General features: G+C 39.5%; 3 protein-coding genes across 3 annotated transcripts; 2 read left to right on the top strand and 1 right to left on the bottom strand.

Moving 5' to 3' along the window:
• Positions 1–41,033: 41,033 nt before the first annotated feature.
• Positions 41,034–43,634, bottom strand: LOC138885730 (uncharacterized). Its single transcript, XM_070166708.1, has 4 exons — positions 43,568–43,634; positions 42,325–42,707; positions 41,172–42,026; positions 41,034–41,051 (listed from the first exon to the last, which is right to left on the bottom strand). Exons 1-4 carry the CDS (start codon positions 43,632–43,634, stop codon positions 41,034–41,036), a joined length of 1,323 nt encoding a protein of 440 aa, XP_070022809.1.
• Positions 43,635–45,978: 2,344 nt separating this feature from the next.
• Positions 45,979–46,771, top strand: LOC104240694 (heavy metal-associated isoprenylated plant protein 16-like). Its single transcript, XM_009795570.2, has 3 exons — positions 45,979–46,042; positions 46,153–46,237; positions 46,344–46,771. The coding sequence occupies exons 1-3, from the start codon at positions 46,037–46,039 to the stop codon at positions 46,649–46,651; spliced, it is 399 nt and encodes a 132-aa protein (XP_009793872.1). The 5' UTR covers positions 45,979–46,036; the 3' UTR covers positions 46,652–46,771.
• A 10,489-nt stretch (positions 46,772–57,260) lies between these two features.
• On the top strand, positions 57,261–58,157 carry LOC138885731 (uncharacterized). The gene is made up of 2 exons (XM_070166709.1): positions 57,261–57,703; positions 57,746–58,157. Exons 1-2 carry the CDS (start codon positions 57,261–57,263, stop codon positions 58,155–58,157), a joined length of 855 nt encoding a protein of 284 aa, XP_070022810.1.
• Positions 58,158–72,089: the final 13,932 nt, after the last annotated feature.

Raw genomic sequence — 72,089 nt, forward strand, 5'->3', positions numbered from 1 at the left:
CATGTTTCGCAATATTAAGTTACAACGATGTTGCACCGTGAAGTATTGTACGTTAAAATTTCGTTTTTAGTTAACCGATGTAACACTCGAGGATGAGATCATCTTGACGTTATCATACTTACGCTATTTATAGCAAGCAATAAATAAGTGTTATGAAGAATAAGAGGGTACACAGATTAAAGAAAATGAGTTTCGTTGAAAGTAGTCAATTTGGAATAAAATACGGGTCGATAATACCCGATATTTATGGACTAGTGCGATACAAGGTACTACATGGCAATGATAGTAAGGTGTATAAAGTATGTAAAAAGTGAGTAATATTTCAAGTAAGTCGGAATAATTCTTAATTTTTCGGGTAATTAATTAATTATCGTGTAACGGGACATTACCTAATTAATTAGGAATATATTTGGATAATATCAACCTCCCCACGTGGCAGCCCCTCCATTTAAAATGGGTGACTAAGGATCTTACTTGATTAGGTGTCTTGTCGACTAAGGATCTAAATGTCTTTCAATATCAAAGACTTGGCAAATGTATAATGAAGGTGAAAAACGTTAGTACCATTTAAAACTTTCAGCAAACCTTTCATTTCAAATTCATTTCAAACCTTTCAAGTAAACCTTTCATTTCAAAACCTTTCAAGCAAATCCATTTTAAACCTTTCAGTAGGTTCAATTCAAACGCTACAATCAGAAATAAACGTAGCACTATTCATCTTGCGAGAAGTTTCTACAGAAGAAAATCCAACAAGAATTTTTAGGATCGTAGCAACATAAAATTTTTGCAGTTTTAAAGGAGTACTAAGAAATCTCTTCCAAGAATATCATACGAATTTCTTTTCCTACCCCAGGTATGTTAATGCTAAGCTCTTCTTTCATTTGGCATGATCTCGTCATTACATTCATATCCCGAAATTTACGTATATTTTGCTAGTTTCGCAAATGCGTATATCTTTCTAGCATTGTAAGTTATAATATTCTCCTTATCGGGAATTCATATTCAGTTGAATATTTCCTTCTTCCAGTCAAGAGAGCAGAGAGTTTATATATACAGTATTAAAAGTATTTTCATTACCATCGATCTATAATCGATGGGTATGCCCCTATTAGGCAACCTCTGATCAGATGGTAAGTTATATGATGATCCTACTATGGCCAAGCACATATGAGCGAGCCCAGTTGGTCGAGATACAGATCCTAGTATGGCCGAACACTTATGAGCGAGCCTACTACGGCAGAGCAGATATATATGTATACCGAGCCTTATAGGGCCAGACAACAATTTTACTTACTATATTGAGAGAATTGAGTCAGTATCAGCGGGTAAGCATATCTTCAGATTATCTTTGACTTCCAGCTACTTGCAGTTATTATATTATCAGTTCAGTTTCAGCTTTTAGTATATTGCCTTACATACTCAGTACATTATTTCGTACTGATGTCCCTTTTCCCGGGGCGCTGCATTTCATGCGTGCAGGTCGGACAGGCAGACGAGTAGGCCTCTTCAATAAGTGTTGCTCGAGTTTATCTTGATCGGTAAGCTCCATGCCTTTCGGAGTTTCCGGGTCTAGAACCTTATGTATATCTTATATATATATGTATATATGTCATGAATAGGTCGGAGAGCCGTTCCAATCATAGTATATCCATTAGTAGAGGCTTGTATACATATCTTGTCAGTTAGTGCAGTATGTTGGGCTTTCAGGCCTTGTATATATATTTGGTTGGTTTGTCAGTTGTAATAAATATGACGACCTTGTCGACCAAGCTTTATATTGATATTTAGTCATCATTCGCTGTCGTCTTGCAATGTGGCCCATGGCCAAAAATGTGACATCATATGTTCAGAGTCCCTTATTTGCAAGTTGGTATACAAGGATAGGTGAGGCACTGGGTGCCGGTCTCGCCCCCAAGTTCGGGGTGTGACAAAAAAGAAACACAAAATACGAAGCATAGGCGGTAAAGGAACCTCACCATGATTCTTGGCCACCCAACGCTTCTTAGCCAGGCCGGTCCAAGACCAAACGCGATATGGGAACTTCTCGTTCAACCGCCCGATCCATCCCGACAAATTTGGGACCACCTCTGGGTGCCAAGCGGCGGCTGCAGGGAGCACAAAGAGATTATTATTTCAAAAGGAAGAATAGTTGAAAAGTGGATAAGGGGAAAATTGCTTATGTCGGGTATTCCACCTCTCCGAAAAGGTCATCTTTTGGGCCAGGATAATATCCGAGGTCCTTACTCGGATAAACCTGCTCATCCATCCTCGACCCTTTCCCTCGTCGACGATCGTGATTTTTTTTTTGGACCGATGGCGGAGCTTGATTAAACCTCGATACAATCGAGGGCTGTACATCCTGATTAGATGATTGAGGGTAAAAATCTCACCCTCAACCCCTTCGGTGAAATAACAAAGCATCAATACTATCCTCTAAAAAGAAGGGTAGATCAGACCAAGCGTCCTTGATATCGGTTGCAGAAATCAAGGATAACCGGGTCTATCTCCAGGGGAGGGGCCTCGACAGATTTATCATGTCCCATGTTGAATGGGTAGGTGTACACGTGAAGGAAGCTAACCTTAAAGTCAGTTATATGATCACCGGGACCGGGAATCTCCACCTCCACTGCCTCGCTCCATCGGCAGTCCTTCCTTACCTTGCTAATATCGATCACGACGCTAGCATATCGGGACACATACTCGCATTGGCCCGGTGTAGATGAAGTGGCATCGACATTAAAATCCTCTGAAACGTCGAGATCAGGTAGGGTACATTAATCCAAGGAGGGAATCGCTCTGGTTTCTTCCTTAGGCGATCAGGATGATGATGCAGCGTCGTTCCATTGGGGAACCGTCCTAGAGGTCCTATCCATGTCAATGGTAAAAATCCTTCTATGAAAAGATAAAGGGGTGTCAAATAAAAGAATTCTAACTCGTGAGCTTGGATGTGGGGTAAAAGTGGAAAGTGTCAAGCAACTGATGCATTTATAGGAACCGTTTGGGAAGCGGAAGGGACGAGCCAATGGTAGTTTGTGGGTTTCTCGATTACCGCATGTGATAGCAGCCTTGCACAGTTCTCTGGAAGATGGCATTTAATGCTTTTAAATGGTTGACATCACGGCAATGATGACCTCGAGATGACGATTCAAAATCGTTTCCTATTACTTCATTCTTGGAAATGCGGAGACTATCTGTATACGGTGAAATCAGAGGAGTCTATTTCTCGCCACTAAGGTGCATTCGGGGGGGCATATCAGTATCTCGAGGCTGCAGGACTACGATTGATCTCCCTCCCCCGAGTTTCGCTAGCGACCCAATAAAGGTTTCGAGGGTGGGGGATTTTCGAGGCAAGTAGCCAGCGTCAGCAGGGTCTAGCATCGTGCCTAGCCGTCCCATCCTCGTATATTTACATTTAATGCACTCTGTACTATATTGTATTCCCTCTCCTATATAAAGGGAATCCATGCCACTTTGTAAAGGGTTGATGTTGCTCCATCTATTTCTCCACAAGATCAATAATATCTCTCTCTCTCTCTCTGTCTTCTCTCTAACTTACTCGTTCTTACTCGCTCGAAGCCACTTTAGACTTTCTTACTTGTTCTTCATTTATTGCTCGGTATTGGCCATAAGGAACCTTGTTTAATCATATCTTAACCGTTATCCCATTCCCGACTGCCCCCGATAGCTTGAGATTGAGCTGGATATCGGCCCTGAGGCTTCTTCATCGACCAACCCGAGGCTCAGGCGGCAAATCCCTGGGTTTTATCACTGCCCCATTTTAGCTTGTATCTCTTCATTAAACTTCATACTCTTAGCATCAACTGCTCTAACAACTAGCATAAAAATAGATCACATATTTTTAGAATTCCATTTACAAATTTAATTTTTGTTACCATTTTCACGGTAAACAACCATAAAGAACAATCTAAAATTTGCGGCAGAAAGAATAAAAAACCCTAACAAATTAATAACCACTTTTATCATTTATTGTTGCGGCGGCAACCCGATACAAATCATAAAAACACTGTTGCAGCATGCAACCCAATTCATATCATCTATCACTGTTGTGGCGTGCAAGCCGATCCAATTATAATGTTGTTGCGGCGTGCAACCCAATCCAAATATAATATTGTTGCGGCGTGCAACCCGATCCTAATATAATATTGTTGCGGAGTGCAACCCGATCCAAATATAATGTTGTTGCGGCGTGCAACCCGATCCCAATATACAATTCAACACCAATCACAAGAAAAGAGTCCCTGCAAGGGAACAATAAGGAAACAACACTATCCCGGCAAGGGAATCGACAATATAAGTAAATACGTCCCGGTAAAGACTCAACTATAACCAAACTTGTTCCAACATTTAACTTCACAAAAGAAACCTCAACTAGCACTAATACTCAACCATAAGCAACTTCCACAAGAATACTCATAATTCTTGCCCAACACAGAAAGTCAACAACTTAGGCATTCGTAGTACTTATTAAGAACACAACGATTTCAATTTAAGACTCACGGGCATGCTTGACACCAACGTATAGATACTTGTCACCATGCCTATACGTCGTACTCAACAAATAACACATAGCAAATAGGACACAACTCCTAATCCTTCAAGCTAAGGTTAGACCAAACACTTACCTCGATGCCTCGAACACAATTCAAGTCTCAACTATCGCTTTACCTCTTGATTCCACCACCAATCCGCTCGTATCTAGTCACAAGTTACTTAATTACATCAATAAATGCTAAATGAATCAATTCTAATGCATGAAAATAAGTTTTCTAAAGTTTTTCCCAAAAAGTCAAAAACCGCCCCCGGGCCCACATGGTCAAAACCCGAGGTTCAAACCAAAACCCGATTACCCATTCCTCCACGAACCCAAATATATAATTTGTTTGAAATCAGACCTCAAATCAAGGTCCAAATCTCTAAAATTTGAAAAACCTAGGTTCTACCCAAAACACCCAATTTCCCCCATGAAAACCTTTGATTTTGAGTTGAAATCATGTGAAAAGATGTTAAACATTGAAGAAAACGAGTTAGAAATGACTTACAATCGATTAGGAAGAGAAGTTATCTTTGAAAAATCGCCCAAGAGTGTTTTAATTTTGAAAGAGTGTGAAAAATGGTTGAAATGCGTCTAAGTTATGAATTTACAGGTTGCAGGTATCGCAATTGCGAACCCAGAAGTCTGCTGCTCTCGCATTTGCGACCATCTTTCGCTTTTGCGAAGTCACTTTTGCGATAAAACTGTCGCATTTGCGATACTGGGGAAATCCATGCCACTTCACAAATGTAATGGCCCTTTTGCATTTGCGACATCGCTTTTGCGATGACTGCTTCGCATTTGCGACCCCAAGGCAGACCAAGTCCTTTTTGCATTTGCGGTGATTTTCTCGCGAGCATACCAGCTGAAAAACCTGCAATTTCCTAAGTTAAAATTCCACACCGTGGCCTATCCAAAACTCACCCGAGCCCTCGGAGCTACAAACCAAACATGCACACAAACCTAAAAACATCATACGGACTTGCTCGTGCATTCAAATCATCAAAATAACATCAACAACTATGAATTTAGCATCAAAACCATGAAATCACTTAAGAACATCAAATATTTTTCCAAATTTTCTCAAATAAGGTCCGATTCACATCATCCCAAGTCCGTTTCTTACCAAACTTCACATACTCAACTTAAATCATATATAAGACCGGTACCGGGCTCCAGAACCAGAATACGGGCCTGATACCATCGAATTTCAAACACTTTTCATTTTCAAAAACTCATAAATATTATAAAAAATAATTTTCTTCAAAAATTTATTTCTCGGGCTTGGGACCTCGGAATTTGATTCCGGGCATACGCCCAAGTTCCATATTTTTCTACGGACCCTCCGGGACCATCAAATCACGGGTCCGGGTCCGTTTACTCAAAATGTTGACCGAAGTCAACTTAAATTCATTTTAAAGACAAAATTCATTATTTTTCACAGATTTTCACATAATGGCTTTCCAGCTATGCTTCTGGACTGCGCACGCAAATTGAGGTAAGACCGAAAGAGGTTTTAAGGCCTCAGAACACATAATTTTATTTCTAAAACAAGTGATGACCTTTTGGGTCATCACATGTGGTGACTAGCCTCTTCCCGGGCTGGTCATAGACACTGTGATGATCGATGATGCTGGAGAAGCTAGTGATGAAAGAGTTTCTCTACATAGAAGATGACGATTCTTACATGATGCTCAACCTGCCGAGTTAGTTACACCAATCGAGGATGATGTCTCGGCGCTTTGGGGGGAGTTTGAGATGGTAGAAAATGCCAACTCCCGTTTCTGGATCCCAGTTGTTGTGCTCGGTACCATAAGGTTGTGTACCGGGCCCTTGCCGTCTTCGGTTGATGAGCAACGAACAACCATCACTGCATTCCCCGTAGTTGCTTCTCATTCTTCACCGCCATCAGCTTCATCTCCCTCTTCACCAGCTCCTCTATCAGCAACTGCTACATCATCTCCACCGGACACACCTGACCAAGAAGAAGGTATTCCTCTTTTGCAGTCCCCAATTCATCATAATTTGGGGCAAAATTATGTTGCCCCCTCTGAAGATCTGCAAAGGAGAACACTACTCTCTCGATCTCCACCGGATGCAGCTTGCTATCCCAGCTGGTGGAACTTGCTAATTATCCGAAGCCTTTGGCTTCAGAGAAAGATTGGGAAAAGATACATGCTCTCTCAGGTGAGTGTTTGTTGAACAACGCCATGCACAATATCGATTATTTTAGAAAATTTGTTAATTTATTCTTTAACCACAATATGTGTGTGTCTGTGTGATTATGTGAAAAGAAAAAGTTAATTCTAGAGCTTATAATACCACTTCAAATTCAAGCAGGTGGAAGAAAATTAAAGTAGATGGAAAAGTGCAATGTAATTTATAAAAATCCCAATATAAAATAACCATTGTCAAATGGATCGGAAACAAAAAGACACTACGAGTGTGTTTGGTATAACAAAAAATATTTTCCGTAGAAAATATTTTCCAAGAAAATATTTTTTTGGAAAATAAGTAGTAATCTTATTCATTTTCCGTTGTTTGGTACATAAATTAAGGAAAATAATTTCTTAAGAGTATTCATAAATAATTTAGATATAATAAATATGAAGTCATAAACTTTCAAACCAACAACCTTCCAAACCCACAAATTTCATAAACTTTCGAAACCGCAGAATTTCGAACCCCTAAACTTTATAATTTCTAAACCCGTAAACTTCCAAACACATAAACCTCTGAACTCATAACTTTGGAATTCGTAAATTTTTGAACCTTTAAACCGATAAATAAAAAAATTAAAACTGAAAAATATAATTTTTTTTGAGGGGGGGGGGGGGTGGGAGGTAGAAAAATGAAAAAAACAGAAATTTAAAATTACAAAAAAAAAGTAAAAAATAAAATAAAATTTGTGCTGGGAGGAGGGGAGGGGTGCAGGTGAGGGGATGGTGCAACAAAACGAAAAAACAGAAATTTGAAATTGCAAAAAAAAATATATATATATATAATTTTTTTGCGAGAGGGGGTGGGAGTGAAGGTGGGATGGAGTGGTAGTAGGGTGGGTGGTAACGAAAAAACTGAAATTTAAAAAAAAAGACTTTTTTAGAGAGGGGTGGATGAGTTGGTGAGGGTGGGGAAGGTTGAGAAGAATTTTTTGGAAAATATTTTTCCTTCTCTTGATAAAGAGGAGGAAAATGAGTTCATAAGGAAAATATTTTTTAAAATATTTAAGCTAACCAAACATGAAAAAATTGGAAAACATTTTCCGAAAAATATTTTTCTTCATACCAAACACACCCTACGTCTTTGTTCAATATATTTCCATTTAGCAATTTAATTTGCTACGCAGCAATCTAGAATTTCATTTGTTATCCAGGTTGTTAAAACTCTTTCAAAATTGGTATATGATATGTTCCATGTAAGAACAGTCTTAAAAGCTTTACTGATAGAATGTTTCAACTTGAAGTTTTGACTTGGTTGTCAGTTCTGTGTATGTTAAGAAAAATCAAGTAACTAGTCTGTAGTTTTATCACATAAATACCAAAAGAAAATTGATAAGGAAGCTACATAATGGAAGACAATAACAGTTCAATATAAAATTTATTAAACAAAGACTCAGAAAGATTGACAGACTCGGAAGTGTGTGATTTGTCAACAAGAGGGCAGCCTCATTGAGGCCAGAACTAAAGCAAGGTCTCGTAAGTCTTTAAGTCAACTATATCTCAAAGAATGATCCTATTATTCAACCTAAATTTTACAAATGACTATATAAGTGTGACTTTCTTTCGTCAAAATTATATAACTTTATTTTCTCACATAAAAATTAAAAAACTTTCACTAACTCACAAACAAATTATAGTGACTTTTATTATTTCAGGTTTTTTTGGTTTTTATTTTGCGGTCTACTAAATAATAAGTCAATTAAAAATGGAACGACCCAACCCGATCCGATCCACCCGACCCAATAGCTATACATAAAAATTAAAATAATACTAAAAGTGAATCCTTCAAAATACGATACTTCTATATTTTATTTATTTATTCAAAATTTTCATCCAAATTGATAGCGTTTTTGTTTCAAGTGCTCTCTAATTATAACTTCTTCATTTTTCTGCCAGAATCTCATACATTCCAAACTAAGTTTTTTTGGTAAAAAAAAATTCACTTTTAGTATTATTTAATCTATGTATATGGGTATTAGGTCAGGTTGGGTTGGATCATTCCTATTTTAAGGGAAAATAAAATTGACCGGTCTGCTGGAACTAACTGCATTCGCTAGCCAGAAAATATATAGAATATGTATATTATGTATATAATATATACATATATAAAAATATATATTTTACCTGCTATTTTGTTAGAGCGGATAAAAATATATGTTTCTTCTATTTTAATTGGCTTATTGTTTATTAGACTGAAAATAAAAATCAAAAAATTGGAATAAGAAAATACTATAAAAAAATTATGTTTTCCGATTACTATAATTTTTGTGTAAGTTAGTGACTTTTTATGTGGAAAAAAATGACTTTAGTGAGAAAAAGATCATAATTATATGAACATTGTAAAATTTAACCTATTCAACTGATTTTGATGCCCAATTCTTTGGTTCGTAAAGAGTGTGATTCTGAATATTGCCTACTCGTTGTTTGAGGGGCAATTGGTTTTGTGACCCGTTATAAATTTGTATTTAGTTTTACGATCTTATCTCTTTTTTAAGTGTTTATTTTGACCTCTCTTATCTTTTTTTTCCTTTTAATTTTCTCGACTTGAAGTTTAATTTCCATATGTTTGAATAAAGTAACATTGTTGAAGCCACCCATCCCAAAATTTTAGTAACTTACTCTCCTAAAATATGCAAAAAATAAAACTATTTAAGCGTACCAGTAAAATGATGTCAAATTAATTAGTGTCACAGCGCATAGTTAAAATTTGGCGAAATAACTATTTTGGGGTAACATTATTGTGCGTCCTTTACAATCCTCATATGGACTTGTACGCTTATTTGGGCACTGCACTAGATTGGAAAATTAAAACTAAATTGACTCTGTCAAACAACGGGGCTTCAGGCACTTCATGACTTTCTACTACAATGTTGAATTTAAGAAAATGTCTTTTTTAAGATATTTTACATGTAAAAGATAAATTTCCCAAAAGGAAAACTCCTATGTATAAAAAAAAAAAAAAGACGAAGTTATAAAACTAATTACAAGCTTGTAATGAGCCACAAAATCAATCAACCCCAACTTTACAGCTAGAAAAGGTTATATAAAAAGTTTTAGTGCCATTTTTTTCGGGAGAGTGCACGGTTAGCCACTAATAACACATGTATTTACTTTTAAGCCACTATTTAAAATGTATTTTGTCTTTAGCCACTGCTTTAATAAATTTTATCTGCCCGGACGAAAATACCATTCTACTCATAAAAGTTCAGGACCAAGTGTCCTTAACTTTTGAACTTGCAACTCTAAGTTCAGGACTTCAGGACTACAAACTCTAAGTTCAGGACTACATGTCCTTAACTTTTGAACTTGGTACTCGAAGTTCATGACCACCTGTCCTTAATTTTTGTGCTTGTAACTCTAAGTTAAGGACTACTTGTCCTTAACTTTTGAACTTGTAAGTCTAAATTCAAGACCTATTGTCCTTAACTTTTGAGCTTGTTAGTCTAAGTTCAGGACCAAGTGTCCTTAACTTTTGAGCTTGTTAGTCTAAGTTCAGGACCTATTGTCCTTAACTTTTGGGCTTCTTAGCCTAAGTTCAGGACCTATTGTCCTTAACTTTTGAGCTTGTTAGTCTAAGTTCAGGACTTCAGGCCCTATTGTCCTTAACTTTTGAACTTATAACTGTAAGTTCAGGACCTATTGTCCTTAACTTTCATTTTGAAATTTTAGAAAACTTCTGGTTCTTAATTAAGATCTCTTGTTTACCTTATTTCTTTTTTTAATTACTACTAATTAAGACTCTACCTTAGAGTCTGTTCTAGACCAAATAAAACATAAACTACAAACAAAGTAGCAAACCAGGATAGAAAAGTTTGAAATTTCTTAAGAGTGCAGTATCTGTCATTTGGTCGATGTTGAATTGTATAGTCTGTCACCTAATCCCCAAGAAAGAGAGAGAGAGAGAGAGAGAGAGGGAACTGGGTTGGCTAGTAAGCTGAACTCACCTAGTCGATCTCGAGGAGGAGAAAAGGAACAAAGAGCAAGGACTTTTGACACTGAAGCGAAAAAGATGTGCTGGGCCAAGGCAGAGTCAAGAGATAGAAGAAAGAGTAGCACCGTCTTTTCATATTAATTTTAATAGACCAGTGACTAATTTTACGCAGTATTAAAAATGTTGGATAAAAAGTAAATATCACTTTAAAAGTGACTATCCCACACAACTTTTACTTTTTTTCCATTTAAGTATTAAACACAATTTTGCAAATTAGTTATAGGAACAAATCTGCCAATAGTGACGTGCTTTTTGACAGCGATCATTCACTTCTTTGATTGAATTATTATCGGGGCGACTCATCCTTCAAAGGATTGGCAATAATTTTAAGATACTGCACATAATATTTTAAATTGACTAGGTAGTTGGCTTTCTTGGTCTATAACATAGAAAAATCAACATTTTTTCAATCGTGTGAACAAGTCTTTAAAATATTACTCCTAGTAAAAGAAACGAGTTAACGAAACATCTTTGTATGGGACTGGAAGTAATATTATAAATGTGAGCCATCCCGCGTATGAAATAACAAGGCATTTGCACAATTGTCCTTTTTTGAGTCACTATTTAGATTTTGTGCCCCACTTATCTAGTAAATTAAATGTCTATAAAAAGAAAAGTTCATTCCATTACTTTAAAAAGTGAAATTCAACTCATTAAACTAAAAGAACGTAATATAGTGAATGCCTTAAAACAAATCATGCGGTGCAAGTACCAAACCTCATCATTGCGTTATGCCTTATTTGATTGTGTATACGGTGGAAATCGGGGCTACCCGATTTCATCCTTTGATCACGATAGAAAGGTCACATCGAAGAGCTACGATGTCGAGGTTGACCTCGATTGCGGACTAGAGAGAGGCAAACTTCAAGTGACATCGGCGTAGCTCGATAACGGAAAAGACTAGATATCCGCAGTTGATCGAGAATCTTAGCGAGAATCACGGAACATATTGGTCTTCGGCGGTTAATCAGTTGTCAAATATGATTTCCTACTATAATTAGAAGTGTAACTTATTTAGGACTCCCATATTATATAAAGAGAGATCCCATTCATTTGTAAGCATGATTATTCATTGAGAAGAATATATACACTCATTACTTTCTTGTTATTTCGCTTTACTGTTCATCAAAGTTGCTTTATCTTCTGCTATTCTTATTGTCACACCTCGAGACTACCACAAGTCGAGGTCGAAATTTGGCTTGCATATTGGTTTGATTTATTTTATTCTATAATTTATCTATTTAATTCCTTGTTTATCAATTGGCATTGGATTGAATCATATATCCTTAAAACCACAATATAAGTTTAATTGTTACTCGAACTTTAGGGTAAACAGTTTGGCGCCCACCGTGGGGCTAAGGATAATAGCGATCGTTTCAGTGGTAATTCTGATAACGCACGTTATTTCACACTTGTTCTTGTCAAGTATTTTTGCTCTTAGGTTAAAACATGTCAAACTCACAAAACGCACACGTACATGGTAATGACGGTCTCGGATTTCACGGGAAAAACGACAATGTAATTGTTCCAGGAGTCGGGGTACCACCGGCTAATCTCGGGGGAGCACCGGTTGCCGATCCAGTAGATATCAGTTCGCATGTTGCTCTAAATGCGGACCTAGGCGCGGACCCCCGAAGGGAGTGTACGTAGGGAAGGCCGATCTGGTGGCCAAGGTACACATGGTAGAGGAGACAGAGGAGTTCGTCTTAAGTTGATATTCGAGATGCTACATGCTCAGCAGGATGCTATTGCTCAGTTGCAAAATAATCATAGGACTCCGAGTGGGGTCGAGCCAGAAATCACTTGTCGTACCGAGCTAGTGCCAAAAAGGTCGAATGGTAATGAATCAGGGACTGATCCTGCAATAATGAAAATGCTCGAGGAGCTCTCCAAAAGAATTGAGTCAGGAGAGAAGAAAATCAAAGATAATGATAAAAAGGTGGAAACATACAACTCCCGAGTTGATCAGATACCGGGGGCACCCCCAATCCTAAAGGGTTTGGATTCGAAAAAATTTGTGCAGAAGCCTTTTCCTCAAAGTGCGGCTTCGAAGCTGAAATTTAGTATATAAGTACAATGGGACCACCAATCCTATTAAACACATCACTTCGTACATGTGCGGAATAAAAGGAAATGACTTAGAAGATGAAGAAATCGAATTTGTGCTGTTGAAAAAGTTCGGAGAAACCCTTTTGAAGGGAGAAATGATTTGGTATCACAACCTACCACCAAATTTCATCGACGCATTTGTCATGTTAGTAGATTCATTCGTAAAGGCACACGCCGAGGCCATAAAGGTTGCAACAAGAAAATCGGACTTGTTCAAGATAAGGCAAAGGGATAATGAAATATCGAGGGAGTTCATATCCCGATTTCAAATAGAACTCATGAAGTTGCCATTGGTAACATATGATTGGGCCGTTCAAGCTTTAACTCTAGGGCTGAACGAACGGAGTTCGATAGCGTCATGTCAGTTAAAACAAAATTTGATCGAATATCCAACTGTGACTTGGGCAGATATGCACAATCGATATCAATCGAAGATTAGGGTCGAGGATGGCCAATTAGGAGCCATTTCCGGTTTAGTACATCCAGACAAGTCAGCAGTTAAAATCCTGAGGGACGTCGACAGGGAGCCAAGGTTGAACAAAGAATGATATCAACCATATACCGCAGATCAAAGGAACAATGGTTCAAGACGCAATTTCGCTCAGAATGATTGAAGAAGTGATAGAGGACAGAATTCTTGGGGACTTATGAGCAAAAGTGGTTTTGATAAGCATGTCGATCCCACAGAGGCACCTTGGCTATCGAAATATAACTTTGGCATCGACGCATTAGGCGTTGTATTGGCAATCAGAAGGATAAAAGATACTAGGTGGCCCAGACCCATACAGACCGATCCTTCTCAAAGAAACCCAAATTGGATGTGCAAGTATCATGGCACGTATGGTCACAAGACCGAGGATAGCAGGTAATTGAGGGAGGAGGTATCCCGTCTATTCAATGAGGGCCACCTTTGAGAGTTCCTAGGCTATCGAGCAAAGAATAATTTCAGAGAAAGGGACGCCAACAGAAAAAATGAACGGGAGGAACCCCAGCATGTAATTCATATGATCGTCGGCGGGTCGACATTCCATAGGGACCCATATTCAAACGCACTAAGGTATCAATCACTAGGGAAAAATGAACCCAAGATTATGTGCCCGAAGGCTCCTTATCATTCAACAAAGCAAAAGGCATTTCTCAGCCACACAACGACGTTCTGGTAATTTCTATCTTATTAAATAAAGTTCAAGTTAAGTGTGTTTTAGTGGATCCAGGTAGCTCAGCGAATATCATCCAATCAAGGGTCGTGGAGCAGCCCCGCCTACAAGATCAAATCGTGCCCATAGCTCGGGTCTTAAACGGCTTCAATATGTCTAGTGAAACAACTAAATGGGAAATTATTTTACTGGTGAACGTGGATGTAACCATTCAATATACAAAGTTCCACGTGATCGAGGGCAACATGAGGTACAATGTGCTACTCGGGAGGCCTTCAATCCACAATATGAAGGCATTCCCTTTGACTCTCTACCAAATGATGAAATTCCCGACGTCGAACGGTGTAAGAACAGTATACGGGGAACAACATGCTGCAAAGGAAATGTTTGTGGTCGATGAGGTAACGCCAATATCAATGCTATCAACCTCGGGAAGGTCAAGCATCAAAGGTAAACAGGAAGCCAAATAGCAATCACAGGCACCAGCCTCGACAGAATCGAGGAAGCAGGGGATAAAAGAAGAAGAAAAGGATTTTCTAACTCCTCGAAATTTTATTTCTCCCAAAGATTCGGACGCCACCAAATCAACGATTGAAGAGCTGGATCAGGTTATATTGATCGAGTACCTGCCCGAGCGAAAAGTATACTTGGGAACGGGATTAACCCCCGAACTCAGGAAAAAGCTTATTCAATTTCTTATTGATAATATAGATTGTTTTGCTTGGTCCCATTTAGACATTACAGGGATCCCACTGGAGATAACGATGCATCGCTTAAGCCTTGAACCCAGGTTCAAACCGGTGAAATAAAACATAAGGCCCCAGTCCGAGGTAAAACACACATTGATAAAGGATGAGGTAACTAAACTTCTCAAAATAGGGTCCATTCGGGAGGTAAGATATCCCAAATGGTTAGCCAATGTAGTTGTAATCCCTAAAAATGGGAACAAACTTAGAATGTGTATAGATTATAAAGATTTAAACAAGGCATACCCAAAGATTCTTTTCCACTGCCTAACATCATGATATGCACCACGGGTGGCCACGAGATCCTTACCTTTCTCGATGCCTACTCCGGGTACAATCAAAATCAAATGAACCCAGAAGACGAGGAAAAGACTTCATTTATCACCAAGTATGGAACATATTGTTATAATGTAATGCCTTTCAGTCTAAAAAAAATGCTGGTGCTACTTACCAACGCCTAGTAAATAAAATGTTCGAAAAACAAATAGGTAAATCAATGGAAGTTTATATAGATGACATGCTAGTTAAGTCCCTACGCGCAGAGGACCATTTGTCTCATTTGCAAGAAACATTCGAGATTTTGAGTAAATATAACATGAAGCTCAACCCCGAGAAATGTGCTTTCAGGGTCAATTCGGGCAAATTCCTAGGCTTCATGGTGTCGAATCGGAGGATCGAGATCAACCCCGATAAAATCAAGGCCATCAAAGATATCACCATCATGAATAGTGTAAAAATCATGCAGAGGCTAATTGGATGAATAGCTGCTTTAGGCTGATTCATCTCGAGGTCGTCGGATCGAAGCCACAAATTTTTCTCTCCTCTCAGAAAGAAGAACGATTTCGCCTGGACCCCTGAATGCCAACAAACATTAGAGTAATTAAAGCGATACCTGTTGAGCCCACCACTACTTCACACTCCAAAGGGAGATGAGAAAATTTACTTGTACTTGGCAGTATCGAAAATCGCGCTAAGTGGTGTCCTGGTTCAAGAAGAGCAAGGTACGCAATTTCCCGTTTATTATGTAAGTCGAACCTTGGGAGAAGTAGAAACTAGGTATCCACACTTAGAGAAATTGGCACTTGCACTGATAAACGCTTCTAGAAAGTTAAAACCATACTTTAAATGTCACCCCGTATACGTGTTAACCACTTACCCACTTCGTAATATTTTGCACAAGCCTGAACTATCAGGCTGATTGGCCAAATGGGCCATCGAACTCAGTGGGTACGATATCGAGTATCTACCCCGAATGACCATCAAGTCTCAAATTTTGGTGGACTTCATGGCCGATTTCATGCCAACCCTCGTACCCAAAGTTGAAAAAAAACTTTTGTTAAAATTAGGCACATCATCAGGGGTGTGGAACCTTTTCACAAATGGTGCTTCGAATGTAAAAGGGTCTGGGCTTGGCATCATTTTGAAGCCGCCCACGGGTAGCACTATTAGGTAGTCTATCAAAACATCTAGGTTGACTAACAATGAGGTTGAGTACGAGGCCATGATTGCAGGTCTTGATCTAGCTAAAAGCTTGGGAGCCGAAGTCATTGACGTCAAGTATGACTCCTTACTGGTAGTGAATTAAGTAAACAAAACATTCGAAGTTCGACAGGATAGAATGCAAAGGCATTTGGACAAGCTGCAGGTAACTTTACACCATTTCAAGGAACTGACTTTATAGCATGTACCTCGAGAACAAAACAGTGAGGCCGATGTACTTGCAAATTTGAGGTCATCGATCGAGGAAGATGAGATCAGTTCGAGGATTGTCGTTCAACTCTCGAGATCGGTGATCGAGGAAGGTCATGCCGAGATAAACTCTATAAGCTTGACCTGGGATTGGAGGAATAAATATATTGAATACTTGAAGAACGGAAAACTCCCCTCGGACCCTAAAGAGTCGAGGGCCCTAAGAACCAAAGCCACTCGATTCATATTGGATGAAGATGGAACATTATACAGAAGGATATTCGATGGACCACTGGCAGTATGTTTAGGACCAGGAGACATCAATTATGTTTTACGAGAGGTCCATGAAGGCACTTGTAGGAAACACTCTGGCGCTGAATCGTTGATTCACAAAATCATCAGAGCGGGATACTACCGGGATAGCATGGAAAAAGACACTTAGGAGTTTGTTCGAAAATGTGATAAATGTCAAAGGTTTGCATCGATTATCCATCAACCCAGATAACAACTTCATTCAGTCTTATCCCCATGGCCATTCATGAAGTGGGGGATGGATATCGTCGGCTCTCTACTAGCGGCCCCAGGTAAAGCTAAGTTCATTTTATTTATGACTCACTATTTCTATAAATGGGTTGAAGCACAGGCATTCGAGAAAGTGAGAGAGAAAGAGGTTATAGACTTCATCTGGGATCACATCGTATGTCGATTTGGGATACCCGCCGAAATAATGTGTGACAATGGAAAACAATTTATCGGCAGCAAGGTAACGAAATTCCTCGAGGACCACAAAATAAAAAGGATATTAACAACTCTGTATCATCCTAGTGGGAACAGACAGGCCGAATCGACGAACAAGACTATCATTCAAAACTTAAAGAAAATGTTGAACGATGCTAAAGGAAAGTGGAGAGATGTTTTACCCGAAGTCCTTTGGGCATATCGAACAACATCAAAGTCTAGTACGATAGCAACCCCGTTTTCCTTAGTATATGGCTCCGAGGCCTTGATTATGGTCGAAGTCGGGGAACCTAGCGCCATATTTCAACATACAATGAAAGAATCAAATCACGAGGCTATGAATAATAGACTCGAACTATTGGATGAAAAATGAGAAGCTGCCCTCGTTCGGATGGCTGCGCAAAATCAAAGAATCGCGAGATATTATAATAGCAGAACCAACCTTCTCCACTTCGGAATTGGGGACTTAGTTCTGAGAAAAGTCACCCTCAATACTCGAGACCCAAACGAAAGGAATCTAGGCCTAAATTGGGAAGGACTATATTGCGTCCTCGGCATTATCGGAAAGGGATCTTACAAACTTGGCATAATGGAGGGCGAACAATTGCTAAACAATTGGAATGTATCACTCCTCAAATGGTATTATTACAAAGGTATGACTTTCCCCCTTTCCATTTGTATTTGATACTAACTTATTGCAGGTGTTCGATCGAAGATGTCAAGAAAACTCTTCAACACAATTACCTTGGGGTTTAAAGCACACATTGCACTCTTTTCTCTTAGATCGATTTTTGTCCTAAATGGGTTTTTCTGGCAAGGTTTTCAACGAGAAAAAAATTATGTGCTACCTGAGGAAAATTCAACAGCATCCAAGGATTATTTGCAATTAACCTCGAATACTGGGGGAATCACCCTCGGATGTTATATTTTCGAGGAAAGTACTTCATGTCAAAGGGTCTCGATAGGGAAACTTTGTAATGGGACAAACGATCGAATGAACCGTGTCCATATAGTTTAGTCGAGCCCCGATGGCAAAATGTGTACGCATGTGTCACACCTCCTTTTTTCATCTACACCCCCGGAAGGGCGCAAAGGAGTTTTTCCATTTAAAGGACAATCGGAACGAGATTTAATTATTAATTATTCAGAGTCGCCACTTGGGAGATTAATGGTGTCCCAAGTCACCGGTTGTATCCCGAACCGAGGAAATTTATGACTCTGTTAACAGTCCGCGAACCAGAAATCCGAGTAAGGAATTCTGTTAACCCGGGAGAAGGTGTTAGGCATTCCCGAGCTCCGTGGTTCTAGCACGATCGCTTAACTATTGTATTTAATTCTATCTGATCTTAATACATGCTAGCTTATGTGCCTTTTATTTAATTTGGAACCACTTTTATTATAATTATTTTTAAAATAATTGCAACGTCGTGAAAATGCGTTTCGAACCACGTCGCATTCAATGCACCCGTGGTTGTCAACACATTTTGACTTCGTCGAGATTTGGATTTGGATCGCATCAATACGCACCCGAGTTTAAGAAGGTAATTTAATTGAATCGTGCCTAAAGATTCTAACGTATTATTATTTTGGGGAAGGCTGTGGAATTTTCTAAACAACCTTTCCAAATTTAATTATTTTAATAACCATTCGTTGAAAGCCCCACATACATGATTTTGTTTGGCGAGATTCGTCTCAACATTTTATTAAAAAAAAGGCCCATTTGAGAGTGACTACAATTTTCTATTGATCAATTGTCCCTAAAAGAAGAGAGAAAACTTAATTACATGAAAACTGAACTGAGATTATGCGCTAAAATTCAGTAGTCCAACCTCAACAATGAGCTGGACCACTGATGGGCTTCAGAAATGGCCCAAGAATTCGGTCAGGCAAGAGAAAGGGAAGCCCAGGTGACAGATAACAGCACCTGAGATCGAATCCCCCAGGAAGCCCAAACTCATGAAGGCAGCCCGTGTGACAGCCTGAGATGGCTTATCGCAGAGCCCAGCAAGGCCTCGATCTAGTTCAGCCAAACGCCTACTGAAATTACCCCTAAATGATTTTAAGTGTTCAATAATTATAGCAAAGGGAAAACAATACGCATCTACTCAAATTAAAGAGATATTAGTCAATTGAATCCCAATTCCATGCACAGACTAGTTTATCTACTGGTATTCCAATGAGTTCTTAGATATCAATAAGGTGAGAACCAAGCCGGAGACACGATTTTAATAACACAAAGCAGGCTAACTATTTTTGCATTAATTCAAGCCAACATTGCTAGGTAAGTTGGACTATTGGAATTGACTACTGAAATAGGAAATTGTATTCTACTACTCCCACAGATATGAAACGATTCACAAATTATTTACGAAATTATGTAACTAACTAACACTAGTGTTCACCTTATAGTAATCATATGAATCTGAAACATAACAGTTTATATAGTCCATTTAGCACAAAAACAAGCAAAACTTAAACAATATCCATGAACTAAATATTGAATACATAGATCTGGAAATAAACTAAATCAGAACTCAATTCTTCAAGCAAATTCATTCTTCACATAAATTCATTTCTGCACATTTTCAGCTCGTAGTCATCAGAGATACAATTGTGTACCTGGCTAAGGGAAAATATGAGAAGAAAAGAAGTCAGCTACTTTGAACAGCAACAGCAACACAACTCAACAGTATAGCATCACAGAACAGGCCAGGAAATGATTTTGAAAAACCAGAAATACAAGCAAACTCAACAGATCAATTCAACACACACTTTGAAATGCACTCCTAGCCCTCACAGCTGAACCTAGATGCCTTTGCACCCCTGCTGGACCTAAAACCCAACTGAAATCCAAACTAAAAGGCCCCAAATTCACCTGAATCAGTTGTTAATCACTTTTGTTCACTTTTAAAAATAGAAACTCGAGCTGGAATGAAGAATGCCCAAGGAAGGACTGAGAATCACTAACACTAATAATGAAACAGTAAAACTGTTTTTGATTTTTTCATTTTTTGATGTTTATTTTTTGAGTACTGGAATTGAAATGCTAGCTGAAATTGAAAGCAGGGAGGAGAGCTTTTGGTGGGGATTTTTGGGCTGAAAGTTGAATCCTTTCCTCAAGGCACTTCATGCCCTTTTATAGATGATCTCAGAGGGTTAATCAGATTTTGGTTTTCTTTTTTAGTCCCTCCCCTATTTTCAGTTTAGTCCCTCATTTCTTGACTTGTTTCCCAAACTAATATCCTAAGTTGGCTGAAATCTACACCAAAATACCCTTCCAAAAGGCCCTAGGATGCTCTTTTCCCCCTAAAACACCTATACTACCCTTACCCCTATTTTGAAATTACTATTTTCAAAGAAACTGCCCTTTTCTATCCCTAAAATGTCCTTCTACTAGTCTGGGATTTACAGCCCAATGCTAACTGATCCCAATCCTTTTAACCCCAGCTAAAATCTAACTAAAGTTAACTAAAACAAAAGATTTGCTCAGCTATAACCAACCAGGTCCAACTCTAAGGCAGAATATCAAAATTGAATCAGAATACAACTTATCCTACTACATATTCTAACAATCTATTAATCAAACGAGAGTAATCGTCAACATTAAACTAATATCTAAACTCAGAATCATTAAACAACCAGAACGAGATAAACAGGGCAATCAAAATAGTGTATCAGCATGAACTAACGTTAATACTAGCTAATTAAACTAACAACTATTATTATCTATGAACGATATTAAAATATGATCGATAAACAAACAATCCAACTAACCAAATAAGGGAGTATGAGACTATTGAAAATGACTCAGAAAGTTAAAGAAAACTTACCCACAGAGCTAAATCTCTGACTAAGCACTGCCTTTCGAATCTCTCCAGATTTTTGACACGCAACATCCCTAACCATGTGTTCTTACAAGAGAACACATGGTTAAGGATATTACGGTTCGAAATCATAAAGATTTTGGTTTTAGGGTTTTGGCCAGAAATTTTAGATCTGAAATTCGAGCCATTTCTCAGAGATTTGAAGGAAAATGGTCATGGATTTGGGTTAAGGGAAGTCTGGGGATTGTGTGGTATGATTTTGGGCTGGTTTGGATAAACTTGCGACCTGGCCGGAAACTTCAAACGGAGATTCGAGGAACTCCGACCATATTCGAAAAAAACCAATAACGGGAATGGGAAGAGGGATTCATGGGGGATCTATGGTGTTAATTTGGGTTTGAACGGTGTAAGTTGCACTCGCCACCGGCGAGGATTTTGGGGCGGCTGGGATTAGGGTTTGCACAGAGAGGTAGGGTGAGGAAGGTGAAGGACCGGGGTGAGGGGTAACGTTTGGATAGTTATATAGTGTGGGAGTGGGGATTTCTGGCCATTAGATCATGGGACCTCGACGGCTTGGATTAATCGACGCCAAACGACGTCGTTTTGAATCTAACGCCTTGGACCGGAGGGTTTTGGGCTGCTTGGGCGTGATTGGGCTGGGGTTTTGCACGAGAGTGGCCCAAAATTGGCCAGCCCTTTGCTTTTTATTTCAATTTCCTTTTTTATTTCATTTTATCTATTTTGTTTTCCACTTTGTAATTTTGTAATTATTTTTCTGATTTTATAGAATTGCAACAATTAAAATAAAGTCCTAATATATTTCAAAACTAAAACTAATTAATGCCTAAAATTGTTTAAAAACTGTTTCATGACAAATTCATAATAAAAATCATTAAAATGCAAAAGTGAACTAATTTTTGTGATTTTCATGTTTTGTTTTAAACAAATTAACCCTTAATTGATACTAAAAACCTAAATGCAAAATGCATATTTTTGTATTTTATATAAATTAACATGCGCAAATAAAATGCGACAATTATAAAAAAATGACACCGAAATGCACAAAAATTATAAAAATAAAGAAAAATTATTTTGTTGGAATTTGTGGGAATTATTCATATATAGGGCAAAAATCACGTGCTCACAGCTGCCCCTCTTTGCTCGAAAACACGAAAGGTTTTCGGGCAAAGATAAGTGAGCAAATACGAGCGATTTTTGCCCGTTCAAATATTCCGTTGTGAAGCATTTTTTAAAAGTTTGACCGCATCCTGCTTCAGAGGTTGCCTACATATCCTGGGCTAAACAGGAATCAGGTCAGTGTAGTTCAGGAGTGTCTGGTAGCAGGGACTACCGGGAGCTGTAATTTCACTGCGCTTGCTACTGTTACTGCTTGCTGACCTCCCTTATTACACCACGTCAAAGATAAAAGAAGCTAAACTAACTATGCTCTATGAATTACAAAAATCCTATCTAAATTCTTCACACTTGCTCTTGTACTTCCTTGCTGCCTTGTTATCTTGTGTTTCCTTGTTGCCTCATTGTCTTGTGGTTTCTCGATAAAATTCCCTATTGCTATTCCCCTGGTGAATTGAGATGTTATTCCCTCTCTCCAAACTGCTGAACTTGAATAAACTCGAACTCGAATGTATTCCTCTGTTATCCAGGCGGGCTCCTGACTGCTGAACTTAAAATTGAAACTACTCCTCTATTATCCAGGCGGGCTCCTGACTTCGACTGCTTAAAATATTTAACACCTCCATTCTCCAGGAGGGCTCCTGACTTCGACTGCTTAAAATATTTAACACCACCATTCTCCAGGCGGGCTCCTGACTTCGAACACACCAAGAAATTGACTGAAAACTAAAATCTGGATTGTGTGACCTCTATTCTTCAGGTGGGCTCCTGATTGCTAATATTAAATTGTATGTCTCTGTTCTCCAGGCGGGCTCCTGACTTCTAAAATTTAAACTGTATGTCTCCGTTCTTCAGGCAGACTCCTCCGTTCTTCAGGCGGGCTCCTGATTGCTTAAAATTTGAATGGTATGTCTCTATTCTCCAGGCGGACTCCTGATTTCTGAATTTGAAATTGAATGTCTCTATTTTCTAGGCGGACTCCTGACTTTTAAAATTTAAACTGTATGTCTCCGTTCTTCAGGCGGACTCCTCCGTTCTTCAGGCGGGCTCCTGATTGCTTAAAATTTGAATGGTATGTCTCTATTCTCCAGGCGGACTCCTGATTTCTGAATTTGAAATTGAATGTATTCCTCTATTATCCAGGCGGGCTCCTTGCGGTCAACCTGATTACTGCTTGTTTTTCCCTCCTGGAGAATTCCTCCTCAACGGCTAACTTTTCTGCCCCTGTTTCAATCAAAGAAAATTTCGTCAGTTTAAAATGGTGGTTAGTTGATGGCATTCTTGCTGAAATATCCTTCCACTGCCTTGCTTTGTGTTGACTGCCTTCCACGCACTGACCCTGAACCGCTTGACTTTCTGACCAACTTTTAAATTTCCCAACATCTGGCGACCTAAATGTTTTACACCCATGTTGTTATTTCACTTTCTGACCTTTTTGTTTGAGCTTTTGCCTTTCCCACGACATTCCCCAATCATTCCACCGATAAAACTTCCGTTAATTCCCTGTATTCCACTTGACATCAAGTTGTTTTTGACATGCTCTGACCACGTTGTTCTTTACAATTCTGGAAGATGGTAGTGAGCTTTGAAGTCCTTTCTGCTTGCATTGACCAAAACTAGCACTGGAACATCTCAGCTAGATAAAACCCTCAAAAGAAAATTAAATGCAATGATTTTTTGAGTTAAGGATAAGAAGAATCCAAAACCAGATGACTGTTTAAAAAAGAGAAAGAAAAGAAACTTATCTGAGCGAGACAGTTGGTACCAATGGTCATGACATGCATTTTGGATTAATTGGCCCAATCTGTCCAAATAACCAACTTTCAATTGCCATACTCTGTTGCCCAGAACTTCCACCAATTTGTTTAAATTACCCAGACCTTACCCTTGCTTTCTTGCGGTACCTCGAAACATTTTTCCACCCACAGACCTTTTGCCATTTAACCATCTTTCAACTCACTTTCGCCTCAAGGTGCCCGCGAGGGTTTTCACCAATAAGACTCTATCATTTATTTTCTCTTAGCTCCCGTCGCCTTACGGTGCCCTTGAGGGTTTTCACCCATAAGACTCTCTCATTTTTATCTTTTGTTCTTCTTGCTTGAACCAGAGTGTTGCCACTGCCACGAATTACCGCTACCCGCTTGACTTGGCATTTCCTAAAAATTGATCAGAAGGTCTTTCTTTGGACCGTAATGTAGGCTTTTGGATTGGGTTAGAAAGAAAGGTATAAAAAGGCTCAAATAATTCAAACGGGCTTAAATTACAACTTTCGGAATCCAATTTTTCACAACAATCATAAACTCTGCCTCAGTTTCTTGCTTGGGGATTTTTGGATTTCTATTTTGGTATGACTGAACCTCGGAGTAAGGCTGCCTACGTACCCTTTCGGGATCAAGTCAAACGTAGTTCACTGTATCATAATTAACTTTGTTGTTGTGTTTTCTTTCTTTCCTTTTCGTTCTTTTTCTTTTGCTCTCTTTCTCTTTTCCTTCGCTTTCATTTTTCCTTTCTTTTTTTCTTTTCTTTTCTTTTTTTTCTTTCTTTCTTTTCTTTTTCCTTTGCTTTTCTCTTCTTTCTTTTATGTTCGGCACATGTGTTCCCTGATAATGCCATTGATTCCGAAAGAGGGGTATGAAAAATAAGTACGGCTCAAAGGGGATGACAAGGGATAAAAGTGTTTTGATAGCAGGACAAAACGCCTTCATCATTTCAATCTTTAAGATATGCCAAATACAAACAGATACATTCAGAACTAAAGAAATCATACATAATATCTCTTGACCGCATCGGAATTGATGGCCATTTCTATACATTTTCCTTCCACATCTATCAAATACAATGCTCCGCTAGACAACACTCTGGTTACTACAAATGGTCCCTGCCAGTTTGGGGAAAATTTTCCTTTTGCTTCAGCCCAATGAGGCAAAATCCGCCTCAGTACTAACTGTCCGACTTCGAATTTCCTTGGACGCACTTTCTTGTTGTATGCTCTTGCCATTCTTCGTTGGTACAGTTGGCCATGACACACTGATGCCAATCTCTTCTCGTCAATCAAACTCAACTGCTCAAGACGGCTTTTCACCCATTCATCATCATCGATCTCAGCTTCCACAATGATTCGCAGAGACAGGATTTCCACCTCTGCGGGTATTACTGCCTCGGTGCTATATATCAATGAATAAGGAGTTGCCCCCACCGAGGTACGAACGGTGGTACGATATCCTAACAATGCAAAAGGTAATTTCTCATGCCACTGTCTAGATCCTTCAACCATCTTCCGGAGTATTTTCTTTATATTCTTATTGGCTGCTTCAACCGCACCATTTGCCTTGGGACGGTATGGAGTAGAATGCCTATGGGTAATCTTAAACTGCTCACATGTCTCCTTCATCAAATGACTATTAAGATTAGCCCCATTATCTGTGATGATTACCTTCGGAATCCCAAACCGATAGATGATATTTGAATGCACGAAGTCGACTACAACTTTCTTAGTCACAGACTTGAACATCTTAGCTTCCACCCATTTGATAAAATAGTCTATAGATACCAGAATAAACCTGTGCCCATTTGATGCTGCTGGATCAATTGGCCCAATAACATCCATGCCCCATGCAACAAAAGGCCATGGTGCAGACATCGTATGTAATTTTGATGGTGGAGAATGAAACAAATCTCCATGCACTTGGCACTGATGACACTTACGCACAAAACTGATACAATCCCGCTCCATCGTGAGCCAATAATAACCTGCTCGGAGAATCTTTTTTGCTAGAACGTACCCACTCATATGCGGTCCACAAACTCCGGAATGTACCTCAGTCATGATAGAAGTGGCCTGTCTTGCATCCATGCATCTCAACAACCCGAGGTCTGGAGTTTTTTTGTACAACACTCCTCCACTAAAGAAAAACCCGCTTGCCAATCGCCGAATTGTTCTTTTCTAATCGTCGGTGGCATGTATCCGATATACTCCCGCCCTAATGTACTCTTTGATATCATGGAACAACGGCTCGCCGTCAATTTCCTCTTCTATCACATTACAGTAAGCATGCTGATCACGGACCTGAATCTGCAATGGATCAACATAAGCCTTATCTGGATGGTGCAACATCGACGCCAAAGTAGCCAAAGCGTCCGAAACCTCATTATGAATCCTTGGAATGTGCCTGAATTCTATGGCCTGAAAACGTTGACAAAGCTCATGCAGACACTGCCGATATGGTATAAGCTTCAAATCCCGTATTTCCCATTCTCCATGGTTCTGGTGTACTAGTAGGTCCGAGTTGCTCATGACCAAGACTTCCCGTACCCCCATATCCACAACTAATCTCAATACCAATATACACGCCTCATATTCTGCCATATTGTTCGTACAGTAGAAACGAAGCCGAGCTGTAACAGGGTAATGCTGACCTATTTCAGAAATAAGTACCGCTCCTATTCCCACGCCTTTCATATTTGCAGCCTCATCAAAGAAAAGTTTCCATGCCGGCTTCTCAGCTTGTTCCAATTCATCAATTTGCATCACCTCTTCATCAGGGAAATAAGTTTTCAAAGGTTCATAATCTTCATCGACGGGGTTCTCAGCCAAATGATCGGCTAGTGCCTGTGCTTTTATTGCAGTCTGTGTCACATAGATAATGTCGAACTCTGTAAGCAGGATCTGCCACTTTGCAAGCCTCCATGTGGGCATGGGTTTCTGAAAAATATACTCCAACGGGTCCAAGCGAGATATAAGGTAAGTAGTATAAGATGACAAATAATGTTTCAGCTTCTGTGCCACCCAAGTTAGGGCGCAACATGTCCTTTCCAGATGAGTATACTTAACCTCGTAAGATGTGAACTTCTTGCTGAGATAGTAGATAGCCTGCTCCTTTTTGCCCGTAACATCGTGCTACCCCAGTACACAGCCGAATGAACTATCCAAAACTGTCAGATATAGAATCAAAGGCCTCCCTGGTTCTGGCGGGACCAACACGGGTGGGTTCGACAAATACCCCTTTATCTTATCAAAAGCCTTCTGACATTCATCAGTCCATTTGACTGCGGCGTCTTTCTTCAACAATTTGAAAATTGGCTCACAAGTTGCCATGAGTTGAGCAATGAACCTGCTGATATAGTTAAATCTTCCCAACAAACTCATCACTGCGGTTTTGTTTCTTGGAGGTGGCAATTCCTGAATAGCTTTGATCTTCGACGGGTCTAATTCAATACCCCGCCGGCTGACTATAAACCCCAACAACTTCCCAGATGGCACCCCGAAAGCACACTTTGCAGGATTGAGCTTAAGATTGTACCTGCGAAGCCTTTGAAAGAACTTTCTCAAATCTCTGACATGGTCGGATTGCTGTCTAGATTTCCCGATCACATCATTCACATACACCTCGATTTCTTTGTGTATCATATCATGGAATATGGTTATCATGGCCCTCATATAAGTTGCCCCAGTGTTTTTCAAACCAAACGACATGACCCGATAACAATACGTTCCCCACGGCGTGATGAATGCCGTCTTTTCTGCATCTTCCTCGTCCATTAGAATCTGATGATAACCTGCGTAACAATCCACAAAAGAGACAATATCATGTTTGGCACAATTGTCAATCAGTATATGGATGTTGGGCAGTGGGAAATTATCTTTTGGACTGACCTTGTTAAGATCTCGTTAATCGACACACACCCTGGTCTTGCCATCTTTCTTCAGCATAGGCACGACATTAGCTAACCAAGTGGGGTATTGTGTAATCTGAATGACCCTTGCCTCAAACTGCTTGGTAATCTCTTCTTTGATGTTCACACTTATGTCCGTTTTGAACTTTCTCAACTTCTACTTGACAGGGAGGAGTGCCGGATTAGTGGGTAATTTATGAACCACCAAATCGGTGCTTAGACCTGGCATATCATCATATGACCATGCAAAAACATCTTTGTACTCATGCAATACTTTAATTATCTCCTCCTTGAGTTGTGGCTCCAGATGAACACTTACTTTAGTTTCCCGCACATTGTCTTGGTCCCCTAGATTAACTGCTTCTGTGTCATTTAGGTTAGGTTTGGGTTTTTCTTCAAAATGACTTAATTCTTTACTAATTTCCTCATAAGCTTCATCGTTGTTACAATCCACCCCATCATCACACTCGATTTCTTGTATTATTACTTCCGAGCTAGATTGGCTTTTAAAACTGGGCCGAAGATTCCTCATGCATGTCATATCATTGATATCAGCATAAAAAGAACTGTACAAAAGAAAAGAAAAATGGAAAGAAAATTAGGAACGAAAAAAATTGCATTTCATTGAATGTAAAGATAACAAGGTTTTAACTCATCCAAATGGACGGAACATAGGAACTGGATTACAAACCCTGGAATAATCCAGGTGACAAAAGGAAAACAAAACCCACTACCGCGACTCCCTCCAAATTGGAAGAGGAGTAGCTTCCCAATTGTTGATGTTAGCATGTGGTCCGATGTACTGTATATCTGCTTCGCTTGACCCTTCCCCGGCCTCAACCATGTTCACTTCAGCAAATACTCTCTCGAACACCTTATCCAAGTTCCCCTCTGCCCTAATCAGTGAACCTGACACCTTTGCCAATGACTGTTTCTTGCTACCCGGCCTGACGAAGGACCTGGACAAGCATGGAATTGGATTGGGAAGAACCCAAGCTTTCTTTTTCAATTTACGAGCCCTTCTAACATCTGCCGCCATTGGTTTGAACCCCAATCTGAAAGTGTCCAGATTTTTGGGCAGAGAAACAGGTTGGACAATGCCCTGAAGTTCAGCCCCCAGACCTTTTCCTGGTACGAACCCATTACTCAGCATTTCTGATACTACCATGACGGTCGCAGCTGCCATCCTGGGACATGGAATGCTTTTACCCTCGGGCACTCTGCTCATCGGGACCCTGTCGAAGACCTGATAAACCCATGGTCCCTTATCATCTTCAGTTTCTATAAAGGGCACAATGGTATCATTCATGGCGCATGTGGGATCTTCCCCATATAACACAATTTCTTGTCTGTCCCACTCGAACTTGACCATTTGGTACAGTGTGGAAGGCACTACCTTGGCCGCGTGGATCCATGGTCGACCCAACAAAAGATTGTAGGATACTGCAGCATCCAACACCTGAAATTCCATAGTGAACTCGACTGGGCCAATAGTCAATTCGAGTACAATATCCCCTATTGTGTTTGTTCCCCCTCTGTCGAACCCTCGAACACAAATGCTATTTTTGCGGATTCTATCGTCATCAATCTTCAACTTGTTCAATGTGGACAACGTGCAAATATTGCACTCGACCCGTTATCGATCAGTGCCCGAGTAACCATTGAACCTTCACACTTGACCGTCCAATAGAGAGCTTTATTGTGTTCTGTTCCTTCCACGGGCAATTCATCATCAGAAAATGCTACCCTGTTCACTTCAAAGTTCTTGTTGGCAATTGTCTCCAGATGGTTCACTGAAATGTTGTCGGGCACATAAGCCTCATTAAATATCTTCATCAAAGCTCGGCAATGCTCGTCAGAATGAATCAATAACGACAACAACGAGATTTGGACCGGTGTTTTTCTCAGTTGTTCAACAATGGAATAATCTTGTACTTTCATCTTTTTCAGAAACTCTTCTGCCTCTTCTTCCGTCATAGCTTTTTTGACTAGCACTGGACTGTCTTTAGCGCCTTTAGCCTTTCTCAACTCTTCGGGAGCAAAACAACGTCCCGACCGAGTTAGTCCTTGTGCTTCACAACTCTCTTCCTCAATTTCCTTTCCTTAGTATGTCACCACTACCTTGTCATATTTCCACGGTACGGCTTTGCTATCAACCACAGGTAACTGGACTACCGGTTTTATGACAACTGGTTCTACGTAGGCCCCTTTCACAACAACCACGGGTGCAGATGATGACCCTGGTACCACTAACTTGACCACTGGCCTTGCGCTCACTGTCTTTTCTTTGACCTTGGCTTCCGTAGAACAAATCACCATAACCACCTGCGAGGGTTTTTTAGGCTCTATCCCTTTATGTATTAGTTCGATCATATTGGCTTCATAATGCGCTGGTAACGAATTTTGATTGATGTTTGGGGCCTCTGGAGCCTGTACTTCATTACGGCGATTATCAATGAGCTCTTGTATCGCATTTTTCAACTTCCAACATTTTTCAGTATCATGCCCCGGCATCCCTGAGCAATACTCGCAGCTAACAGAATGGTCCAGGTTTCTGGGAAGGGGGTTTGGTGCTTTGGACTCAATTGGGGTCAACATTCCCAACTGTTTCAATCTATGGAAGAGAGCAGTGTAAGATTCTCCCAGCGGAGTAAATGTTTTTCTGTTTGGGGCCTTCTCACTTCTAAAAGCTTGGTTTAGGCGGAAGCTGGTTCCTAGTCTGTTTGCCCTGGGAGGTGGAAAGGTGTTTTGTGGGGGTGGATGTGGGTTTTGAGGATTCGGTGCATGCCATTGCAAGTGCACCGGAGGCTGAGTGTAGGTCTGGGCATGGTGGATAGAAAAGTGTGGTTCTGGTGGTGGATAGTAGTGTTGCGGTGGGCCATATGGGGTATATTGGTAGTTTGGGTGGTGGGGTCTGGGTTGGTTGTAGTAGAGTGGAGGGTTATTGGGCCTGGACCAAGCACTAGCTTCAACCGTAGCAACTTCTTCCTTCTTCTTCTTTCCAAGCACACCACCAGTACCACTTTGGATGGCCTGTGTGGTTGTTTTCAATGCCGAGTAGCTCAAGATCTTGTTAGATTTCAATCCCTCTTCAATCATGGCTCCCATCTTTATTACTTCATTAAACGACTTTCCGACAGATGTCACCAGATGACCAAAATAGGTAGGCTCCAATGTTTGCAAGAAGTAATCTACCATCTCACTATCCCTCATTGGAGGATCAACCCTTGTTGCCTGTTCCCTCCAGCGGAAACCAAACTCTCTAAAACTTTCCCCAGGCTTCTTTTCCAGTTTCAACAATGACAGACGGTCGGGGACTATCTCAAGGTTATATTAAAAATGGCCAATGAATGCCTATGCTAAATCATCCCATGTATACCATCGGCCGGGGTCCTATCTCGTGTACCATTCTAGTGCAGATTCGCTCAGGCTTTGACCAAAATATGCTATCAACAATTCATCCTTTCCCCCGGCACCTCTCATTTTGCTACAAAAGCCACGCAGATGGGCTACTGGGTCACCGTGCCCCTCATACAAGTCAAACTTCGGCATTTTAAACCCCGCAGGCAATTGAACATCAGGGAAAAGGCACAAATCTTTGTATGCGATGCTGACTTGGTTACCTAAACCATGCATGTTCCTGAAGGATTGCTCCAGGATTTTGACTTTATGAATCACTTCCTCATGTTCTGTATTCTTAACCGGTTTCTCAACCTCTCCCAGGATTTCAAAATGGGGAGAATAGGTATACGGCTCAGGCGCTTTGAAAGTGGGTTCGGGAGGGTAATATTGGGTGTCGTGAGCTTGGAATAGCAGCTCACTGGACGATCTATGTAATGGGGCAGGGGGAGGTGCCACAAAGACTGGAACCATGGGTGGGGGAGGGTTCTATTTGGGGGGTGGAGCTGGGGGAGCGTATGAAGTGGTACCATAGCCCTGGACATGATAGGGGAAGGCTGAAGATGCGTGGGGAGTGGTGGGCTCCTGAGCTTGAGCCAGGGGTGGGATGTAATATGTATTAGCGGGATATAGTGGTGTCGGATGTCCCTGAGACCATGCCCGATGCATTTCAGCCATTTGTGCTTTTAGTTTCCTCATCTCTTCTTTCATAGCACCCACATCTGTTACCTCAACTTCATTTGAAGGGTCTACGATGCTGATTTCCGAATCCTGCCCTGTCATTTTTACTTTATCTTTCGACCGGGTGTTGTACGGGTGAGTTGTCAGAGTTGCCAATCAACTAACCACCTGCCTGTACTCACACATTTAGACAACCACTTTGTTAGCGATTAAGTTTTAACAGATTTAACAACCGCACGTTGGCATGAATGCACTTATACAGTTAATCATTTCTATTATGTGTTTGCTCGAATGCATGCGTCATCCCGACACTTCGTTCCTTGTTTCTTTTTACCCTTATTTCAAATTTCATCACCTCATCCCTCTCTTGTGCTCTTCTCTTTCTTTTATTTCTTTCTCTTTTGTGTTCCCGCTCATTTCTCTTTTTGTTTTTCCGCTCTTTTCTTTCTTTCTCTCTTTCTTTGGTTTTTCTTCTTTTTCTTCTTTTTTGTTTTTTTCTTACGATTACAGTCGAATCTTATGGAGATTGCCTACGTATTGTGACCCCACACGAATCAGACCAAGCGTAGTTCATGCAAAAATGAAGGGTGAAAATAAGAATTTTATTTTTGAAATTTTCAATTTTCATTACTAAAACAAACTATTACAAACTAAACACTTTTCGGAATGAAGCTAACAGATGCAAATTAAAAGCAAATACAAACTCTAAGATTGCAGACATACTTGACCTGAAAAAATAACGGACATACGAAAGACTGACTCAAAATGGTAGAAAATTACAGACACGGACTATGCATACTCTAGTGCTTCAAACTTAGGTGTCCGCGGGGCGTCGTTCGGCCTCACCGCGGGCCTAGGATCCAAATCCCTTTCAAGCTTCTCTAATTCATTCATGGTTTGTTTCACATAGATCATTACTGCTGAGACAAAAGTAGTATATGTCATGTCTTCACAAACCCGGCATCTCCTGAAAATGGCATGAGCAATGGCTTTAATCCTGTCTTTTGTTTGCTTCTTTTCTATAAGCAAGCGTCTTATCTGATCGTTGCACGTCTTTAAAGCTCGAGAGTTCTGCAGGTGTTGATCTTGCAACTGCTGCACTTCTACCTCCATTTGGGCCAACAAGTCGTAACAGTGTCCACTTTCAATTTCAAAATCTCTAGCCTGCCTAACCGCTTTACCCTCAAGGGCAACCACTTTTCTCTTTAAATTGGCAACAATTTTCTCATGGTCCCTTTTCAACTGATTCAAGTACTGGCGACGCTCCTCTGTTCTTGTAGCCCATTGTGCTTTAAGCTCTGCCATGATATTCTCAGATTTTTCTAATTCATCCCGCCATTCCCTGACTTCATTTTCCAATATTTTTATCAATTGCTCATCTGATCGGCTCCTTGGTTGCTTATCGACGGTTGTCCTCAATTGCCTGATTTGGGCCCTGAGCGACTCATTTTCTCGAGCCAGACTGTTCTTTTCACCTTGATTCGCGACAACCTGTACACTGTTCTCGAATTTCAGACTCTCAACTTGCTGCTTTAGTTTACCAATCTAAACTCGATAGCCTTCTTCCTTTGCTAACCAATCCCACTGCTCTTGGGACGACTCGGCGAAATCTTCGAGATGAGGTCTTTTAGCCGGTCTCCCACATGCCACGTCACCTCTGAACCAATCATGATACCTTGGGGCAACTTCCCCTTTGACCCTATCTGACACACAAGTGTTCGCCATCAAATGTTGACACTCACTCCAGATTTGGCGAACCTCTTCCTCGGGAAACCGACCGTCAGGACTAATTTCGACCACTTGGGTACTCAGATCTTCATCTCTCGGTACTACTTGATACCTCCCGAGTTGCCTCAGAACCCGATATGGTGCATAGGGCTAGATGATTTTGAGTCCCATCAACAAAAAATACGATCGGGCTGCTGTCATATATATGACTTTTTCGACAGGCAACCATCCAAGCACCCACTGTATCTGGCTGGCATTGAGGTTCCGAAATAATGATGTCCAGGCCGTGACTCCTTCAGGTAGACTAGCCCCTTTGATTCTTGTGTAAAATTCTCCTATACAAGTTTTCTCAACCGAACCATAACTCAATAACTGAGAGCGAGGGCACAAATGCTCAGTCATCCACATTTGTAACAACAAGTTACATCCCTCAAAAAACTTTCCCCCAGCTTTGCACGTAGTGAGAACCCGGAAGATGTCAGCCACGATCATAGGTGCTAAAGTGCTTTTCCCCATGGTTTGCAAGATACTGACGACCCCCGCTACTTTCAAATCAATATTACCATCTTTCCTTGGGAATATTATGAGGCCCAAAAAAGCTATCATAAAAGCCACCCGTCTGTGTTCCTCCCATTTTTGTTGGTTACTTCTACTACATAGCTTAAAGTCTGGATTATTGAACCCGCCCACGTGGCCATATCTATCATATATGAAGCGGAAACTGCAGAAACCCTTTGTAAAATCTGGATGATGAACTGTTCGGGGTATTTTCAACGAATCCAAGAACCGGTGTATGGTAATGGCCCTAGGAGGAATCAAGTATTTGAACCTCAATGGAGCTTGATCACTTCCAATATACCCCGCTACTTCTTCCAATGTTGGGGTGAGCTCAAAGTCTGAGAAATGAAACACATTATGCGTCGAATCCCAATAAGCGACCAATGCCCTGATAATATCCCCCCGAGGCTGAATGTTTAATAAATCCGGAAGGTCTTTCAAATATTTTTTCACTTCGTCTTGCCCCTCTTTGCCAAAATCATTCCACCATAATTGCAGCTCAAAAGGGATTTTGGTCATTATTGAAAAGGACTCATTTATCATCGTGCTCATCCTGCACATTTATTAAAGCGTTTGAGCAAAAAAAAACTTTTATTCGACTCAAAAATAAAAACTATCTATATTTTTCGACTAAAAAAATAAAACTATTTATATTTTTCAGATTTTTCTTTTTTTTAAAAAAAATGAAGGACTCGACTCTCAAACGCGGCCTTTCGGTATTTCGGGAACAAAGATTTTAAGGCTGCAAAAGTCATCCGGTCAACAATCAAAATTGACCAAGATGGTCGTTTTTGCAAAGTCAGCCTTCCGGCGTTCCGTTTGGGAACATTTGGCTATTTTTGACGAAACGGCATCACCCAACTTATTTACGACAAAAATAAAAAAATTTGACACATTTTTTGACTATTTTTGCAAAGGGGAGGTTGGACCCGATGAGGGTTGCCTACGTATCCCACACCCTGTGAGAATCAAACCGGCGTAGTTCGGGCAAATTAACTGAACTATTTTAAAACATGACTCTTTTTCCATTTTTATTTTTTGGCATTTCATAAGTGAATAAAACTATTTTTAGAAACAAGACGTTTTTTTTCAACAAATAATAATACAACCTATTTTCCAAACTAAAAATAAAAGACACTTTTTTTTTCCTTTCCTTTTCAAACAAATAATGAAACAACTTATGTTTCTCAAACTAAAATAAAAACTTTTCTTATCCTTTTCTTTATCAACAAACAACTTTCCAAAAATAAAAGACGTTTTTTTTATTTTTTTATTTTTCTTTGCTTTTTGTTTTTAGTAAAACAAAATAAAACATTTTCCTTTTTCTTTTTTTTTTTCAAAATTTCGGCAGAGTTTCGCCAGTAATTGGTCATTGAGTTCTATTTCTAAAATAATCAATTAACTCCCTAAATGATATTTTTTCTCTCTTTTTTTCCTCTTTTCTCTTTTTTTTTCAATTTTCCACCATTTTCGAGATTCAGAAACCGGTCAACATGCAGGTTCGAAACAAATATATGTACAGAGCAGTAGGATGCATCAGGACGGTCTTTTCATTTCAGGTTGCTAGTCCTAGACGGACCCAACCCCTGTGTTGAGTCCCCTAAGTCAAATGCGACGTGATGCAAATAAGCGTTCCTACTAGGGATCCGGCATGAAGTCACGTTATTCTATGTTCAAAAACCTGGGTCAATGTTCTAGACTATGTACCCGAGCGGACAACTCGAGTCGGGGAGGGGGCAACTTACCGGGAACCAAAAGGCCATCCGACTTCGTAACTTGTCTGGCCTCTTTCTTATTTCAAGGTATGACACTAACAGAATAGGGAGTCTCAACCAGTAAGCACATCCCCGGAGGTGAAAAGAGAAGGGTGTCGGCACAGTTTATATACAGTTCAGATAATATCAAAGCGGTAATATTTAGCACATTCAGCACAAAACATGTAGGAAAATCAGATACAACCAAATACAACAAATTATCTAAGCTCGAATTCTGAACCCTGAACCAGAGATTCTGGGTTCGGTCCCCAGCAGAGTGGCCAGAGCTGTCACACCTCCTTTTTTCATCTACACCCCCGAAAGGGCGCAAAAGAGTTTTTCCATTTAAAGGACAATCGGAACGGGATTTAATTATTAATTATTCAGAGTCGCCACTTGGGAGATTAATGGTGTCCCAAGTCACCGGTTGAATCCCAAACCGAGGAAATTTATGACTCTGTTAATAGTCCGCGAACCAGAAATCCAAGTAAGGAATTTTGTTAACCCGGGAGAAGGTGTTAGGCATTCTCGAGCTCCGTGGTTCTAGCACGGTCGCTTAACTGTTGTATTTAATTCTATCTGATCTTAATACATGCTAGCTTATGTGCCTTTTATTTAATTTGGAACCACTTTTATTATAATTATTTTTAAAAGAATTGCAACGTCGTGAAAATGCATTTTGAACCACGTCGCAATCAATGCTCCCGTGGTTGTCAACACATTTCGACTTCGTCAAGATTTGGATTTGGATCGCATCAATGCGCACCCGAGTTTAAGAAGGTAATTTAATTGAATCGTGCCTAAAGATTCTAACGTATTATTATTTTGGGGAAAGCTGTGGAATTTTCTAAACAACCTTTCCAAATTTAATTATTTTAATAACCATTCGTTGAGGGTCCCGCATACATGATTTTGTTTGGCGAGATTCGTCTCAACATTTTATTAAAAAAAGGCCCATTTGAGAGTGACTACAATTTTCTATTGATCAATTGTCCCTAAAAGAAGAGAGAAAACTTAATTACGTGAAAACTGAACTGAGATTATGCGCTAAAATTCAGTAGTCCAACCTCAACAATGAGCTGGACCACTGATGGGCTTCAGAAATGGCCCAAGAATTCGGTCAGGCAGGAGAAAGGGAAGCCCAGGTGACAGATAACAGCACCTGAGATCGAATCCCCCAGGAAGTCCAAACTCATGAAGGCAGTCCGTGTGACAGCCTGAGATGGCTTATCGCTGAGCCCAGCGAGGCCTCGATCTAGTTCATCCAAACGCCTACTGAAATTACCCCTAAATGATTTTAAGTGTTCAATAATTATAGCAAAGGGAAAACAATACGCATCTACTCAAATTAAAGAGATATTAGTCAATTGAATCCCAATTCCATGCACAGACTAGTTTATCTACTGGTATTCCAATGAGTTCTTAGATATCAATAAGGTGAGAACCAAGCCGGAGACACGATTTTAATAACACAAAGCAGGCTAACTATTTTTGCATTAATTCAAGCCAACATTGATAGGTAAGCTGGACTATTGGAATTGACTACTGAAATAGGAAATTGTATTCTACTACTCCCACAGATAAGAAACGATTCACAAATTATTTACGAAATTATGTAACTAACTAACACTAGTGTTCACCTTATAGTAATCATATGAATCTGAAACATAACAGTTTATATAGTCTATTTAGCACAAAAACAAGCAAAACTTAAACAATATCCATGAACTAAATATTGAATACATAGATCTGGAAATAAACTAAATCAGAACTCAATTCTTCAAGCAAATTCATTCTTCACATAAATTCATTTCTGCACATTTTCAGCTCGTAGTCATCAGAGATACAATTGTGTACCTGGCTAAGGGAAAATATGAGAAGAAAAGAAGTCAGCTACTTTGAACAACAACAACAACACAACTCAGTAGTATAGCATCACAGAACATGGCAGGAAATGATTGTGAAAAACCAGAAATACAAGCAGACTCAACAGATTAATTCAAAACACACTTTGAAATGCACTCTTAGCCCTCACAGCTGAACCTAGATGCCTCTGCACCCCTGCTGGACCTAACACCCAACTGAAATCCAAACTAAAAGGCCCCAAATTCACCTGAATCAGTTGTTAATCACTTTTGAACACTTTTAAAAATAGAAACTCGAGCTGGAATGAAGAATGCCCAAGGAAGGACTGAGAATCACTAACACTAATAATGAAACAGTAAAACTGTTTTTGATTTTTCATTTTTTGATGTTTATTTTTTGAGTACTGGAATTGAAATGCTAGCTGAAATTGAAAGCAGGGAGGAGAGCTTTTGGTGGGGATTTTTGGGCTGAAAGTTGAATCCCTTCCTTAAGGCACTTCGTGCCCTTTTATAGATGATCTCAAAGGCTTAATCATATTTTGGTTTTCTTTTTTAGTCCCTCCCCTATTTTCAGTTTAGTCCCTCATTTCTTGACTTGTTTCCCAAGTTAATATCCTAAGTTGGCTAAAATCTACACTAAAATACCCTTCTAGAAGGCCCTAGGATGCTCTTTTCCCCCTAAAACACCTATATTACCCTTACCCCTATTTTGAAATTGCTATTCTCAAAGAAACTGCCCTTTTCTATCCCTAAAATGTCCTTCTACTAGTATGGGATTAACAACCCAATGCTAACTGATCCCAATCCTTTTAACCCCAGCTAAAATCTAACTAAAGTTAACTAAAACAAAAGATTTGCTCAGCTATAACCAACCAGGTCCAACTCTAAGGCAGAATATCAAAATTGAATCAAAATACAACTTATCCTACTGTATATTCTAACAATCCATTAATCAAACGAGAGTAATCGTCAACATTAAACTAATATCTAAATTCAGAATCATTAAACAACCAGAACGAGATAAACAGGGCAATCAAAACAGTGTATCAGCATGAACTAACGTTAATACTAGCTAATTAAACTAACAACTATTATTATCTATGAACGACATTAAAATATGATCGATAAACAAACAATCCAACTAACCAAATAAGGGAGTATGAGACTATTGAAAATGACTGAGAAAGATAAAGAAAACTTACCCGTAGAGCTAAATCTCTAACTAAGCACTGCCTTTCGAATCTCTCCAGATTTTTGACACGCAACATCCCTAACCATGTGTTCTTACAAAAGAACACATGGTTAAGGATATTACGGTTCGAAATCATAAAGATTTTGGTTTTAGGGTTTTGGCCAGAATTTTTAGATCTGAAATTCGAGCCACTTCTCAGAGATTTGAAGGAAGATGGTCATGGATTTGGGTTAAGGGAAGTCTGGGGATTGTGTGGTATGATTTTGGGCTGGTTTGGATAAACTTGCGACCTGGCCGAAAACTTTAAACGGAGATTCAAGGAACTCCGGCCATATTCGAGAGAAACCAATAGCGGGAATGGGAAGAGGGATTCATGGGGGATCTATGGTGTTAATTTGGGTTTGAATGGTGTAAGTTGCACTCACCACCGGCGAGGATTTTGGGGCGGCTGGGATTAGGGTTTGCACAGAGAGGTAGGGTGAGGAAGGTGAAGGACCGGGGTGGGGTGGTAACGTTTGGACAGTTATATAGTGTGGGAGTGGGGCTTCCTGGCCGTTAGATCATGGGACCTCGACGGCTTGGATTAATCGACGTCAAACGACGTCGTTTTGAATCTAACGCCTTGGACCGGAGGGTTCTGGGCTGCTTGGGCGTGATTGGGCTGGGGTTTTGCACGAGAGTGGCCCAAAATTGGCCAGCCCTTTGCTTTTTATTTCAATTTCCTTTTTTATTTCATTTTATCTATTTTGTTTTCCACTTTGTAATTTTGTAATTATTTTTCTGATTTCATAGAATTACAACAATTAAAATAAAGTCCTAATATATTTCAAAACTAAAACTAATTAATGCCTAAAATTGTTTAAAAACTATTTCATGACAAATTCATAATAAAAATCATTAAAATACAAAAGTGAACTAATTTTTGTGATTTTCATGTTTTGTTCTCAAAATATTAACCCTTAATTGATACTAAAAACCTAAATGCAAAATGCATATTTTTGTATTTTATATAAATTAACATGCGCAAATAAAATGCGACAATTATCAAAAAATGACACCGAAATGCACAAAAATTATAAAAATAAAGAAAAATTATTTTGTTGGAATTTGTGGGAATTATTCATATATAGGGCAAAAATCACGTGCTCACAGCATGTATAAATTATTTCAAGAAACATTCTTTCTATATCAAACATCTTGTGTCTCAAAGAAAACTTTATACTATACGAGCTCCGTACTTATGATTGTGTGAGAAATGGATCAAGGGCCAAGCGCAAATATATCTCAAACACTCGGGGACTAACATCGATGATCGACATATTCGATTTATCTAAACTTGAATTCATAAGACTTCAAAGAGGCACCCCTCGATCTATAGGCCAAGGCCATCATTCTCGGAGACTAACCAAGTTTGAAGTGTTATTGGGGAATAAGCGCAAAATGAATACCCAAAGGCTATGACCAAGTTAATGCGGCTCAGAGACGTCCGAATCCCGCAATCAAAATAAGCCTTCGAATTCTTTAAAAAATCGGTTAAAAAATTCTACCCTCTACAAATAATAAAAAGGGCTTCAATAAAATTAGCCCTCGAAAAACCTTAAGAGGTATCAAGTTATCTTAACACAAACGTGCTAAGGCACAAAAAGCAGAAGGGTTTCAATCGACATCGAACCCTCAAAGAACCCAATGGGTAAAAAATGCATGATAAGGTATAACGAAATTTTAACTAAGTATTTTAAGCCGAAAGAAGGGAATAATAGCCATCTTTTAGAGGCCATATCAGCCCAATCAAAGGAGCCTAAGGGCCAATACACTTAGAATTCAAGATCTTGTTCTCGCTCCATCCGAACCTAAGGATTTGACTACTCCGAGCCCAAATAAAAACTGACTTGACTACGGCTCGAGGACTCATCATTATTCGACACAAACCCTAAAGGGACTATGCTTCAAGTTCGAAACTTATTCGAACTCGACTATGGTGACTTTGAGGAAGCCACCCAAAACCAAAATCTCGAATGCACCGTTCAAAGCATAAGATTACGCTAAAAAAATTTCAAGGCAAAAAAACGTGTTTGTAGATAAAAATTGAGAAGGCATTCAGAAGGAAAATTTTCTTTATATATATGGGCAAATATATGTACAAGGGATCGACGGGGTCTTACAAAAAAGAAAAGGAAAAATAAAATCCTAACTATGCCCGTGGCTGGTTTCTTCCGAGGAGCAGCTTCTCCTTTGGGCCCCTCATCATTATCTGACCCGCCTTGACTGCCTTTATTATCGTCATCATCATCGAAAGAAACAAGAAACCTGGCATCAGCTTCAAGCGCCTTAGCTTGAGCTATCTTTTTAGAGAGGTTGAAACCTTGAGCATGGATTTCCTCGAGGGTCTCCCTCCGGGATTGGCACTTCACCAAGTCATTTCTTCGTCGCTCTCGATCGGAAGCCTCCCTTAGCTGTATTTGATCTGCCTCGGCATTGTCCAGGTACACGACTATGGACTTGCCAGTCGCGATCTTCGTCTTCTCGACCTCCGCCTTGGCCTCAGCAAGCCTGGCTTCAAGCTCCTCGATCCTTTTAGCTTGGGCTGAGCTTTTCTCTTTAATGCTCCGAAGTTGGACCTCGGCCGATGATAGTTTGGCCAATGTAGCCTCTTTCTCCGTAGCAAGGAGGTCCATGCTCTCCTTCCACCAATCACAGTCGGCTTTGACTTGGTCGACTTCCCCTCGGAGCAGCTCAATCCTTTCCAGCTTTTGCTGCAACTCAGATATTGAAGTATTAGCCTCCACAGTTGGGTCGAGACCGTACTCTTTCAAAAGGATAGTTACCTGCTTGTCTAGCTCGGCCTTTTCCTTATGTACCTGTGCCAATTCAGCTCGGAGGTCCCTGGGCTCCTCTTCTTTCTGCACATAGAGATGTTTGAGGGCGCCTCTCTCCTCAATAAACCTTTTGAGATTGGCCTCACACCAGCTCAGCTCGGCTTGGGATTTGGTGAACGCTTCCTGATGAAGTGTCACAGCCTATGGAGAAAGGAAAGAAATCGGACAGAACAAAATAAAAGCGAACATAATAACGGGGGACAAAGTTTACCGGGTTTAGGAGAGGATGGGCCTCATCGAAAATGATCAACGCATCTAGGTCAAAAACGTCATTGACCCCCGCAAGGCAACCACATAATATGTCTTCCCCATCGTGGGCCATTCCCACATTGGGGACTCTATAGATCGAGCCTCCCAAAATTGCCTTTTAGAAAATTTAGTGTCGGGCGGCGAATCACCAATAGTGATTGGCCCAAGCAAGTCACTTGGGAACACTCACCAGTTGCTCATCACGGCAGGAAATATCTTCGGTCCCTGATGGCTCGAGGACTTTGCTCAGAGCACCTTTCGAGATCTCCTCGGTCTGAGGGTGAGTCTCTACGACCATCACCGGCCCAGCTGTCCTTAAAGCTTTGATGCTCCCCTTCTTTCGAGGCATCAGCTCACAACCAGCATCTTCCCCCTCCTCTTCTTCATCTCGTAGCTTTTGGGCTACGTTGGCAGATAGAGCGGCGAAGTCATCCTTCGACTTACGAGCCTTACTCTTCTTGGGCTTCGGGATATCAGAAGGCAAGGCTCTTCTCCTTTTCTTGTCCTTAACCGGTTTGGGAGCCACCTCTTCCCCAGGCGGGGCCGGCCTCATTTTAGCAATATCCCCCAGGCCTGTATAAAAACGAGTCAAGTGTAAGTAAAAAGAAATGTTTCAGAAAGGGGCATCGAAAGCCTAAACGATAAGCTTACCGTGATTCTTAGCCTCCCATATGCCCCTCACCAAGTCACGCCAGCAGCGCTCGATATGAGAGGAATTCGAGGCCAACTTTCGAACCCATTCTTCGAGGTCGAGGACCGTGTGAGGCATCCAGGCAACTGCTACATAACAGATGAAAGAATTACTTATGATTAATGGGTAATTCATAACTTATGATCGGGGTTCCATTTCTCGGGGAACGACTGCTTCTCCTCTGGAATGAGGTTGCATGTCCTTACCCACACAAACCGGCTCATCCAACCCCGGTCTTTATCCTCATCGATGGTCGCAAAAAAGGACTTCGTTGATCGGCGTTGGAGCTTGATTAATCCTCGAAAAAGTTGAGGTCAATACAAGCGTGTGAGATGGCTGATAGTTAATTCCAACCCCTTGGCCTCACTGGAGAAGAATGGAGAATGATCACTATACGCCAGAACGAGGGATGAACCAGGCCGAGGGTAACCTAATACATCTTGCAAAAGTCGATGATAACTGGGTCAAGAGGACCCAATGTGAAGGGGTAAGTGTAGACACTTAGAAATACCTCCATGTGAGTGGTGATACTCTCTTCAGGAGCAGGAATTTGTATCATGACCTCGGCCCCCCAGTTGCAGTCTTTCTTTACAGCCTCGAGATGTTTTTCCATTATCGAGAAGATATATCTCGATAGATGTTCACATCAGCCATGGGCCGACCGAGGGTTCTTGACTTTGAAGTAAGACACAGGGGCCGGGAACGTACTCGTGAGGGAGCGGTTCCACTGTCGTTTTGTTACCGGCCGACGGAGAAGAAGAGGAAGAAGCATTTTCCTTTTGCGGGATGGTCTTGAAATTTTTCGCCATTTTTCCAAGTAAAAGGGAGCGAAAAAAGATGAAAATTGGTATTTTTAGTGCTAAATAAGTTGATTCAATGGGTGGTGAAAAAGAAGAGATGGAGAGAGAGTAAGAAACTTAAAAAATTTGATGAAGGTGAAAGTAAAATTTGATTTCAACCGAAGAGCCTGAATTTATAGGCTCACGACGACGGTTCGGTGGTGCTAGTGGCCGACCGTCACTGGCAAGCATTAACGGTTTGGGAAACTATACCAACGGGACGTTTCAGTCACTTCGATCAGTTACGTCACAAGGATGATATTATTATTAGAGTCTCCGGAAAATCGAAGCTCAAGTCGTTTCTTACGTTTTACTCTAAGAAATAAGGGGACTATCTATACATGGTGGAAATCGGGACTACCCGATTTCATCCTTTGGTTAGGATAGGAAGGTCACGTTAAAGAGCTACGATGCCGATGTCAACCTCGATTGCGGACCGGAGAGAGGCAGACTTCGAGTGACATTGGAGTAGCTCGATAACGGAAAAGGCGAGATATCCGTAGTTGATCGAGAATCGTGGAGAGAATCTCGGAACGGATTGGTCTTCGGTGGTTAATTAGTTGTCAAATATGATTTCCTACTATAATTAGAAGTGTACCTTATTTAGGACTCCTCTATCATATAAAGAGGGATCTCATTCATTTGTAAGCATGATTATTCACTGAGAAGAATGTATATACTCATTACTTTCTTGTTATTTCGCTTTATTGTTCATCAAAGTTGCTTTATCTCGTGCTATTCTTATTGTCACACCTCGAGACTACCACACGTCGAGGTCGAAATTTGGCTTGCATATTGGTTTGATTTATTTTATTCTCTAATTTATCTATTTAATTCCTTGTTTATCAATTGGCATTAGATTGAATCACATATCCTTAAAACCACAATATAAATTTAATTGTTACTCGAATTTTAAGGTAAACAAATTGCAATATTAGAGCTTGATGACGGAAGTAATATATTGTGAATACTTTCAGAAAGTTACGATAGAAGGTGAATAGAATAAGTTTAAGTGTTGTCTAAAGGGGAAAAAATGGACAAGTGATATTCTTCAACAGGGGTGTATATATGGTCCGGTTCGATCGATTATTTTATAAAATTTGTACTATATCAATTTTTTAAAACCGTCCTAATCATGTTGATTTCTCTTTGGTATCAGGACGGTTCGGTTAATTTTTAATTTTGTTTATTGTCGTGTAATAGTCACTAGCAAAGTAAAATGCAATAGCATACATACTTTTATAGGACTTTACAAAATTTTCTAGACATTTTTATTGTTTAAAGGGTGATAAATTAAGAAAATATGAAAGATGGCCAAAGTATAGATCCATCAACTATTCTACAGCAACATAAAAAAAACTAAGCAAAGACAAAGAAAATATAAATCACACGAATAGAAAGATGTTAACCAGACTCGGACTCAAGAATAAAGTATATAGAAGATTAAATATTCAAAAAGAATAATCTAAATCATACGAAAGGAAATATATTCGGTACATTGTAATTTGTTACTCATAATCGCTAACATGCTTTGTGTCTTGCTAGTGAATATGCTAAAAATAATTTAGTTTCAGTAGGAGTAGCATAATAGGTTTGAGAATTAGGATTTTCATAATTCCAAGGTACAAGGAAAAATTTAATGCTTAATTATTTTTAAACTTAATATATAAATATATTTTTCACATGTATATTTACTTGGTACGATTTAGTATTTTTCGGTTTATTTTCATAAAATAAAAAAAATCTAACCTAATTATCGATACGGTTATATACCTACGATTTTATTAAAAAAAAAAAAACTAACAATTGATTCGATACAGTATGATTTTGATCGGTTTAAGCAATTTTACCGCTATCCTTCGTAAAATTGGATCACTACGGGGACATTTGGTTTGGGGGATAAGAGAATAAAGGATAATATGGATTATTTTATCCCTTATTTGGTTCAATTTTCGAATCCGGAATTAACAATTTTGGGGTTAATTTATATCATAATTGCGGTATAAATATAGCTAACTGCTTCGAGTGTCAGTTTGGCATGCATCTAGGATAAGTTCTCTGGTTGGTAAGGGATCTGTTCCCACATGTACTTGCAACGACGCATTCAAATTTCAATTCCTGAGGATAGCATGTAACGTGGCTTATTAAATGAAAGAAAAAGAAGACTAAGCCTGACTTGTTGACTTCTCTATGACCCAAAAATATGCTTATGTGGATCATACGTACTTGGGGCTTAGGCGAAATTCCATCTATAAATACTCTCAAAATATACATGTTCTTCACTGCAATTACTTCAAAGCACTTCGAAAATCCCCCCCCCCCCCCTCCCCCAACCCCCCTGATTTTGCAAAGTAAACATCACAACCCAGAAAATGAAGGTATGCATATCTAAATTATTTGTTTTCATTTAAATACCTAAGCAGCGATTCTTATCTTTGTTGTACTATAGTTCGGTTTTGTTTGCTAACATGTGCTTTAAATTGGGTAGCAAAAAGTGGTTATCAAATTATCCTTCAATGGGAATGATCAGAAATATCGGTCCAAGGCCTTCAAGATTGCTGTTTCTCAGCCAGGTATATATTGATTATTTGTTTCCCTTCAGTTCTTTATTTTAATGGTTTCAATCAAAATATTGTGGAAGTCATCAGGATTAATTAATATTGCTCTTCTTTTACTTAGGTGTGGAATCAGCAGCTATGAGAGGGGATGGGAAAAATCAGTTAGAAGTGGTGGGAGATGATATTGACGCTGTGACACTGACAAATTTGCTCAGAAAGAATTTGAGGCAGGCGGAACTGGTCAGCGTAGGCCCTGCTTCTGCTGCTGGTGGCGGCAATAAGGACAAAGCTGGTTCTGATACGAAGCCTCAAGCTTCTGCTGCGGCCATGTCACAGTGGCAAACTCCCTATTACTACACCTATCCTCAGTACCCAGTTTATCAAGTTAGAGATTCATATGATCATCAACCTGGCTGTTCTATTATGTAAACACAAACGCGGATTATATTATCCCACTTCAAACATGTAATGTGCGTGTAAAGAAAATGTCGTAGAAATGAAAATTAATGAAGCTTGGCCAGCATAGACTGCATATAAATGCTGCACTAATTCTTATTGTTGTCGCTAGAAGTGGGCATACAAATGAGTGTGACTAGATTAGATGATGTATACATAAATTAAGTTATTACTATATATTAGAAATGGGAGTTCATATGTTTGTATGTGATCACGCCCAAAAGGACTAAGCGGTTGCTGCAAAAATAATCTAGTTCAAGAGTTCGGAGTCAAATATCACAGGGAAGTAACCTATTTGCTACAACTTTTAGTATCGCTAATGATAAGTTCCGACAACTTTCAGATTTCAAGATTTGATTTGAGAATTAACAGAAATTATTTAACTAAGGAAAAATGACAATAAAAACTATCAACGAGCAAGAATGAAGTTGAATTCATGGATAAAAGGATCTAGGGTTTACGATTTCCCCAGTTGTCGGATTAATTCCTGATACACTAGCTATAATATCACCATAACACTCTCTAAAGATGATGAATTCTTGTTTACCGTAATTATCTCTCGATCAATTACAATAATTTACTAGAAGTATTCTCTTGAACTACTCTAGTTGACAATTCGTACAACTCATAAATATCGCCCAAAGCTTCGTTATCTCTAATACCGCTTCTAAATTCAAGTAATTAATCTCTTAACTTACTCGAAAGTGGCGTTGTTCAACAACAATCTAAACAAGTGTTATTTCTCAAGCAACACAAGATAAATAGACATGATTAATCAAGAGCCCTTCAATTAATCACAAGAAACATATAGTTGAACAATTAAAGAGTAATAACGACTCAATAATATCAAAACACAATCAAGACTTCATCCAACAATTAGTTTCATCAACCCTAAATGACAGGTTTAGCTACTCATAACATTACTCAAAAGTACATAAACCATTGTCAAACTAATATTCATAGAAATAAAGATAGTAAAGTAGAGAGAAACTCTTTGATTCGTCTTCTTGAATGAATTTGAGGATTTTTTGGGCTCAACTTTGCTTCAACAATGGTGTTTCTTGCCTTCTCATGCCAAGTCTGTGGCTGAAATAAGGATTGAAAGCTTTTATATCACGTCCCTAAGTCAATTGACTAGGTTGCCCTTCAAGATAAAACGCAGGCAAATTTGCCCTTGTGCTATAGCTGTGCTTCGCACAGGGCATGGTTGTGTTTTCCAGATTTTTTTGTGCTTTTCTTGTGCTTTTCGAGTTACTTCACTGCCTGATCCGATTTTTCTTTTCTTCGAAAATTGTCTTTTAGATTCATTATTGCTCAAATTACCTCTATTCTTCACTCTTGGTTTTCTACATAACAAACTTCAACAATTAAGCTCAATTGGTCATCTTCAACATTCAAAACACCTAAAAACACACCAAAGTAGGGGTAAAACATATCCAATTACATGTAATTCTAGCATATTATCACCACCCCATACTTAGACTTTTGCTTGTCCTCGAGCAAACACATGGTATCATAGACAAATCACAAAGAAACAGTCAAGCAAATTCAAACTCCCTGTCAAGCAATTATTCAGAGATATCAACCACAAGAGTGAACACCTTTCTTTTGCTCAGATTCATCTATTGAAACTCAAAACTTTGTTCCTCGCAAATTCCATTGTACCTCACAAACAAAGAAATACCCCTAAAACACACATCTATAATAACAAATCATAAGCACTAACACTCTCACTCATCAAAGAATTTCAAATGCAACACATACAATACCATAAACTTGCCCATTCTGTCACTATCCACTATTGTAGGAGTCTCAATCCACAGTCAAGTAGGACTTTCAAAGCTTGTAATGTTGGCTTGGAGTAAGATATGGACACTTTTGATTATATAGTGACTAAATCTTCCCCTAAATACTTTAAGCATCACAAATTTCTATGTTTCCCACTCTTTCTATGTAAACACTTTCCACTTCTTCTTTTTTTCGTAGCTCAAGCACCAAAGTCTCAACTTATTATTTTCTTTTGTCTCCCTCTTACTTTTCCCAACTACATTTTTTTTTAATAATAGATCTTCAAAAAGGGAGTATCAAGGGACTTAACTTCCATTCTTTGGTGCAACTTTGAGTTTTCAAGTAAATAATATTTTCTCATAACCACAACTTCTGCCCAATCACACAGCCTAAAGTAGTTAAGGGGAAGATGGGTTAACAAGAGAGATTAATATAAAATGGGCATGGCTTGTAACATGGGTTGCCAAAAAGAGGTTAATAGGCGCAAATTGAGATGCTAGGGATATTCATTCATTTGGTAAGATAATTTAGGCACAAGTGGTTTATATCAAAGAAGGCCTACTATCACTCTAAGGATCAAAACTTTCTAAGATCCGCCTCAAACAAGAGGCAGGGCAAGTTCTAGACTAACATGCATACATTGAAATGCACAACAAAAACTTCTCACACAATATACATGGGATTTACAAGTCACTCTGTTTCACCGTCATTGTACAAACATGAGCTCAGAAAGGAGGTTCAAGAAAAACTTAAGCGACTCTCATAAAATACAGCTTTTCAAGGAGTGAATTCTCTTTACAAACAGAAGGAAGGAAAGAAAATGCTTGGTTCAAAAGAAAAACTCACTAGAAAAGAACCAAGTCCAAGAAAACCTAATAAGATTATTATGCTAAAAAAATTAAATTAAACTACAATACAGATAAGATATTCCACCACACCACACTTAAAAATCTACAATGTCCCCAATGCAGCAAAATAAAGAACATGGGTGAAGAAATACTCCCTCTAAGTATCGTAGTTGGAGTCGCCAGCATTAGAGTCACCGACGTCATCCACATTTGCATCACCTGCAGTATCATCAACAACAGTGGTTGGACTACTCTGAGAAGGTCCAACAACATGGTCTAGGCTGCTGTGCTATACCTGTGCTATAATTCGTTAGCACACTATTAAGGAAAAAACCAAATTTTCCTTACTGTGATATCCCTGTGATATACTCTCTTAACACACTGTTAAGGGAAGAAAAATTTCACCTTGTTGTGCTATCCCGGTGCTATATTCTCTTAGCACACTATTAAGGGAAGAAAAATTCCACCTTGTTATGCTATCCCTGTGCTATATTCTCTTAGCATACTGTGACGCATTTTTTTGACAGTACAAAAATTCGTGAAACTTTCAAGCTAATCCCTTCTGGAGAGACCTTATTTGCTCCACGAACTTCGCAGCTACGTATTAATCCTGCAAAACAAACAAAACTAACTAACTAAAATTAATTAACCCTAACAAAAAAAAACACTAATAATGACTTAAAGTCGTGGGTTGCCTTCCACGTAGCGCCTTATTTAACGTCGTGGCACGACGCAGGCTTTTAAGATTATGTTTCGCTCATATATTGGGGCTCTTTCAAGTACATCACATCTTTCTCTCATTTTTCTTCAATCATTCCAAGGTAGTAGTTCAACCTTTTCCCATTCACTTTAAACCTGTTAGTTCCACCTTCGGACTCAATTTCTACAGCTCCACTTGGGAACACTTGCACAACTTTAAATGGTCCCGACCATCTAGATTTTAGCTTACCCAAAAAAAAATCTCAATCTCGAGTTGTATAACAACACTAGATTTCTGGGTTTGAAGTTCCTATCTAGAATATGCTTATCGTGCATCGTCTTCATCCTTTCCCTATACAATCTTGTACTTCGAATGCCTGGAACTGAAACTCCTCGAGTTCATGCAACTCTGTAACGCTACATGTGCCCGCGGTTTCCATATCCAAAATCAACTGCCTCAATGCCCATAAGGCTTTATACTCAAGCTCTACTAGAAGATGATAGGCTTTCCCGAACACCAACTCGTACGGAGATATACCGATTGGAGTCTTAAATGCTGAGCGGTAAGCCCATAATGCATCATCCAACTTCCTTGCCCAATTTGTCCGAGTCGCATTCATTGTCTTGGTCATGACACTTTTGATTTCCCTGTTGGACATTTTCACTTGTCTGCTCGTTTGCGGGTGGTAAGGTGTGGCAACCTTATGGCGAACTCCATACTTTTCTAGTAGCCTTGCAAATGTTTTGTTACAGAAATGAGTTCCACCCTCACTGATTATTGCTTTCGGAGTGCCAAATCGTATGAAAATATTTTTCCTTAAAAATCCTATTACTCCTTTTGCATCATTTGTTAGAAGAGCCACAGTTCAACCCATTTAGAGACATAGTCAACTGTTACCGATATGTAATGCATTCCCATACGTGTCGCAACTGATTCGGTAAGCTACGTGTCCGGTGCACGGAGAACTGCCTTTGGTCCTCCAAACTTACTTACTCGTGGCAACCTTCCGGCCGCCCAATGACCTATAACGCCAGTCACTACTCCCACTGGGGCTAGGAAGTAAGCCCCACAACCCAAAGCGGCGAAGAACAAATAGAAATATGTAATTGTTATTATACGAGCTAACAAATGGTCGCATAAAATCAATCCCCCATACGCCAAACACATCCACATCCTGAATTGTAGTCATCGGCATCTCATGACGGAGAGATACCGGTTCTTTGGAACTCATCACAACTTTTCACTCAGGCATGGGCATCCTTGAATAGAGTCGGCCAATAGAAACCCGACTCCAATACTTTCGCAACTGTCCTAATTCCTCAAACTTTTTATAAGGTATAGTTGGGCTTGATCACCTACTATTCCATATTAAATACATCTAAATAGGAGGTGATCAACTGATGAAAAATTGAGTTTAGTTTTTCTGGCCAACAATCTCTCTGATTGTGGAGGCTTATGTTGTGCCAATTGCGTGGCCGACTCTTATGGTTTTGCCTTATTTGGTTCTAATGTAGATTTCTTTTTGTCGGTTTGGAAATTTAGACTGAGTAAACAGATGTTGAATATTTATTTGGTAGGCTGTGTGCAGAAGGACCTCAATTTTAATTACTCAGCCAATTGAGTCAAGGAGGAATATGATTCTTTGAGGGCTATAGCAGATACTCGGTTCCAAAAATCTTCTTTTCACATCAGAATGCATTGAATTGATCTCTCTTTTTCTCTCACTCCTTGAAGCTTTCTTTACAATTTGTTTGTTTTTCCTAAATCAAGCTAATGAATGGACTGGTGAAGTTTTAAATTGATCGACACTGTTCCTTCCATGACTTCGAAATTCATATGGAAATGATCCCAGTCCATATAGAATTAGCAGCCTAGATCGAGTCCATGTGAGTGAAACATCCGAATAGACTATATACGTAAGCAAAGCATAATAATTTTCTTGAACACCTGAGAGAGAAGAAGAGCAGGCATTTTCGATCCTTCCAGATTGGCCTTACAAGCAAATGAAGATTTGTTGTTTAGCAATACTTGATAAAGAAAAGACATCAGAAGAGGAGAATAGGTAGTTCCCAGAAATATGGGAGTTCATGTGGTATCCTTTAGTATTTTACTAAACGTGAAAAATATGATTATCTTCCTTGCTTTAAAAGGAGTTATTGCCAATAAAAACAGTGCTTTGATTCAATAGTTTTGACTCACTAGGTAATGTTTCACTTGCCATGTGACGAGAAACTATCCTTTGTTGTGGTTGAAATATCTAATGTTTATACCAGATCTTTCTCCTCTCAATATGATTAAATACCACACGGGTGGCGTGACGAAATATTCCTCTTAGATGTAACTGAAGCAAAAAATTGATCATGGTCTTTGGTGAATTATTAGCATAAAAATACATTTATTGGGTTTCTATAATTATATCTTCTACACTCTTTAATGTATTTGTGAATATTTGTATTGTATTTACAATGAATTTGTGTTCCACAATGATATTCAAGATTTTTTATCTCTGAGTCATAAATGAACACTTGACTGGAAATTTGAACGAGTGTAGCAAGGGGCATTTGCATACCTTCTTTTTGGGTCACGTTTTAACTTGTGCCCGCTTTGCAAAAAAAAATTACAAGCGTATCCACTTTTTCGCGTAACTTCAGCATATGATGTTGAAGTAGCAAAGGCAACGCAAAACTTCAACATTCTAGGAGACGAGACTGAAGTAGCAAGTGTGTTGAACCAAGTGTGCTGAAGTTTTTGTTTGTAATTGCTGAAATTTTTGTTTTTGTAACTGGCTAACTTCAGCTCTAGAGCTGAAGTTTTTGTTTTGTAACTGGCGAAGTTTTTGTTTGTAACTGGCGAACTTCAGCTCTAGAGCTGAAGTTTTTTTTTGTAACTGGCGAACTTCAGCTCTAGAGTCTTCTTCCCTTCGTAATGATACTGTCACGGTAACATAAAAATAGTTGCTTTACTGTCACATAAAGTATTCAATAGCAAGAATACCCCATCTTATAACTCCCTAATCGGACCAATTATTTAGATGATTAGTTCAACAACCAAACCATCCAAAGGAACTGTTAATCGATATTTGATAAAGCAAGAAACTTTTTGACAATTTACATAAACCAATATGTTGTTGCTAATGCCATGCATTATCAAATAGGATTTGTAGCTTCGTCATTTAACATATCATCTATTGCCACCATTCAATTAAGCAAGGACCTTTAGTCACGGACTTCAGAAAGAGGTTGAGGGCGGATAGAACTTTGAGAAGGAGGAGGAAAAATGGGGCTGAAGGTATTTAAAAAGTGGGTACAAGTTAAAAGTTTTAAAAAAAATTGGTATAGGTTAAATGGGGGCGACCAAATAGGGTACCCGTGCAATTTTTACGTGTAGCAATGGGCATGGCAAACTGCTAGGGGTGGCAATTTGAGCTCAAGCTCATCCAACCCACCCAGAGATTAATGGATTATGCTACAAACATTTTAGCGCATGCGTCTATTTGGGCTAAGCCCAAGTTAACTCATTATTTTTTATAGTCCTTCTAATCCATTAAGCCCAAATATAATTCATGAAACTCACCCAAAACAAAGGGATCTCAACCCAACTTGTCTAGTAATTTACTTAGTTGCCCCAATTTTACTTTTTTTTTTTTTGTATTTTCAATTTTCTCTTTTTTGTTTTTCTGCACCACCCCACCCACCCCCTCCCCGCGCAAACCCCCCCAATTTTTTTTTATTTTCAATTTTGTGTTTTTACATTTTTCTTCACCACCCCAACTCCCTCACCCCCTACCCGCAAAATATTTTTCAAATTACATATTTTAAGGTAAAAAGTTTTTTTTATGCGACATGAGCATGGTTCTAAAACATGGGTCAAGTTGGATGGATTGAGCTATGATCCATTGTTTAGCACATCTTGACTCAGCCCATCTTAGCCCAATTATACTTTGGGCAGGGTTGCGCAATGATCCATTTATTGACTTAACACATCTTGATCCGCTCAAATTCAGCCCAACCCGCACATTTGTCATCCCTACAAACTGCCATGCGCACAATCACAATTCATCCGTACCCCATAAAAACTTGATCTGTTGCAGTGTACATCACAGAAGGCTGGAGGTTCTAGCTTTCCTATTGGCTTTAAGTGCATAGCTACCCAATTAATTCTGGAGAAGAGGCATATTCAAGATTAAACTTCGCAGCAAGAGGGAGCCATTTTTTTACTACTATTGTTGTCAGTAATAGGGACATTATTATATTTCATCTTCCACTTCGTGCACAAATTTTTTTGCCATTTGAAATGTACCTCTGTGCTTTTTTTTTTTTTTTTTTTTTTTTGGTTTCTGTGTGTGTGGCGGGAGGGGGGCACTTTCCGTCCTTGCTTCTAACATGTTTAGTTGCATCCTTTTGTAAGTTTCTTCCAATACAAAATTCATATAAGTTTTTTCCATTACAAAAACCATAGGCTTAATCAAGAGCTGGTGGTTTACATGGATAAGAAGCTACAAGTATGATGGTTTGCATCGACAAGAAGAGTCCGAAACCTATTTTTGGACTCAAAATACGTTTTTACTGCTAAACAAAAGTTACTATTTTTTTTTATATATAACGTTGATACTAGGCGAAATCTAGGTGATTTAGCTATTGTTTATGCTTCCGCTTGATTATATTCTAATGACATATTATGGTTAATTGATGAAAAATAGGCTTTAATTGTGATATGTATACATTGAAGGACGAGGAGCCTGTATGATGCTTTCAAGAGGATATTAGAATGATATATGAGCAAGAACAACCCCTCGTAGTTGAGTTCGTGCAAGGACGAGATGAAAAAATGGAAGAAATCAAGCTCCAGGTGCGCGAAGAAACGCGCGAAGGCGCGCAGGAGTTCGCGCGTAAGAAAGGCCGAGGCAGAATCATGCGCGAAGAAATGCGCGAAGTTATACGCGAGCTCGCGTGTGTCCGGTCAGGAAAAACGTTATTTAGGGGTAAAATTGGAAATCTGGAGAGAAACCCACTTAACCTATATAAAGTCAAGCTCGCCCAAGGTTAAAGGAGGAAGGGTTTTCATAGTTTAGTGCAAGAAATAGAGAGGCAAGAGGCAAGGAGGAGTTTTCACCATCAAGTTCTTCTTTTCTTCTCTTGTTTTTGCTATTTTGTGATGAAATTAAACTTATTTGGGATGAACACTAGTATGAGTGGCTAAGACCCATTGTTCTGGGGTCATGGGTAAAACATAAATGTTGTTGTTTGGAGTTTAATTTGATAAAGTGGGTTTATCATATTGGGTTGTTTATTTAATTCTGCGTTCAATTATTTTGCTGAGTAGCTAATAGTGAAATACTATCTACGAATCTTTAGTTGAACTCGAAAGTGGGAACTTTAGATTGCATATAGAATTAATTAGAGCAAGTTCTTGAACCCGGGTCTCGGGGAACGGATTCGCAATTGGGATAGACATATACCCAATTGCATTGCTTGGTTGAAATACATGAATTGTAACGTTCTTGTTAATCTTAATTCCAAAGACATATAGGCATTGAGTTGACTTGAATAGGCGAGTAAGAACTCGACAGATTCTTATGAGTAATATCAACCCTGTCAATCAATAACCCAGATAAATTGATTAGTCATTCTAAGCCAAGAACACAACACAATTGTTAACTATGCCCGTGACCCTGGAATATCCTCTCCTACTGTTTGTTACTAGAAATTTCTATTCGTTTGGTTACTTGCTTTAGTTAGATTAATTCTTTATAGTTTAAGTAGTAAAACAATTACATCTCTCTTTTGTGAATAATATCTTGGGTAGATACAGAAATTGGGTTTGAATCAGTCAACAGTTAATCATAAGTCTTCGTGGGAATGATACTCTACTCACTACTCTATTACTTGATGATCACGTACACTTGCGTGAGTGTTTTTGGTCGCAATAAGGTTTTGGCGCTGTTGTCGGGGACTTAGAAATTAGCTACTTGACTGAATTGCGCTTTTATTATTTATTTATTCGAGTTTTAACTCTCAGTTCACTTTGTTTGTGCTAATACAGGAGTTTCTATTGAATGCGAAGAAGTAGAAGCGCAAACAATCTCCTTCCTCTCGATCCCAAAATTGAACGAACACTTCACAAATTAAGGAAGGAGGTGGACGCCAGAACCAGAATTGAAAGAGAGTTGGACATCGTAGTTCAACCATAGCCAATTGAGATGGCAGGTAATGAGGAACGCACGGTGATTGAAGCCGCAGGGCCCAGTCTGGCTAATATGACTCAGGCTATTGTGAAGCCTGACATCACTGGGCACTTTGAGCTGAAACAATACATGGTGCAGCTGATCCAATCCACAGGGCTGTTTGTGGGTTTACCTCATGAAGACCCGCAGAGGCACATTCAGAATTTCTTGGAAATTATGGATACCTACAACTATCCGAACGTTTCCAAGGACTATGTCAGGCTGACACTTTTCCCCTTTTCACTGATTGGGGAAGCTAAGGAGTGGTTGAATAAAGAGCCAACAAATTTAATCCGTACTTGGGATGATCTGGCGAGGAAATTCTTAATCAAGTTTTTCCCCACTAAGAAAACAAAGGTATTGAGGAGTCAAATTCTTGGGTTTGAACAACGAGCTTGCGAGACACTACGTCAAGCATGGGAAAGGTACAAGAAGATGCTCAGAGACTGTTCTCATCATTGCCAAACGGACGAGGTGTTGGGTCACACTTTTGTAGATAGGTTAGATGATGCTTCAAAGATGAATCTTGATTCAGCTTGTGGGGGTAGTTGCATGGCCAGACCGTACAGTGAAATCCAAATCTTGCTGAATAACTTCACTGCTAATGATAATAACTGGCAAGGTGAGGGTGATTCACGAAAGGCAGTTAAACAAAAATCAGCTGGGTTACTTGAGTTAGACGAAGTGTCAGCCATGAGAACCGATATTGCAAAGCTGGCCAATCAGATGACTAGGATGACAATGCAGCAACCACAGACAATGCAACACGTACAACAAATGACTATTTGCTGCGAACTCTGTGGCGACAGTCATATGAGTGATATGTGCCCCACGAATCCAGAATCCATCTATTATGTGGGGCAACAGAACAGAGGTCCACCGAATCAGCATGCATAATACGGGAATTCTTACAATCCAAATTGGAGGAATCAGCCCAACTTCTCATGGGGTGGAAATCAGCAGAATCAGAATTAGCATAGACCCCAAGGGAATTTCAATCAGCCTCAGAGACCACCCCAACAAATGGAAGAAAGTACCAATGATCTGCTAAAGAAGTTGTTGATTGACAATCAGAAACTCAGGACCGACTTCAGAAATCTTGAAAGGCAAATGGGGCAGTTAGCAACAAATCAAAACACTAGACCTGTAGGCGCCCTCCCCAGTGATACAGAAAAGAACCCTCAAGTGAATACAGTTACACTTAGAAACGGGAGGGAGCTAGAGGAAGTGCCAAAGAAAAAGAAAGACAAGCCCATACCTGAGGGAGAGTTGATCCCTAAAGTGACTCAAGAGCCAAAGAATGCTGCTGAAATTTCAAAGCCAGTGGAGGCCCCAAGACCACCACCACCTTTTCCCCAGAGATTGCAGAAAAAGAATGATGATTGCATGTTCACAAAATTCCTCTCTATGTTGATCCAGGTTCAATTGAATATCCCACTTGTTGATGTGCTTCGTGAAATTCCAAAGTATGCTAAATACATAAAAGATATAGTGGCTCACAAGTGAAGATTAACTGAATTTGAGACAGTGGCACTTACTGAGGAGTGCACTTCAAGGGTCCAAAATAAGCTCCCTCAAAAGCTTAAGGATCCTGGCAGCTTCACGATTCCTGTGTGCATTGGAAATATTGATGTGGGTCGCGCTTTTTGCGATTTGGGGGCGAGCATAAATCTAATGCCCCTATATTTGTTCAAGCAGCTGGTCCTGGGAGCTCCAAGGCCCACTACTTTGATGTTACAACTGGCTGACAGATCGATAGCACAACCTAAAGGGGTGATTGAAGATGTGTTGCTGCAGATTGGGAAATTCATCTTCCATGCTGATTTCATTATCCTCGATTATGAGGCTGACGAACTGGTTCCAATCATATTGGGGCGACCTCTCTTAGCTACTGGTGATGCAATTATCAAAGTGAGATAGGGAAAGATGATTTTTAGGGTAGAGGACGAGGAAGCAGTTTTTAATATCTACAGAGCAATTCAACTTCCCCGCCACTATGAGGAGCTCTCAATGATATCTGTTGTTGAGGCCGATGAGCAGATTCATTATCCGAGTGTATATCTAGACGATTCTCTAGAGAAAACACTTATTTTGCTTGATAGCCTGGGGATTGATGAGGAGGTTTAGGAGATGATGCACATCCTTGATACATCTTGTGCGTACCTGCAAGGGACGCACCCCTTCGAGCCTTTGAATAGACCAGAGGGGACTCCTCCAAAGCCGTCAATTGAGGAAGCCCCAAAATTGGAACTTAAACCCCTTCCACCTCACATGCAATATGCTTATTTGGGTGACTCTGACACTTTACATGTTATTGTCTCGTCTGACTTGTCTAAATTGCAGGAAGAAAAGCTGTTGAGAGTGCTATGTGAGCACAAGCAAGCACTTGGGTGGACTATGTCTGACATTAAGGGCATTAGTCCAGCCTTCTGCATGCACAAAATCCTCATGGAGGACGAACACAAGCCCAGTGTAGAGCAACAACACCGACTCAATCCAATCATGAAAGAGGTGGTAAGAAAAGAAGTGATTAAGTGGCTCGATGCAGGTATTGTATTTCCTATCTCAGACAGCAAATGGGTAAGCCCCGTCCAATGTGTACCCAAGAAAGGGGGATGACTATAGTAGTTAATGAGAATAATGATTTAATACCTACAAGAACTGTCACCGGGTGGAGAATTTGCATTGATTATAGAAAATTGAACAATGCCACCCGAAAGGACCACTTTTCCCTCCCATTTATTGACCAAATGCTTGATAGATTAGCTGGCCATGAGTACTACTGCTTCTTAGATGGTTACTCGGGGTATAATCAGATTGTTATAGCCCTAGAGGACCAAGAGAAGACCATTTTTACGTGTCCTTATGGCACGTATGCGTTCAAGCGAATGCCCTTTGGTCTTTGTAATGCACCTGCGACTTTTCAAAGGTGTATGATGGCCATTTTTACTGACATGGTTGAGAGGTTTGTGGAAGTGTTCATGGACGATTTTTCTGTGATTGGATGTTCTTTTGATAACTGCTTGATGAACCTTGATAAAGTACTTGCTAGGTGTGAAGAAACTAACTTGGTGCTAAACTGGGAAAAGTGTCATTTCATGGTACGTGAAGGTATAGTCCTGGGGCACAAGGTGTCCAAAGATGGTTTGCAGGTGGACAAGGCAAAGGTGGAAGCGATTGAAAAATTGCCTCCACCGATATCTGTCAAAGGCATTCACAGTTTCTTGGGCCATGCAGGTTTTTATCGTCGTTTCATTAAAGATTTCTCGAAAATTTCCTCTCCTTTGTGCAGGTTGCTTGAGAAAGATATCGCCTTCAAATTTGATGATGCTTGTCTGAAGGCATTCGAGGAGCTGAAAGGAAGGTTGGTTACTGCACCAATCATAATTGCTCCGGATTGGGAGCAACCATTTGAGATGTTGTGCGATGCGAGCGACTTGGCTATTGGTGTTGTCTTAGGGCAAAGGAGAAATAAGATATTCCACTCCATCTACTATGCGAGCAAAACTCTGAATCCAGCTTAGATGAACTACACCGTCACTGAAAAAGAGTTGCTTGCAGTGGTGTGGGCATTTGACAAGTTCAGGTCATATTTTGTGGGGACCAAAGTCGTCGTCTACACAGATTATTCAGCTATCAGATACCTATTTGAGAAGAAGGACGCCAAGCCGAGACTGACTCGGTGGGTCCTGCTCTTGCAGGAGTTTGATTTAGAGATCTGAGATCGTAAAGGAACAGAGAACCAAGTGGCTGATCACTTGTCCAAGTTAGAAAATTGGAACCATATGGCTTAAGGGGGTGCAATCAAAGAAACATTCTCTGATGAGCAGTTATTGGCAATCACCTCAAGCACAACCCGGTGATATGAAGATTATGTGAACTTTATTGCAAGTGGGGTGACACCAGCAGAATTGACACCAGACAACAGACGAAGGTTCTTGCATGATGTGAGGCTCTACATGTGGGATGAGCCATTCTTATACAGGCTATATGCAGATCAATTGATGCAGAGATGTGTTCTTGAGGAGGAGATGAGTGTCATACTTCATAGTTGTCACGCCTCGTCATACGGAGGTCATCACGGTGGAGACAGGACCGCCCAAAAAGTGCTACAATCAGGTTTCTATTGGCCAAATTTATTTAGGTATGCACACGCCTTCGTTAAAATGTGTGACAGGTGCCAAAGAACCGAGACGATCACTAAGAAGCACGAGATGATGCTGCAAAACATCCTGGTAGTAGATCTTTTCGATGTTTGGGGAATTGACTTCATGGGACCTTTTCCATACTCGAACGGCCATAGATACATCTTGGTGGTAGTTGATTATGTGTCTAAGTGGGTGGAGGCCATTGCTCTTCCCTCTAATGATGCAAATGTGGTGGTAAGCTTTGTCAAGAAGCATATCTTCACACACTTTGGAACTCCCAGAGTGTTGATCAGCGATGGAGGTATGCATTTCTGCAACAAACTATTAAACAATGTCCTTGCAAAGTACGGGGTCAAGCATAAGGTCTCCACTGCATATCACCCACAGACGAGTGGTCAAGTGGAGGTTTCAAATAGAGAGGTAAAGCAAATTCTTGAGAAAACAGTGAGTGCAAATAGAAAAGATTGGGCCGGAAAGTTAGACGACGCATTGTGGGCGTATCGAATAGCATACAAAACTTCTATAGGTTCTTCTCCTTATAGATTGGTGTATGGGAAGGCATGTCACTTGCCCGTCGAACTTGAGCACAAGACCTATTGGGCAATAAAGAAGCTGAATATGGATGGGGACTTAGCTGGAGAGAAGAGGTTGCTGCAACTCGATGAGCTTGAGGAGTTTTGATTACATGCATATGAGAATGCCAAATTGTATAAAGAGAAGACTAAGAGATGGCATGACAAGCACATTCAACATCGCGAGTTCGAGCCAGGGCAAGAAGTTCTGTTGTTCAATTCGAAGTTGAAGCTTTTCCCCGGAAAGCTTAAATCTCGTTGGTCGGGCCCTTTTGTTGTGGTAAGCGTGAAGCCTCATGGAGCCGTGAAGTTGAGAGATATGAGTTCAACTGGCACTTTCTTGGTGAACGGTCAACGGATAAAACATTACTGGGGTGGTGTCTTTGCACGTCACAAGACCTCAGTGGACTTGAAGGATGCTTGAGAACATGTTGAGTCGTGCTGCGACGTTAAATCAGGCGCTGGATGGGAGACAACCCATTGAACTGTTGTAATCGTCGTGCCACGACGTTAAATAAGGCGCTGGTTGGGAGGCAACACAACGATAGTAGTAGTGTTTGAGTTTGAGCTTTAACTTACTCACAAATTCAGGCGACGAAGGGTGGGTGAAAGGACCATCAACTAGGAGCAAACCAGGTGAAAATAAATGCAAAAATAAACGCCCAAGAGCGCAACTTCGCGCCTTCTTCGCGCACAAGTTCGCACGCCTGGGCGAACCATTCTTCCTGGAACTCAACAACACCACGCGAGCTCCAAAACTTCGCGCACAAGTTCGCGCGCCTGGGCAAACCATTCTGCCTAGAACTCAACAGCACCGCGCGAAGAAACACGCGAGCTCCAAAACTTCGCGCACAAGTTCGCGTGCCTGGGCGGACCATTCTGTCTGGAACTTTTCAGGTGTTGTGTTTCTCTTTTTAGTTTTAGTTTTTCTTTTTATTTTTTTATTTTTGCAGTTTAATTGGTTATTTGTTTTAGACACAATTACCCCCTTCTATTAAACAAAACCCAAATCCCCTCTTCCAAACTCTCCCAACTCCTTCAAAAACACCAAATTCCAGCACCCTTGCCCTCATCCCCCTCTCTCACGATTTTCAACAAGGTATGAGCCCTAGTTGTAGTTTCTTTCTTTTTCTCTTTCTACTTTCAGATTTTTTTATGTTGTATCTTATGCCATTAGTGTAGATGTGTTTTGTGATTTGGTGTTCAAACTTGGTGAAATATGTTTTGGGGTTAGTTTGTAAGTGTGGGGTGGGTAACACTTGAGTTGGGTTCTGGATGAGATTTTGTGGGGGGCCCTTGTTACAAGACACTTAGAAAAGAGTTGTGAGAGCCTAATGCCCACAAGGTGTTTGTAGAAAGGCCTTAATGAGCATGATTATGTATTTATGACCAATTTTGCGTGTGAAGTCTGAGTAACCACATTAAGTCACACTAATTTTGTTGGGCTGAGCTAATGTGTCCACATTTTGCAGGTATTATGGCACCATCGAAAAAGCGCCAAACCACGGGTCCATCCTCAAGCCGCCAAAGGGCAGCTCCTGCACGTCCCTATGACAAGAACAAATTTGTCTCCCCTGAGGCTCAAACCCGTTTTACAGAGAAGGCTGCCAAGAAGCCAATTTCGGAGAGGGGCATTGACATCAAAAAGGTCAAGGAACGATGCCCCCACATGTATGAGTTGATGGAACGGGGTTTGCAGGCCTTCATTGACGAGCCAAGGGAGGCTAATGTAATGGTTGTACGCAAATTCTATGCTAATCTACCAGAGCATGTCCACCATGTGGTCACAGTGCGCCGTAAGGCGGTGGATGCCTCCATTGAGGCGATATGCATAGCATATCAATTGCCCGACCCTCTGCCTAGGAATACTGACTTTTATGAATATGGGCGAAATCCAACCGATGCCAAATGGGAGCGTTTCTTTGACGACATTTGCATACCAGGAAAAATGGTAGAGTGGCTGGAACATGGAGAGAAGTTCCACTCCTCCGTCTTAACCCCAGAGGCGAAGAGCTGGCTATATGTGATTAACAGTAGCCTTATTCCCTCCAAAAATACTACGGAGGTGAATGGACCCCGGGCTGCTTTGATTTGGTGTTTCATCAAGGGTCTTCCCTTCGACATTGCCAAAGTGATCCACGACGAGATGTTTATCCGATGCCCCCAATGCCTGTATTGGTTCTTTTTCCTATCCTTGGTGACTAAGCTTTGCAGGAAAGTGCAGGTACCTGAAAATACTCGTGTGGACGGGCTGATAAGAAAAAGCCACAAGATCCGACTTGGCAAGAACACCTCGGGGGCAGCCCCAGCAGCAGCGGCAAGTGGAGAGGATGAGAGTGGTTCTGATGCATCGGAGGAGGAAGAGGAAGAGCAAATGGATGTGGAGGGCGAAGCACAGGCCCATGCTCCCAGCGCAACAGCTGCAGCACTGTCACAAGCAGCGTCCTCTTCAGGAACTGCCAGAGTGTCCCTGCACACCACATTAAAGTAGGAGGTGTCTGGTCTACGCACTTCCTTGAATGATTTGGGCACTCGTGTGGACGCGATAGTTGACCGACAAGTCAAGTCGGAAAAGAAGTTCATGGGTTGGCTGCGAGCTTTGGGGCGTGCGTGCAATGTTAACCCTAAAATCATTTCCGATCAAGAGTGAAGCTTCAGGGAAGTCTCTTTACCTCACTTCTCTTTTAAATTTTAAGCCATGGGGACATGTCTTCTTTTTTAAGTGTGAGGTGGGGGATTCCTTCATTGTATGTTGTATGTAGTTGTAAAAATTGCCGGGTTGTTTTGTTTGTTTCATGTTGACTTGATAGTTTTTGTTAAGTAGGAGTAGTTTTTTTGGTTAATTTAGATAAATGGCTCGGCCCGACGATGGATCCCTTTTGACGGGGTTCTTGAGGGACTGAGTCGAGACGATTTTCTTAAGGAAAGTGAGTCTAGAGAAAGCAACAAAAAGATTTTTTTTTATTTTTTTCTTAGGTAGTGTAGCAATTCCCCCTTGGTTTTTCTTTAAGCCGCGGTTCTTTTCCAAGGGTTTAGCTTGAACCGGGCATAGGTAGTTTTTTTGTTTTCTTTTTGATTTTTAGATTAGGGTAATGGGCTACGAGCTATAAAATTGAAAGAGAACCCATAGCGTTGACACACCTGAACACAATAGACCCTAGAGTGTAACACTTAGTCCTAATTATTGAATCTCACTGAAAGTGCCTTAATTTGTATGTTTGTTACTGAATTGAATACTCGTAATGGAGTGTCTTGATGAGCTGATCTGGAATGAGTCTTATTCCATGTATGGTGAGTTTTGTGTAGTCCATGTATTGTACTTGTGTCTAGAACTTGCTCGGTATGTGAGTTGAAGCGAAATTTTAGGTGATGCTCGGTTTGAAAAATGATGTTAGGCTTTCTTTGACCTTTTTGAGCTTAATTGCTTATCACAAATAATATTTATTCCTAGTTAACCCTTTTGAGCCTTTAGACTTTTGTTTGGCACCCGCATTACAAGCCTATACCCTTTTGTTCTTAATTGGCATTGTTTTGATCCTTTTATCTCTTAAAGCACTTCAATTGTGAGAAGAGCGCTAAAAGAAGTAAGAAGAAAATAAGTGTGGGGTGGCTTTTGAGTGGAACCAATAAAAGGATGAAAGGTGCACTTATGTTGTAAACGAATACACCACTAGCAGAAATTGAGTGACACACCTGGAAAAAAAAAAGAGATGATTACATTATGTCTTGTTCCAACTAGTGGGAATGAATTAATAGAGTGCTTAAAGAAGAAGGGAGTATTTGTGGGATGATATTGTGTGTGAATGAGAAGTGGGTTGAAGAATTTGCGCTAAAAATTGCTCATGTGATGTGTTAAAGTGCTTAGGGGTTGAGTCACTATTCCTAAATACATCCTACCCGTCCCTTAGCCCACATTACAACCATAAAAAAGTCCTAATTGATTTTGGATCGAGCTAGCCTATATTAGTAGAAATTTACATTAAGGGCAAGCTTATGGTACCAATTGCATGCATGTGACCTCTTTTGTGAGAGTGAGTGATTTCCTTAATATATGTGAGTATATGAATTGAATGTGGTGGATTGAGCTTAGTTTTTGTTGATGTAATTGTGAGGGCATATGATTTGTGACGGAAAAGCAAGTCTTGACTTCTGTGTAGAGTACTTTGAGAAAGTGTGAATATTGCATGGAACTTGAGAGTCGACTTTGAGGCTAGGATTGTTCACTGCTAGGCGTAATACATGTACATTGTTATAGGTGTAATGCGTTAAGGGAAATGGTTGAGTGAAGGATTCTCTAGAGAGTATAGTTGATTGCTCGAGGACTAGCAATGAATTAAGTGTGGGGTGTTGATAATAGGTGAAATCTAGGTGATTTAGCTATTGTTTATGCTTCCGCTTGATTATATTCCAATGACATATTATGATTAATTGATGAAAAATAGGCTTTAATTGTGATATGTATACATTGCAGGACGAGGAGCCTGTATGATGCTTTCAAGAGGATATTAGAATGATTTATGAGCAAGAACAACCCCTCGGAGTTGAGTTCGCGCAAGGACGAGATGAAAAAATGGACGAAATCAAGCTCCAGGTGCGCGAAGAAATGCACAAAGGCACGCAAGAGTTCGCGCGTAAGAAAGACTGAGGCAGAATCATGCGCGAAAAAACGCGCGAAGTTATGCGCGAACTCGCGCGTGTCTGGTCCGGAAAAACGTTATTTAGGGGTAAAATTGGAAATCTGAAGAGAAACCCACTTAACCTATATAAAGTCAAGCTCGCCCAAGGTTAAAAGAGGAAGGGTTTTCATAGTTTAGTGCAAGAAATAGAGAGGCAAGAGGCAAGGAGGAGTTTTGACCATCAAGTTCTTCTTTTCTTCTCTTGTTTTTGCTATTTTGTGATGAAATTGAACTTATTTGGGATGAACACTAGTATGAGTGGCTAAGACCCATTGTTCTGGTGTCATGGGTAAAACATGAATGTTGTTGTTTGGAGTTTAATTTAACAAAGTGAGTTTATCATATTGGGTTGTTTATTTAATTCTGCGTTCAATTATTTTGCTGAGTAGCTAACAGTGAAATACTATCTACAAATCTTTAGTTGAACTCGAAAGTGGGAACTTTAGATTGCATATAGAATTAAATAGAGCAAGTTCTTGAACCCGGGTCTCGGGGAACAGATTTGCAATTGGGATAGACATATACCCAATTGCCTTGCTTGGTTGAAATACAGGAATTGTAAATGTGTTCTTGTTAATCTTAATTCCATAGACATATAGGCATTGAGTTGACTTGAATAGGCGAGTAAGAACTCGACAGATTCTTATGAGTAATATCAATCCTATCAATCAATAACCCAGATAAATTGATTAGTCATTCTAAGCCAAGAACACAACACGATTGTTAACTATGCCCGTGACCCTGTAATATCCTCTCCTACTGTTTGTTACTCGAAATTGCTATTCGTTTGGTTACTTGCTTTAGTTAGATTAATTCTTTATAGTTTAAGTAGTAAAACAATTACATCTCTCTTTCGTGAACAATCTCTTGGGTAGATATAGAAATTAGGTTTGAATCAATCAACAGTTAATCATAAGTCTTCGTGGGAATGATACTCTACTCACTACTCTATTACTTGACGATCACGTGCACTTGCGTGAGTGTTTTTGGTCGCAACAAACGCGAATATGAGTGATAATAAAAATTCAATTCAACAAAAAATAAACATCGTAACAGAAAAGAAATTGAAGTTTACCAGTTGTCTTGTGGATTATGTAAAGTAGGAGAGAAATGTTTTCTTCGCTCCTCGTTCGCCTGCGGCGATAAGTTAAGATCCAGCCAAACTTTTTCAGCCGGAACCTGTTGGGCTAAAATTGCTCTAGAATAACGACCCGATGATTGGGGGATCTGCTTTGCGCAATCTCATTATTGCCAACATCTTCAGCCTTGACGTACATTTGCAAAATTTTTATCACAATAAATTCCCTGTATTCATTCGAAATCCGTAAAAACACTCTAAGAGTTTCATCATCTTCGATGTTAAACTCAGAATAACAAGCAAACCCCTGCAGAGTCACAGAATATGGATATCTACCGGTTACTTTACACTCATTTTTTTACGTAACATCGATACCAATTTATCGTACTCAACAATTTAACATGACACTGTGGAGATAAACTATACCTCACAGAGTTATTCTCTACTACAACCTCACCCCCCCCCCCCCAATATAATGAAACACTTATTTTTGGCTCTTCAGACATTATAAAAAATGCTTGATAACAAGAAGAAAAGTTTGAACGGAAGTTAGAATATTTTTTGAATAGATTTTCATAAAATTCTAGCGCCTTTAAATAAGGCAATGCCTAGCTCGAGGGGCTGAATTTTTTTATGTATAGTGCGGTATTACATCGCGCTATACCCATTTGAATTATCGTTATGTCAGTTAACCGCATGAGACTTATTGGTGGGCCCACAAATAGGTATAGCGCGGTATTACACCGCGCTATATATATTTGAATTACTGTTATGTCAGTTATCCGCATGAGATTAATTGGTAGGCCCACAAACGGGTATAGTGCGGTATTACTCCGCATTATATATAACGCGGTATTACACCGCGCTATACTTTAACGGCAAAAAATTGTTAAAGTATAGTACGGTGTAATACCGCGTTATATATAAAAAAATAACTTTTTTTAACAGTAGAAACGTATTTTGAGTCCAAAAACCAACATTTAGGTTTCGGACTCTCGACGAGAAGCTATATGCATGATTAACTGGTGCTTCAATCTGTAGAACTCTTTTAGTGTTGGGCCCTGCCCAGCAGGGGCAGCCTCCTACTAGTAGTACTACAAAGAGGAGAAGTGCATACTACATTTTATACGTAACAAAGAAAAAACCATACAGGAAAAAAGTAAATAAACATGTGTGTGACAGATAGACGTGGAGAGATTTGCTTTTTCAGCATTTGAAACAAATTAAAAAAGAAAGTAAAGTAAGAGACATCTAAAATAGAGGGAGTGATATTTTCTAGTCACTTGTGAATTGTGATATTTACTGTGGGTTCGTGGCCACTGGCCTACACGGGTCACGGCTTGACCTCAAGTCCTTACGATCATATATATATATATATATATATATATATATATATATATATATTGTGCGTGTGTTTTTAAAACTATTATTTGTGATTTTAACAATTTTATATGATTGTTATAGAGGGGTAATTTTACAAAGAGTGTTCTGCTATAAATATGGCAGTTGCTGTTATAGGTAAAAGTTGTTATAGAGAAGTAAAATATAACTTAAAAAATTATTTCTTAGAAAAACTTAGTTTTTATAGTGACTGACTGTTATATAAGGATGTTGTTATAGAGAAGTCTGACTGTATATAAAATATACTAGTATTTACTTTTTAAGCTGGAATTTTTTTTTTTATAATAAAGTATTATTTGTCTTTCAGTGCTGTTTATACATAGCTAGGGAGGGGAGAATGCGTGCATGTACCTCACCCCTCCACATAAATACGCCCCTGCTCTACATTACTCATTCCCGTGTAATTGGCTCCTATGGCAGTAGTGTGTTTGCCACTAAAAAGATGCTCCAAATGGGCTCCATAGCAACTTTTGCATGGGGGCCACATAGACGTAAACGCAGAGCTAGAAATTTTCAAATCTTTCTGTATTTTCTCTTTTCCTCTCTATGAATTTTTTGGTGATTGAGGTAGCCCACGAATAGTAGAAAATCAGAACACGAGAAGAAAGAATATTCTTATGATTGATTTTTATACCTTGATGAGATAAAATGATGTAAATTGCAACTGTTTTTAAGCTCAACAACACTAGAACAATAAATACTCTCATCGGGTTGCTACACAAATGGTCGTTTAACTAATAGCGCTCATCGTTAAAAATATCAAAGTTCCTTTTCCATGTGAGCTACACAAGACCAAATTTTATACACATCGTTCTTGTAATCTTTTTTAATACTATCAAGCTATCCTCCTTAAAATATGAAATTTATAATTCTGAAAAGGGTTTAAGTGTTATAAATAATATTAATAGTGAATGTCCATGTATTATGAAATTACTTGGGAGCAAGTTAGTTAGTCACAAACTAGTCTAGTTCGAGCTTGGCTAGAGGTTGGACTGTTCCAGCTGACCACTATTAAATGTCTCTTGACCTTTGCTGTTAAGAGAGGTTGGACTATTTTTCAACTTGATGTGAATAATATCTTCCTCCATGGTGACCTAAGTGAGGAGGATCAAAGATCTGGATACAGTTCACTTATGTTTAGGTTTGGAAGTTTCCTAGCATCCTCAAGGTTATCTTATGACTCAACTCTAATATACCACTGATCTTCTTGCTGAGTTTAACTGCTATCATTTCACACCCATTCTAACTACTTTGGACTCTTCCTCCATGTTGGTATTGGACATGGGAGAGTCATCTACTGATCCCAGCACCTACAGAAGATTAATAAGCAAGCTCAACTTCTTGCAATATACCAGACTAGATATTTATTTCTCTGTGCAACACTTAAGCCAATTTCTTCAGAAGCCTCAAGTGCCCCACATGCAGGCTGCCTTACATGTTCTGAGGTATCTTCTGAATGATCCAGCCTAAGGTATTCTTCTTTTCAGAACTTTTTTTCCAGCAGTTCTGATTTCTCTCTTCTTGGATATTCTGATTCTGACTGGGCTACATGTGATGTCTCTCGCAAATCTATTTCTGGCTTCAATATCACTTTTGGTGGCAGTCATGTCTCATGGAAAAGCAAGAAACACTACAACATTTTTGGCCTATAGCCAGACTAATTATAGACAACACTCGAAAAGTGTTGCCAAAAGTAGCTATAGATGAGCTTATAAAGCGTGGTCTTTGACTAGAGTCTTTGGCCACGTTTTTAAAGGCCACACTTAAAAAGCGTGCTCTTATAATATAAAGACAACACTTATTAAGTGTTGCCAATTTACAAATTATTTGGCAACGCTTATTAATTATAATTCAACGTTTTTGAAGCGTTGTTATATTCTAATACCAAATTTAACACTTTATAAGCGTAACCTAAAATTCGTTATAAAATATTTCTCTTAAAATTTCCCCCCAAATACACAGGTAACGAAAATATTTTCCTCCTCCCCACCCAATACTCAAAAGGCAAAGTAATTAAACATACTCCTCCGATCCAGAACGTTTCCCAGCATTCTTTTCCTCCTTACCCTAAATTTTTGTTGCTTTTTTTTTTGCGCCGCTGCTGGAGCTCCTCCTTCACTATAGCAAATCTACATCCTTTCTCTATTGGTTAGTATTTCTTTTACTTAAAGGTTTTCTGTAAAAAAAAAAAATCGATTTTTGATGAAAAAATAATCTTCTATGATGTATATACAAGGGTATGTTGGTATTGTCTTCATTTATACTCAATGTTTTTAATTTTTTTTCTAATTTTAGATTCTTGGGTTGAAAAGAAGTAATTTTATTTTGTTTAATTTCTGGGTATAAGTTTTAGTTATTTTTACTAATTTCATATTCTTGGGTTGAAAAGGAGTAATCTTTACTATTTGATTTTGGTTATCTTTGATTGATGTTCCTTCTTATACTTAAAAGTTTTAATTTATCTAGCTTCTTATTGAATTTTTTTGGGGCCGATAGAAGTGAAACAGGGTTCGAGACACAACTGGTATTACAGTGCATTTGCAATAACACAGTTGTGATTATCTGCTGTGAAAACACTGCCCAGCACCTCTGTGCCTATTCTCATCCATGAGGGATGCGTTTATTTTTTTGTTTTTCGATTCTTCACATTTTTGCTATTATTAACTTGTCTATGTGTATATGATCACAAAATCAAATAAAGCAAGAGAGTTGAAGTTCTATGTGATCACAAACTCAAACAAAGGAGGAAAATTGAGGTCTCTAGACGTAATTCTGATAGATACTAAGGAATCTTACAACCAACCTTTGCTAATTTGGGATTGAAGCTTAATTGATTGTTCAGTTTTATTGTTACTTTTTTATGATTGGTGCTTTATGATCCTCCTCATCTTTGATTATGCTATAACAACCATGGTTCTTAGAGATGTTGTGTTGACGGCATGTGTCATTTATTGCTTATGTTGTCATGTGACACAAATAAGTATATCTAGTCCCTTAATAAGATTTGGGGTTATTGCTTCTCTGTTAGTTAAGATGGTATATAATAGCTGAATACTATTATTGCTTCTGGTATATTTGGTTGTCTCAATATTAATTTAGAGAAAAATGATACACATTTTATTAAGGCGTGGAGTAAGAAACTTGGAAGTTTTAACTTAAGCTGTGGATACTGCTTACATTTTACATTTGTGTCAGAGGTAGTTCCCCAGGTTGAGGAATGGCATTTTGGACAGCCGTCTGCCCCTAATGAACCTGTTATGCATCATTTAATTGTGTTGTATAAGTCTTGTTCTTGTATTCAAGGGAAGGGCATTGATCCAACTTATGATTTCTAGATACTTCTGCTACACACCATGAAGGTGTTTGATTATAAGGGCATACTGTTTGGAAATAACATATGTCAAGTTATGTATTTTCCATGAAAAGGGCAGCACTTCTATTTCTCTATTTAATAGAATCATAACAAAAAATTGTAATCCCTAAGTTCTTTTTCGGGGATCCCTCTATTGTTATTTAACTATTATTTGTTGTATAATTTCTTTGTGATCCTTATTAAGATAGAAACAGAAGTGGCTACTCCTTCTGGTTGGATTGTTGAGTTGATTATAAGTAAGCGGGACTACAAATTCAATGATCTGAGTGGTCTGAGCTATGAAGTTCATTCATTAGTATTGTATTTAGCTTTTTTCTTCCAGGATCTGTCCTATTGAGCTTCTTATGTACAGTATTTGTTTGTTTGTTGTTCATTTTCCTAGGTGGTTTGTGTTTTCGGACATAAATAAAGCACTCTTTGATGCTTCTGTTGTCGCACGGTCTTATAGAGATGTTTTAACTCAACAATAGACTTCTTTGTGGTCATTTGCATTGAGGAATCTTGGCTCTCCGTTCATTTTGCTATTTAAGGGAGTACCTCACAAGGATTTCTTACTTCAATATGCTGCAACTTACTACTTGAATTTAAACCAAAAATCGAGGTG

Source organism: Nicotiana sylvestris, chromosome 2, assembly GCF_000393655.2.
Source record: "Nicotiana sylvestris chromosome 2, ASM39365v2, whole genome shotgun sequence".
Lineage (NCBI taxonomy): Eukaryota > Viridiplantae > Streptophyta > Magnoliopsida > Solanales > Solanaceae > Nicotiana > Nicotiana sylvestris.

Bases quoted from the DNA above. Each gene is read 5' to 3' on its own strand.
- LOC138885731 (XM_070166709.1), top strand. From the start codon at position 57,261: ATGGAAGAAAGTACCAATGATCTGCTAAAGAAGTTGTTGATTGACAAT. The intron at 57,704-57,745 runs GTATGCTAAATA...TCACAAGTGAAG, and splicing joins GTGCTTCGTGAAATTCCAAA to ATTAACTGAATTTGAGACAG.
- LOC138885730 (XM_070166708.1), bottom strand. From the start codon at position 43,634: ATGGCGAAAAATTTCAAGACCATCCCGCAAAAGGAAAATGCTTCTTCC. The intron at 42,708-43,567 runs GTAACAAAACGA...GTTTTTATACAG, and splicing joins CTCTTCTTCTCCGTCGGCCG to GCCTGGGGGATATTGCTAAA. The intron at 42,027-42,324 runs GTGAGTGTTCCC...CTTTCTCCATAG, and splicing joins CCTGCCGTGATGAGCAACTG to GCTGTGACACTTCATCAGGA.
- LOC104240694 (XM_009795570.2), top strand. The intron at 46,238-46,343 runs GTATATATTGAT...TCTTTTACTTAG, and splicing joins GATTGCTGTTTCTCAGCCAG to GTGTGGAATCAGCAGCTATG.